Source organism: Episyrphus balteatus, chromosome 2 (genome assembly GCF_945859705.1).
Source record: "Episyrphus balteatus chromosome 2, idEpiBalt1.1, whole genome shotgun sequence".
Taxonomy (NCBI): domain Eukaryota; kingdom Metazoa; phylum Arthropoda; class Insecta; order Diptera; family Syrphidae; genus Episyrphus; species Episyrphus balteatus.
This window is the reverse complement of record NC_079135.1, coordinates 49,083,915-49,138,004: the sequence shown is the minus strand read 5'-3', so window position 1 is coordinate 49,138,004 and position 54,090 is coordinate 49,083,915. Positions and strand designations below refer to the sequence as shown.

General features: G+C 32.2%; 1 protein-coding gene across 2 annotated transcripts; it reads left to right on the top strand.

The window, feature by feature from the left end:
- Window positions 1-11,085: 11,085 nt before the first annotated feature.
- On the top strand, window positions 11,086-53,722 carry LOC129911744 (ecdysone-induced protein 74EF). 2 transcript variants are annotated; one of them, XM_055989650.1, is made up of 4 exons: window positions 11,086-14,011; window positions 32,187-32,582; window positions 38,140-38,352; window positions 51,882-53,722. In XM_055989650.1, the coding sequence occupies exons 1-4, from the start codon at window positions 13,006-13,008 to the stop codon at window positions 52,655-52,657; spliced, it is 2,391 nt and encodes a 796-aa protein (XP_055845625.1). In that variant the 5' UTR covers window positions 11,086-13,005; the 3' UTR covers window positions 52,658-53,722. The 2 variants fall into 2 exon arrangements, with proteins under 2 accessions (XP_055845625.1, XP_055845624.1); XM_055989649.1 differs by having other exon boundaries at window positions 32,184-32,582.
- Window positions 53,723-54,090: the final 368 nt, after the last annotated feature.

Genomic DNA, 54,090 nt, shown 5'->3' with positions numbered 1-54,090 from the left:
TTTTTGCCCGGTGGCAAAGAAATTACCACTTTTTATAAAACTTAAAGAAGCCGTCCTTTACTCCAAAACGTGTTTTCATGGGACCAAACCAAAATTGAAGAGTGGTCGTGAAGAAAGTTTAACATCGGTTCGGTACATCTTCGATATTATGGTGGGAAATTCTGTTTTATCAGCTTATTGGATCAGAATTAGTTCTAATGTCCGATAACCGATAACCTAATGTGCGTGGAATTTCGGAATTCCTTAAGGAAGTTGGTACTCCCACGATGTAAATTCTGGGTAAGCCCAGAATTTAACTGTATCGAGCATTTATAATGTGAGCTTAAGCTTACAGTTAGAGCTCGAAATCCAACTGCATAAGGAATAAATTACTTTACAGCGACCCTGACAGACTAATGAAAACGAGTCCACCAGCCAAACCCCTGTCTAACGACTTCTTTTTTGAAAGAATAACAGAAAACTCTTTCGTCAACACCAGAGCTTCAATCTTTAAAAAGTTCGTCTACCTTATTTCATTATTTTGATAACAAAATCGATGCTAATTTTTTTTTAACTTGCCTTTTTTGCTAGCCTACCCTTAGTTCTAAAATTATAACGGAATTATTTTTTTGTTCACCTGAAATTTCACAAAAAATAATTTGTTTGTTTTCAGTGTAAAAATTGTTTATTTTGCACTGTGGTTGGTTTCTTTATTCCACGTTAGTTTAAAACCGTGGTTTTATTTTGGTCATCCTACGCTTATTTTAAAAATTATAGAAGCATTAGTTTTTATTCACCTCACAAAAAAATAGTACGCATACACCACAGTGACCTTTTTAAAATCTATAATTTAAATTTGAAAATTTGAAAAAAGTTTGTGCTGTAATTATTTTTGAACTAAGAGTTTGTTTGAATTAGCATGGTTAATTGAGAAAAAGTGTAAAAAGGACAATTTTAACACTAAAAAAACAAATTTGATTTTTAAGAGGTTGGTAATTGGAAAAAAGTTCTATTCGTGTACTGGAAAAAAAATCACTTCAAACACCATTTTATATATATTGTTACTTTTGAAAAATGTTTGGATAGATTTTAACAAGCGTATACATATGTAGCTTTTCTAGGTGCTTATATTGCAAACCAAAAAAATCAATGATTTTTACACTTGGAAAATTGTTTGTATGTTGTGGTTTTTAAGGTGAAATGAAACAAACCAAAAAGCTTCTAAACAGCAATGTTATATGGACTACATTCAATCAAGTTAGAATTCTAAGTCAAATAAATAACATTTGAAACGCAATGCCCACACCAATTGATTTACTTTTTCTAAATTATAAATTAAAAAAAGGTCACTGTGGTGTATACGTACTATTTTTTTTTTTTTTTTTTTTTTTTGTGAGGAGAATAAAAACTAATATTTCTATAATTTTTAAACAAAGCGTAGGATGGCGAAAATAAAAGTTGGGCTAACCTTAGGCAAACAAACCACGGTTTCAAACTAACGATAGTTTTACAGGAAAAACAAATCACAAATTTTTCTGTTTCTGATATGAAAAAAGTTTTTTTGTTGTATCTTTTGAAAAAGTAGTATAATAAAAAAAAAATTGGGCTAAAGTTGGGCAAACGAACCACAGCACAGTGGTACCGGTTTCTAAGAAGGGCGGCCATAGGGGATTATGGTTAGGATAGCAACAAAATATACTTGAATATGTGTGAGAATATATTTTTTTAGCAATAAAAAATGAATTAATTTAAAAACAATTGTTTTATAAAGAAATCTTGTATATATTTAATAACAAAATGTAAAAAGAAGCCTTGAATCTACATACAAACAAATGATAAGTTATTTTTTAAAATTATTTATTTGGTTTTTTTTTTCAATTTCAGTCATAATTTTTATGTTACATTTCAGATTTAACGCTTGCTTAATATCATATATTTTTATAAAAATATGTGCAAAAACTTAAGGAAAACATAAAAACTTAAAAAAAAAAAAATGTTTTTGAAAAAGTTTTAAATATGAGAAATATGGGTAAAATTGAAACAATGAGTGTGAAAGAGTCAGTCGTTGCCCGTCGCACTTATTCGCAGACAGATTCAATTGTTTAAGAAACTACACGTGCTAGAGAAAATTTATGTATATGAATCATGTATTTATATTGATGACAACATAGTTAAAAGTTTCGGTAAAGTGAGAAGAAAAACAAAAGTATGGAATTTGAACCTGTCCTTTTCTAGTCTGTTTTTTATTGAAAATTTTAAATAAAATAGAATTATAAACTCTTTAAATAAAGTACATACCTTCAACTTTAAGTTCCATAACAAAAAAAAAAACTTTAAAAATAATTTTAACCGAAAAATACACTTAAAAGTTTAAGTTGGTTCGGGACCAAAAATAAAGCATTGAAATCAGACTTTTTTCGACAACTTTTCATGGTCGATATGAAAAGTTCCGTTATTTTCTCAAAATGTCTGTTATGCTATCTTAAAGAATAGGCTTTTTATAACAAATATAACGAAAAATGACGTCATTATATTGACATCGATATTTCGGCCTATTTCCTACTACGGAACCACTGTGCACAGTGGAAAATCAACAATTCTTACACTGAATAAAAAAAAAAAATTTGTGATTTTTGGGGTAAAAAAAAATAATTCCATTATAATTTTATAACTAAGGGTGGGCTAACGAATACAATTTTGGGCTATTCGGGGCTAACCTTGGGCAATCGAACCAGGCAGGTTAAAGAAAAAAAAAACTAGCATTTGGGTGTGCCAACTTCACATAGCCGCTCAAGCGGCTAAAAGATATCTTACGCTCAATGAGTAGCGATAAATATGACGACTATAAGTTAAGTAAAGAAGCAGACTTTTTATTTTTACTATGTATGACTCATTGGCCAGACTTATACATAGCTCAAAAAAAAAAACAAAGAAAAAAGTACCTACCCAATAACTTCTTCCTTAATTAAGCTTATTTAAAAGTTAAGTCCAATAATAAATGAATTTCGGAAGAAAATTATTTATGGATAACTTTCTTGATTTCTGAAGAATGTAGCAAACTCTATATATTACCCATTGTACAATATAAATGAAAACCAGTTCCATTTACTAGGTATTTCGGTCATAATTTTAAATCAATAAAACGCCAACCTAACGAGGGCAGCATCACGTTTCCTGAGGCATTTCAATTTCCTGACAATCCTACAGCGCGCAACCTACATACACAAACCTTCTTGTATATCAACATTTTTTCGCCGAAAATTATTATGCAATTCCTCATCTGGTATAACATCGTCTTGAATCTGAATCCTCAGATTCACCATATGGAGAGACAAAAAAAAAAAAGAAGATCAAATAAGAAACAAAAACAAAAAAAATTCCATAGGTACACGGTTTTCATTTCCTCGATGACACAATTAACCTGTTATTGAGAACCCAAAGTAAACACCGTAGTTTATCGCTCGCACTTCAACAATCCAAGTAAGAGCTCGCTGATTATATACACCTTGCGTGATCGTTCGCAGTTGCACAATATTACCCTACAGGGCTGGCAATGTAGTGTCTTTAGTTTTGAACACACACAAAATACTTATATACGCGTTTCTTATGATTCGTTTTGTCAAAAGCCAAAATAAAACCTATAACACACACAATAACAAGTGTGGTTTGGAATTCGGAGGTTTCCACCAACTTTTTCAAGTACCCACAACGCAAAAGTAAACATTATTATCATCATCTTTAGCAATAATACTCTTTTATTTCCTCTTTAAATTTGTTGTTTTTTATTTTTATTTTTTTTTTTTTTTTTTACACTGAATAAGTTATTTTTATGAAATTTTTTAAGTGAAGAATGTGTAACACTATTACAATCTTTATCTTATCAACACCATCTTTTTTTTTAAATATTTGGTTGATATCAAGTAGAATGATCGCAATGGACATTAAAATGTGGCTCAATAATCAGCACAAAGTTGCTTCAAAATACAGTTTACAGTTGGCCTAGAAAAAACTGAAAAACTTTTCATGTTTACTTAATCCAAATTCGGTTCCTCTTTTATCACAAAACGCACTCGGATTGGGGACGTATCGTCTTGATAAGGTGTTTCGAATGTCTTGCATAATGATAATAATAAGCGAGACGGAGCAAAAAAAAAAGAAAAAACAAAACAACAAATTGGTGTAAGAATTAAGAAATAATGCACTGCAAGAAAACTTTTAAGAGTTGAGGTTTCCCTATAATTTTTAGTAGAATAAATACAGTTATAATAATTAACTTAGAAATAATGTCAAATGTTATTGGATCAATTTTACGACAGAATAAGTGCAACATAAGTATCCGATATTAAACTTAAAAGGCACTTCCAATGCAAAAAAAATGAGCACTACCTTACCATTAATAAACTAAAGAGTTGACTTACAGTCAATATTAAGGGCCGGTAAGGCAGTTGACATTTGTACAAAGAAATTGGTACCTACATATTTTACTATCAGTTTCAATGTCAACACTAAAATTCATGGATGGTAGCATATTTTCATAAAAAAAAAATTTTAAACAGTTTTGAGTGGTTTCCTAGAGGACAAATTGATATTTTTTTAATACCACAGCTTACCGTAGGTACCGTAACGGAAAGAGAACAGTTTCTTTTTTCAAAAACGGCTCTAACGAGTTCGTGTGTAATATACACACAACTAGTGAATTAATAAAATATTTTTTTCTACCTTATTAACGGCACCTGCCATGGAACGGTTTTATTATTCATGAATTCCTTGCAAACGATCGTTATATTTAACAAATTACAAATTAAAAAAAACAAGAACAAACAACAATTTTCGATTTTTAGAAAATATTTTTTATTTTTTTTTTTTGAAAATCAATTTTTTTCTAAAAGGTTGCCTGAATATTTTCGAAATTTCGTTTAATGTGTTGAATAATATTTTCTTAAAAATGGCACACCTACCAACTTCTTTTTGAAAAATGTTGGAAAGTTTGTATTCATAAAAAATTAATAAACGGCTCTATACGATTTTCAATTTTGTTTTTTTTTTTTTTTTAATTCCTTTTTTTGCAAAAAAATCAAATAGTATACTAAGGTTTCTACAGATATCATTTAAAACGGTGTTTAACGAATTATAGAAACAGATTTTATTTTTATTTTTACACTACTTACATATGAAATTCGTTAAAAATATAATATTATGTATTTGTTTTTGAATTTTGTTCAGTTAAAAGCATCAAAAATATTTCTGGTGCCAATTTTGTAGGGTAGTGTTTTCTTTCCATCTAAAAAGTTTTGATGCAAAAGCAGTGATGCGTTAATGAACTGAGCCTACGTACCTTTTGATAAGATAAGTTAAATGTACAACGAATTACATTACCGACACTAACGACGTAATAAGGGTTTCCTTATTTTTACATCGATCAATGAGTTGGTAGAATAGAGCTTTAACTGTTAGATTTAATTTGAAAATGTTATCTTAATTCCCAAATGCACTACTCTTTGGAACCAAAATCAAACCTGATTTAAAGAGCTGATTCTTTGCAGATAAGGTAGTGCTAAAAAGCAGTGTTACCAATGTGTTCTTTCAATAAAACTGCAAGTCGTCCAGTGTTGTATCAAAAATGTTCACGTGAATTCCATTTTGTGTCAAAAAACCCTTTACAACTTTTTGAATTTGATATCAGCAGGTATGAGCAAATTGAAATAGATACATATTTATTCACTATTCAGCTACGACAACGTGAATAATAGTTAAGAGTATTTTCTTGTGTTTAGTTCCCTTCGATCTTAAAAAATGAGTTGATTAGATGTTAAAGAAGTGCAAACTTACTGATGTGAAGCTGAATTTTAAAGATCCAAATACACAATTGAATAGTTGTTCCCTTCGGCTATAAAAAAATGAGTTTATTAGATGGTAAGGTAGTGCAAACCTCCTTTGGAGTTGCATTTTAAAGGTCTTAATACACAATTAAATAAGAGGCAATTGAATAGCGCCAATATCTTTCAGCAGGCAGCTCTTGGTCATACTCTGTATAGGTAGGTTTGTCACCTTGCGTTCTAGAAATTTCAATATTTTACTTGTCTTACAAAGTAATTGTCACGTCTCACGCTGTGTTAAAAGCCCTGTACAAGTGGAAATGCTTGCAGAAAACATTCTTCTTGAAGGAGAGCATAAAGGAACATCGACTAACTTCAATTTCTTGTTATTTCCAGGAACATGGTTGATGACCTTAACAATAGCACGGAAATAGTAAAATTGACAGATGACACAAACAGAAAAAAAAAACGAATTATTTCCGTAACGACTAATAAAACAATAACCAAACCATTGACATCTTTACTTCTATATAAAAGTTCTGTTTCAAGCTCTTTCAACAATTATTCATTTCTTTCCGTGTACTAATGATCGGGATTTCTTGTGTGTAAAATTACAAAATCGAATTCGATTAGTTAAACTTCCGATTTTTTTTGAACGACCGATCTAGGTAAACATAAAATAATAACAGTTGCATCATGACGTCGTCAGTTTATACACTCTATAATACAATTGGCTTGTTTGGTTTATTGTATTGTTTTCTTTTAACAAAGGGGAGCTAATAAAATATAATATCGACACAGCTAATGACTTCGATAGTTCAAGTGGGTCTCAATTGATCTCAATTATTTAAGCCCCCGTCATATAGTCGTCGTTATATTTATTATTATAGGTTTCTGGTGGAACGTGCCAGAAACATAAACAATCCGGCTGCTTCACGACTCAGCAAGCCGCCCGCCACCACTGTCAACTTAAAAAACAAAAATATATAGTAGGTAGTGTAGGTATATTCGGGCTTAAAGTGAGTCATTGACATTGGTTCACATTGCAGTGTGCAGCGCGCATGGTCATTGCAGCAACAGCAAAATATAAGAACATATCTAAAAATTGTTTATTTGTATGTATGTTTGTATATTATTTCGAATGAATGCGAATTCATTTCCCGTTTTCGGTAGAAAAATTGACCGCCAAAAACTCATATTGCATTTTCTTTTCTCCAAAACAATAACAAAAAACTTATAGTAGATTTAGAGTAATTTAACTCATATTATTTAAACATGTGGTTGGTCATTCATGAAATTAGACCTTAAAATTTTATGTTTCATGCCATTGAAGAAGAAGTTATTGCTTTTTTATTCAAATTTGAATATTTAAGAGTTTAGGAATGCAGAAAAATTAAATTATATTAGGGATTACCTAACCGCAAATGTGCGGTTGATTTTTTTTTAGAGATTGCTTAGAATTTGTATATTTTTGTTATTGCCAGACCTATTATACTACGTATATCTACTGACACATATTTTATCAAAATTATGGCGGAAATGACTTTAAAATAACAATCATTCTTGGTTTAGATAAAGATTTTGTTTTAATTTAAAAATTCTTTTAACATTTTGAAACTATTTTTAGAACTGAAGATTATAGCATCCCATTTAAAAACGAATTAATATTTTTGCTACAAATTCACATTTATTTGGCAATATCAGTCTACAAAAATTTTGACTCTGAGGCCTGGTCCATCGATATTTCAACAACACTCTAGTCACAAATACATGTACTTCAATTTTAACCCTCTGTAGGCACACCTCTTTTTTGCGAATTTGGTTTATACTTTTTCATGTCGCTTGAACTTTTTTCGGTCTCAGTATATTATAGAGAATCATATATGAAATTGATGTAGAATTTTCCGAAGAATTCGAATATTGTATTCACAATTCCAAAAAATTGTATTTTCACTCTTATAAAGACACTTTTTTATGACCACTTTTTATTTTTGTCCTGCCATATTCGCACCCGTGTGCCGACAGAGGGTTAAAGTTCAAGTGACCCCTGACCTCCAAAGCGTTTCGCCCAGGTACTACAGTGGGCTCATCAGTTATATCTGTAGTACCCTTACCACTTTATTTTGGTCGATGTTTACCGACACTTAAATTAAGGCGTCTTAGTAAAAGTACGACAGATCTAACTGATAAGCCTACGGCCGTACCTGGGCGAAACGCTTTGGAGTTGAGGTCACTTGAAATTTAAAATTGAATTATATTTAATCGCTCCACTTAAAATAAAAATAATTTTTTTTTGTTTTTATTATTTTTATTTATTATTTATTCTCTACCATCAAATTGGGATGTAAGAGCTTCCACCCGTATACGCTTTAAAATGGTTTTTTGACATCCAGAAAGCATTTGACGGTAACTTGATAGCTGTTAAAAGCTGAAGTGATGTCTTGATGAAACTTCGTGAGTGATTGAAATGTAAAGTTTTTTTTTTTTTGGAAAGCGGAACTTCATGTCTGGGATAATGTTGTTATACCGTTGCAAGGCTTCTTGAGCTCCTTGAGAGCCAGCTTTCCCCAAGAGCATATTAAGATTGTTGGGAAGAGAGATTGGCCAGAACCTTTCTTAGAAACCACAACGATTCCATGCAGTTTTCCATTTCTGCGGAAGCAGCTATTGTTGATGCAATTGTTGAGGATGATGGCTATGAAGACCATAACTATTTGTGGGAACCTTTACGATGAAGTTGGGAATGCCATCCGGTTCAGTTGATTTGTTGGGCTTGGATATAGGTTAATTATTTCGGCAATCTCTACTTAGTAGGTAGGTGCTCAGATTTGGACTACAAACTAGATCATTTGTAGGAATGGTGCCGCTGAATGTTGCTTTATCTTCTTCTAAAAACGCTAAACCTGCAGAAAGGTTGGGAGTAAAGTGACCTTCGAAGTGAGCTGCAAATGCTTCAGCTTTTTCTGGTGATGTTGTTGTTTCTCAAGTGCTGGTTTTAATGACTTCCAGCGTTGGGACCAGCAACTCGGTTGATATTCTTAGAGGTATCAGGTGCAGGCTTTTTTAACTGCAGCAACTTTTAAACATTTGAAGTTGCTGAAGTCTAATTTGATATTGATGAGTTTTAATGTTTGCAAGAAAAAAGTACAGTGTTGATGACGCTTCTGGATGAGATGGTTTCGGTTGGGAAACTATGGAACTAGCGAAAGTGAGAACTGCCTCTTCTTCCTACTTTCTTAATTGGATAAAATAAAAAATAAGGTAGCTAAGGCCCCGGGATTATCTCCCCCTCACTACGTTGGTGATAATTTGGTGAAACGGCAATCGGGTTTTTTTGTATCACTGGTGTGTTGATGGGTAGTTCTGTTTTCACTGGCATAGTTTAAGCTGGGGTCCTTGTTTTCTATTCGTGATGCTGAAACTGTTTTTTGTTTGTTCCGGCTGAATTTTCGTTGGTGTTGTTGCCGTTGCTTGAACTCCTCACCTTTTTAGGGCTATTGCTATAACTGATTGCTGGGCGGGATAGCGCATAATAGTTAGACATCGGAGAGCATTAATTATCTAGCTTTTTATAAAATATTTTTGATAACTCTATTACCTAATTGAGCTGTTAAGAAACTCTGCCATTAGTGAAAATTGTAGTTATCAACTATTTGTAACAAGTAGCTTAAAAAATGTCCAAATTTACCATATTTATCTACATATTTCCTGAAATTTCTGATACCTACCTACAAAAAAATCAACCAGTCCCCATGCATAAAATTGTTGGCTCAATTAACCAGCCCAGCATCTATTATATCCAATATAAAACCAGCCATACAGACATTATACCTACAATAAATCTTTAACCCATTCATCAACATGGTAAGGTAAGTTACATTGGTACACCACCTCAATAGGCAGAGAGGTATCACAAAAACCATGAGAATGTTGCCCTACTTGCACGAGTCCATTTAAAAACATCCACAAAAATGTTGCAAACAAAAAAAAACAACACAAAAGTATCTTGAATCCATCCATCTAGGTAGGGTATACAACACTGGGATAGGAGATATCTTTTCTCCAACAACGAAAAACAAACAACACAACAAAACAACAGCCTAATACTAAAAAGGTATCCGTATATATATTTTTATTTATTTATATCAAAGTAGCCTACAGATTTTATTTGTATTTGTTCCTCACAAACACAACCATAAAAGCCGACATTGTTTTTATATGAATTTTGCAAAAAAAAAAAAAAACAAAAATGAAAATTGCGAATTGAAAATGAGAGTTTACACAAAAGAGGCAAGGGAAGGCAATGATGATGATGATGGTTTGATTTTGATTTCTTCTTCTCCATTTGGTCGTCTGTTTTAGTGATCTTCATCCCCTCCTTCTTTTCACTCACTCTTTGCCCACCCAAATTCAACTCTAAACAGCCCCTTAACTTTACAGAGCGTGGTGAGTAATAGAATTACAGAATGAAGGAAGAGGAAAAACTTCGACTATAATGTGGAAGGTCATTTTTCAACCCTCCTTAAGGGTTTTGCCTTGTGATAGGCGCTCTCACAAAAAAAAAAAGGCACAGGGCGGAGAGTAGTATAAAGAATACATAAAGGGAACCGAAACAACGCAAAACAGGTATCGAAACAAAAATGTTGCACTTTTTTGTATCTCGTTTATAGTCGCTGTACTCGCTCTCAATATCGACACTCTTTTGCACAGGCGCTTGTTGCTGCAATTGTGTGATTCGGTTTTTTTGTTTTACTTTTTGCATTTGCAACTGTGTATATGAGGCTTAAAAGAATCGCATGGTAAAGGAGGCATCTGAAGAGTATATGGAGTGCAAAAATAAAAGCAAAAAAAAAAAAAACAAGAATGAAAAAATCTAAAAAGCATAGGAAAACTGAAAACAGTCGAAAAATAGCAACAACTACTCTTTGGGGGAGACACAGACGTCGACGACGACGATGACGGTAGACAGTGTAGACAGGCCCCATACTCACCAAAAGGAAAAAAAAAAATACTGTTTAGACTATACAGCTTCTACGAATGGCTGTTTCATCATTCCGACTCGAATGCGGTACGGGTCAAGACGCGTTACGTTTTCTAATATCTATATATTGAGTCGAGTTATAATTTTTTTATTTAATTTTATTTAAAATTAAATTAAAATAAATAAAATTTAATATTAATAAATAAAGAAAATATAAAAAAAACTGCTGTTTTTTTTTTTTTTTGTAAATGGTTAAGTTTAGTGCAAACAAAAAAGTGTTCAAAAAAAATAACTTTTATTATTTTTTTCTCAAAAAGTGCAAATAAAATTCTACCTCAAATCGGAAACTGCAATTAACATTACATACACATTTACCTTAATAATTTCTTAATAAATTATAATAAATAAGCAACAGGAAGAGATGAGAACAGAAAACAAAGAATCAAACAATTTGTAATAAAAAAAAAAGTTGTCTGGCCGTTGCAATTCATATACAAAAAAAAAATCAAGCTTTTTCTACCCTTTTTCTCACCATACCGCCATCTAAAAACCACCCACCCTTGTGTAGGAAAAAAAAAATACCTAGTTGACTCTTCCCGTTCTTGGGTAAAATGAAAACCATTAACTGTCTGTTTTCTTTTTGATTTGAATGAAATTGAAATTGAGAGCCTTAGCGCAAATGAGTAGTGAGTGTGTGCTCTATCAACATTGTTTATAAGTGTGGTGAATGTAATAATGTTTCTACGCTTCTTTTTGTTGATAAAATTCTCCTCTTCTATGTAATTGAAACGGAAAGTGAAAAATTCTAATACCCCCATATGCGTATGTTAGACGCATAAAATTCGACAGTTACACTGATACCAATTGGATTATATTCAACATTCAATAAAACACCAGAGATACTCACCACACCCCGATGTATTTCAACCAACTGCAACTTGTTGTTTAGACGGAGGAATATAAAATTTATTCTTCTCTCGTACTGTGCGCATTGTTATACAAAAAACCAATACAAATACAATTTTTGAATCATACATAACATAAAGTGGTGAGAATATTGTAGAAAGAAAGAACTGACAGAGAGTGAGAGAGCAATACATACTAAAGAAGCCGGCCTCTTTGAAGGTATAGTGAGTTAGTGATTCAACATTCAACCCCTACACACAAATACAATCAAATATTCTTATGCTTGTGTGTGAGTGTATATTGTGGTGGTGAAGTGAGTGCTATGTTACCTCTTCGTTGCTGCTACTAGCAAATTGCTGCGATACGTATTGCATCGTAGTTCGTAGAGATACCTACAGACGACTGTCTTCGGTTTAGCTCAATCGTTCGTTTGCCATTCGTACGTTCGCTCTGTCATTTGCCGCACCGTCCGTCATCATCAACATCATTGCCGCTTTGTTTTTTTTTTTTTTATTGTATGTCTCCTCGTCTCGTCGTCATCATCGTCGTCGTTTTTCGTAGAGTTTTAGACATATACACAATCAAAAAAACATAAAAAAAAAATTTAAGCGATTTTTTTGTGTTTGTTGAATTTTTTTTTGACAGTAGCAAGTTTTCAACACAAGATTCTGATTTTTAGTGTCGCTGATACTGTGATAGATACATGACGTTTCATAAAAATTAAATATTATTATTGTATGCCTAGCGCGTATCTGACAGTGATCGTATAAAATAATATCCGCCGGACGTTTATAATAAAATATCACAGTTTCCTCTTTGAAGAAAAACAGAAAAAAATATTTTAACTTGGCTTAAATGACAGCTATTATCTTATATTTATTTTTTATCAAATGACAGAAAAGGTGCAAACTTCCGGTTAAGTGCAAAGTTTTTGTTTAAATAATTTATATCACAAGATAAAAATTTTTTAAAAATTGTACAAAACAAAAAAAATAAGTTATTACCTCAAAACAAATTATTCAAAAAAAAAAATCTGTTACAAAAAAACCTCAACTCAGGTTCTGTTTTACAAATTATTAACAAAAAAAACCTTAAAAATAAAATATTTATATATTTTATATTGTTAAATATAAAACTTAATTAAAAAAAATGCATAAGTTTTAAAAAAACACAAAAAAAAATATATTTAAACTTAATGTACAAATTGTGTCGCTTTAAAATGTTACTTGTGTAAATGTAACAGATTACTGAAGAACTGTTTAAAAAAATAACCACAGACTATATTTCTCGGATATCGAACAGTAACTCAAAAAAAAAGTTACAATGATTATGTTACAACATTTAACAGCCGCGAATCCGCACACCTTTGTTGGTGGCGGAGGTGGTGGTGATGTTACAACAACAATGACTGCCTCAACAACAGCAATCTCATCAACATCGAAAAGCCTTGGCGGCTCAATATCATCATCATCATTGTCATCATCACCATCACCACCAACAATCATCCATCATCGACGTTCAGAGTCGATGAGCCCAATGAGTTCACCTCAACGGCAATGTCATAGTAATATTCCTGCCTCACCATCGTCAGAACACTCAAGTTCGTCACCTCAGCCAATGACAATTGTCGAAGATGATGATCCACCATCAGTGGCTGCTGATCAAAGTGAAAAACATACAACCTGCATTAAGAGTAATTGCAGTGATCGTATTGAGAAACCAACAATTCAGCAGAGGGCTGATGTGATTGTTGAGCGTCGCAGATCGGCGAGTCCGGCTGAGCCTAATATTTTGCAAAGGCATCAGGAATTCGTAATGCTCTATAACCACCTGCGACAGTGTAAAACCCCACCAACGGTGACAACGTCAACGACAATATCGCCATCACCATCGCCGGAATCCAGACTATCGACAGCGGGATCACCGGCAACGATCATCAAGGGAAACTATCAGTTTCAACAGACTCGCCGTAGTGTCATAACGACCAGTGGCGATGAGGAGGATGATCAACGTGCCAAAAACTTCCGTTCCAGTCGTCATCCGTCCTTTACCGATGACTCGGACGATTTTGATCGTAAGGATGAGGCGAATTGTCTCACAATGGGTCAAGTTAGCATAGAAGATCACGATGAGGAGGAGGAAGATGAGGAAGATCGTCCGCTAGACTTGTCTCTTAGTACTGCTCTAAGTCGGAGAAGAGCCCGCACCTATTCCGGAGGTACTGAAGACTCCGATGATTCTGGGGCAGGAGCTGGCGATGGTGAGCATAGTGCTTTGAAGAGCGACGAGGGAAGAGCTGCTTACAAAAAGAATCTTATGAAGCGATATTGTGAGTACAAATTTAGCCTTTACCCTATAATTGTTTATTTTTTATTATTCCTTGTGAGAAAACAAGGCCTCTGTCAAAAAGAAAAAAAAACCTAACCTAACCTAGTTTCCACGATGGTACCTATAACAAAAAATTAGAAAATATCCCGTAGAGATCAATCAATCGATTGGAACTCTCTCACATCATTAAAAAGTCACTGACTGACATAATTTTCCACAGTTTAAATTTTCCCTTTCCCCTTCGCCAATAATTTTCCATCAAGCATCCAAGCCAAATCCTCACCTTACCTCGCCTTTTCATGACTTTTTTTTTTCTTTACAAAGGACAAACATATTTGTGCAGGGTAATCAGCGTTCATTTTCTCGATATTACACAAAGATACTCATGTTGCGGTATGTAGAACATACCGGAAGGGCAAATAGCTAACATACATTTTTTTCAGAACACAAAAAAAAATAAAATAAAAAACTGAACTAAAACCAAACGGGGTAGCTAGGCCAGCAGCAGCATATCAAATGAGAGGGTGAAAAACTAGGTCAGAAGAGAATTTTTCCAAAGGGATGAAATTGACTGCAAAAAAAATGAAATATACTAAAAAAATATTTTAAAAAAAAACTGGAAAACACATGCACCACTCTGCATAAACATATAATCAAAAAAAAATAATAAAAAGAAAAACTGTAAAGAAAATGAGAAAAGGCACAAGCGACTGAACAACTAATTGACGTGAGAGATTTTCCTCCAAAGGGAAGTTGATGGTTTGTGTATTTGTTAAGATGAAAAAAACAAGTTGAGGAAAAATCTAGGCTATGAGGGCAAAAGTCACCCGGCAATTGAAAGCCAACAAATGACATAAATATACGCTTAAGAAGAGTGATAATGAATTTCAAATTAATTTAATATACCTACCAAAAAAAAAAAAGGTTTTTTTTTGTAGTAGTTAGTAGTTGGTGAATATAGGTAGGACTTTATTCAGCAACGAGCTGAATTGCTTTGAACTTTTAATTAGTGAGCTTTGAAGTAAATATTTTGTTTGTCAATTGTATAGTGTTGAAAGTTACAGTTGGATTATGGTTGGGATGTTGAAGGATACCTATGATTTTTTCGACAAACTGTATGTGTATAGTGAAGTATACTACTTCCATTTAGTTTCGAGAATAAGAGCTGACACACTTTGATCATTAATTTCCACTTCCATGTCTCGTTAGCTGTTTTTTTTTAAGAGTTTATCATTATTTTACTGAAATGGCGCCCAACGTGAGGACTTTGTCTGGGAAACACGAATATATGTATGAAGTTACCAGCAAATAAAATATGGGTATTCTTTAATATGAGAATCTTTCAATCAATAACATTAAATCATCAACAAAATAATTCATTACTTTAACTGGCGCCCAACACCTGACTTTATTCTTGAAATACTTCTTTAAAGAGAATATTTTTTATATCATTGAAAAACATTTTTAACTATTGAAATTATAAAGTGTTTAAAATTCTGCTTTGAGAAGCTATCATATAGACAGAATATTATCGCAAACCAATTGATGCTCTTAACTGGCGCCCAACTTAATATTTTATTTTTGAACCAATTTTTTTTTTTAAGAAAACTTTTTGTTTAGTTGCTGAAACTAACTAAGTTTTCACTCCTGAAATGGTGTAAGGTGTAAATTTTGCTAAAAACTCATTTTTTCACTAAAGTGGCGCCCACTGTGAATATTTTGGATTAAGTTTTTATAAACGTAGATACCGAACCTAAAGACAGATAATATTATTAATTTCTACATAAGAATCTAATAATACATAAACCTGGTTCCAATACAAAACTGATCCATACCTTTAAATGGCGCCCAACGTCAGATTTTATTCATTGAATTCTACTTAACAAGAACAAATTCTGCCTAACCACTGTAGTTCTAAGCAAGTTAACTTTCTTGTTCTTACCCTTAAAACATTTGACGTCCCGACAAACAATTTTGGTTCTATAAAGCTTTACAGATGCAATTGTTGCTTCTGTAAATCATTATAGAAGCAAAATTGTTAGTAGGGGTGGTTTACATACAAACGTATCACATTATATCATTTGATAGCGAATTCATACATTAAAATAGCGCCCGACGTCAGAATTTGGTCAATAAAGACTCTCTATCTTTGTCGTCAATGACAATATTTTTGTTGTAATTTAAAACTACTAAACACTATTGTTTTTACAACAAATAGCCTCTAAAAATTAAAAAAAAAGAAACGTATAAAAAGTATTTAAAAAAAAAAACACATATTTCTCAAGGCGACGTATTTCCGTAAAAACCATTACACCTGTCATTATTATATCTCACAAGTAGTAAATTGTCAATCCTTCCGGACGACACAGTTTGGCAATTAATTGGCCCTTTTAGTGGCATAAGTATATATCGTTGCCAACAGTGAAAATTTATTGTTGAACTTGAAATATCAAATAAATTGACGTCGACAGGCCCTTCCTATAAACAACATGCATTAAAAAAAAAGAAAATAAAATTGGCAACATCATCAAAGTAAACCTAAAAGTTCTTGCCCTACTTTTTTAAAAATACCTATACAACATTTTTTGTTTTTTTTTACAAAATACTAGAAATATTGTCGCACAATGTCATGCCCGGAATTAATTTGAATTTTCCATCATTTTTCTATTTTTTTTTTTCTTCCCCCGAGTGAAAATAGAAAAAAAAAAACTCTAAACCAAAAGGCTATTGAAGGAAAGGTAAAAGTAGGTACATAATATTATTTAATACACACTACCTATAGTTTATGTGTATCCCAAATCCCAAGAGGAGCATAAAACAAGATGTAGTGTGGAGATATAGAGGTAGTACCTATGTTGTAGGTACCTACTTTTTAAGTAGATATGTGTTTATTATCCACTGACCCAGTTAATGTGTAGGATGACATTCATATGTAGGTTGTTACCTATACATCACTATTTATAAGGGAGAATATAAACATGCCATTATACCACACCCCCAACCTCTGTCCTCTTTCACATTTTACTCACCCCACCTCACTCTTATATGGTGAGTATGTATAATTGAAAGTCCTCTTTCCTCTTCCGGAATTAAAAACGAATAATTTTTCGGAAAAGCAAAAGCCAACAGCAGCAACAGTAAAAACACAAAAAAATAAACTCTTCTAAAGCAGTGCTTCCAGTTGCGCTATCTGTCAGATTTGTATGTGACGTTTAAAAATGCGAGAGTCAGCCGTTCCGTTCTCTCGCTATACACTTTGCGTGCGTGTGCGTATAATGATTTCCTAACCCACCTCAACAAATTTATTGATTTTTTTTCTTCTCGTTCAACTTTATGTTGTATTTTTTTTTTTTTTTTGGTAACCCAAAAGCACGTTCATACATATACATATAACATCATGTATTTATAAGTTAATGTTTTCCGTCTGTCATCGCGTCACTGTTCAATGTGTATTATAGTTGCGTACCGTTGTTGATGTCTTGTCTATATATCTCTGTTACGTAAACCAAACCGAATTTAGCTCACCCAAAAACCGTTAGCTTTTTTTTTTTTATTATGATAGTTCCCATTCTTTCTTCTTTGTTTGCCTTCACTTTTTTTTATTTTTGTTTTATAAATAAAAAAATACCACCACCAAGTATATTAATAAAACTATTGAACAATTTCGTAATTCGACATAAACAAGAAATAATAAAAACTGCAAAACAAAAACCAAATTTTGCCCATAGCGATCTGTGTGCGAAACTATTAAACAACTTATTTGTTACCTCAGCTGTCACATTTCACTTTCTTTTCAAAATTTCAAATTGGCGCAGCTTTATAGAGGTTAGGTGATTTTTATTATTCCATTTTTTTTTTCTTGTTGCTTTGCATAATATTTTGTTATAACATTTTTTTTTTCTTGTGGTGTTGATTGTTACATCAACATCATCATCAGTCTTGGGCAGCATTAATACCATTTTTCTTTGGTGAACTTTTTTCATATTTTTTGGGTAGAATTGTCACATTTGACAGTTAGGTTAGTTTGCGTTCAATATGTGGTAATTTGTCAAAAGTGATCTGAATATGATCGTTAACATCATCATCAACACATTAACCAAAAATAAAGTGAAAGTGTGGATAGGTTAAATGTCATATACATCATCACACCATTCCACCTTAAATGAGGTGACTATACCTCCGGTTATTTATAAAGCCCGTGGTTAAAATGTATAATATTATAATGGCAAGTGGAAGTGACCTTGGTGAATTTCAGGAAATAATCCAATACCTAACCATCTTATGAATAATAAAATAGATATTGTGTATGTGCATGACACATGATTCAACTGGGAATATTATGTAAGCTCTTTTTTTTTGACACGCTTATACCTAACCTACCTAACAAAAATGGTATAGCTTAATGATGGTGATGATGATGGTGTGCTGCCAAAGCAGATACCTACAAAAATGGTTATGGGTTATGTATATCTACAATTTTAGGTGTCTATACTTTCTGTTTACTCCCTCCTAGACAATAATATGTATAGCCCAAGCGGAAGTGGAAGTGGCTGACAATAATAACAAGGAAAGGGTAGCCGCGTGCCGGCCTAACCAAGGACAAACATCAGCTGATGATGGGGATTCTATGTGGAGCAATGATTTTTTTTTGTGTATATTTTTAAGCCCTCCGGCTACAGATAATTCCTTTCTCATATTGTTTTTTTTTTATTTGTTGGTTGTGTATTTGGGAGAGCAGCACCAGATAAATGAAATAGGCCTAAGGATTCTTTTGTGGGTTGATGACTTATATATATCTGAGGAATTAAAAAAAAGGGAAAAAGCTTGTGCTGCTGGTATAAAGCTTTTCGATGGAAGAAAGTAAAAGTTGTTATTTTTCTTTGTACATAATAAAAAGACAAGTATATAAAATATCCTATCTAAAGTAGAAAGGTCTTCCTGTCTGTTGGGAATGTTAAATTATGTGGTTTTTCAAGGACTCTGCTCTATTTTGTGCCTTCGAGAAGGAGAAGGGAGATTGAAACACGTGGATGTGTTTTATATTATGTGCGAAAGGCTAGTCATAGGATGATTTAGGAATTTTACTTTAGGCTTTTTTTTTGTTTTATATAAAGAATGGGGCATTTAGACATTTTTCCTGACTATATATTCATGAGAATTGGGTTTTTATTATACATTTAATGACCAAAAATTGTATTGAGGTCATTATCAATCAATCTTAATTTGGTTGTTTTTTGAGGTTAGTATGACAGCAATCAAACATATATCGAGTGAGTAATGATAAAGACACGTGTGGAATGACAAATAGGAGTAGGATCTAATTGATTCATTTTCTTAGGCATATACCTAAAGTGATTTAAACTTTTTCGTGACATTTATTGAAATGTCAAAGAAATAAAAGTTTGAAAAGTTACGTTGGGCGCCATTTTTAGAAGATTTAAAAAATACATGAGAAGTGTTTCTTCTCTTTCTTTTAGATTCCAAAAGTTGTTCAGATCTATTTATTGTATATGGGTTTGTTTGAAGAGTCTTGGGACTTGTCAGAGGAAAAAAGTTACAAAGTTACGTTGGGCGCCATTTAAATATTCTTAAAATACGTGGGAATATAGTTGCTCTTAATATAGTTCTCAAGAGAAGTTCGGATCTTGTCTTGTCTATGGGCTTCTATAAATAGCCCTTTGGTCTTTCTTACTCTCCCGTTTTTTGTCCACTTGCTTTCCAGTCGATTCGATAACTTCGTGTAAATTCATAACTACCTTTATTGAAATTTCAAACCAAAAAGTTAAGAAATTACGTTGGGCGCCAATTAAGAAAACTCTAAATATACATGACATTTCCGTATTTCCGTGGACTGTTCGTCACCACAAATGAAGTATTTTAGATCTTAAACCAATGCTTTGCAGGTAAGGTAGTGTTGTAAGACTTATAATTGCTTTAATAAATCTACATTAAGTGTCGATAAGGTAGTTATGTATGAAATTTTAGTGGCGAACATACTCAACCAAAAATTATATAACGTTTTTTAGACTTTTCCAAAAAATTGCATTCTTGTATCGATAAGGTATTTTGAAGGTAATTGTGAAGTTAATGTTCACTACAGTGAATGTTCACTACATCATCATCACTTCATCAATTGATTTAAGATACATTCTTCATTGAAAAAATGGCGCCCAACGTTCACATTTTCATTTGTTCATTTCCGTCTAAAGGAAATTATTTTAAATAAATTAAGTAAAAATGAAATTTATCGACTGTTCCAAACTTAATTTCCTTACCTTTTCTTCCAGCAAATTCTTATTTAATTTCCGTTTAAGATTCTGCTCAACTTGCTAAAACTGCAATGAAAGCAATCAAACAAAACCATATCCATCCAACGCACACAACGAACAACTTACTCCCGCCGACGCAACGCATACTTATGATCTCCATTTATTATTATCGCGTCATCATCACCATCATCATCCACAACATCATTATCATCATTACCAAACAAAAAACGGGCTCCAAAAAAGAAAGCACAAAGTCGGTATATAAAGAAGAAATGACACTTTACTTAGGCCGCTGCTAGCTGCCGCTGTCAAATGAAGACAGAATTATATATATAGGAGGTACCATGAGTGTGTATTCGAACAAACAATAAAGAGACGAATACAAAAAAGAATATATTAATCGAGAACGAAATAATACAAAAAAAAAAAAAAAAAAACAAAACGAAACGAAAAAAATTGGGCAACAATTCACCAAAAAATATATAAAAAAAGAAACAAAAAATAAGACAGCATGCGTGTTTGTTCGCCGTTTAGTATACGTTATCCAAAAGACCTTGAACTTGAGACGAAATATTTGAACAAAATAAAAAGAAAAAAAAAACGCAGAACAAGCCAGAAATTCAACCAAAAAAAGAAAAAAAAAACAAACAAAAACACAAGAAGAATAAAACAATTTCTTCATAAAAAAAAAACAGCAATGGAACGGGCTCCAATAAAAAGAAAGAACTTTGAGTCTTTTTTTTTTACTCTGTCTCTGTCTGAATGTGGAGAATATCTGTATATTCTGTCAGCTTTGGTAATTCTTCTTCCTGTGTTGTTAAGTCTTTTCGTTTATTTTTAATTATTTCGTTGATACTTTACGTTTTATTATTAGCTTCATACGTACAGCCGGTTTATATATATATTTTTTTTCTTTGTTTTGAAAACGAAAATGCCACAGCCTGAGAGAGTGGGTAATGATTAATTTTTTTAAGGGATCCATTAATGCATTTTGACACTTGGTAGAGGAAATGCAAATGGCATTCACACACTGCCTTAAAATAAAAGCTATATAATTACAACTCAAAACACGAAGTGCATTTTAAAATTGGTAAGGTAGGTCATGGTCGATAACTACTGCGTGTGGTGGTCATTGGTTTGACAGCTAAGCTTTGCATAGTTGCTGTTGTTTTGTTATTGCTATTACCAACCTACCGCACTTATAAGTTTGTTATTAGAAAAAAAAAGTTATGTCTGGTATGCCGAGGCAACTAAGTATTTATACTTAAGTATGTATGTATTGCGGACTGTGATGTAGTAAAAAGATAAGAGACTTCATTTGCGTCGGTATTGCGATAGTTTGGGTAGATATTTTGTTGTTGTTATTTAGTCATAGTTAAACTTAATTCTGAGAGTAGTTGATGAATAATTATTATTATTGCTGAGTTTTGTGTTACCTTCGCAAAATCTATTTTTGATTAAGTAATTAATAAAAATAAACAAATATTTTTATTTGTTGTATTTCGTATATGAATGGAATTTGTTAAACAAAAACAATTATATTTTGATTGAGATAAGGTAGTTCCACATTTTAGAGTCGCATTATCGAATATTGGAAACTTAATTTGTATATTCCTTGTTTAAATGTACACACTGCATTACCATCTCTTATCATAGAAATGTCACTTAAGTTTCTAATTGGCACTCATGTCATATTTAACTAATAGTGAAACTGACCCTTACGTCAAACTGATCTTTCCCTATCTATAGTCTTATAGCTAAGCTGTATAAAATTATCTTAAATATAAATAAGATTTTAGCAAAATTTGAAATTTAGCTCAGTTTGATATTTTGACACTTCATTACAACTGAGCAAACATTTTTCAAACTAGGCCAAAATTTGCGAGCACTCGTTGAATCTTAATAATAAACCAAATCAAAACTCTAATCTACTGCAATATTCTTCCCCAGTGCCATATTTAACTTGTCATATGACAGCTTTTTGACAGCTGCAGCTGAGCATTTGCGCAATTTGACATTTTGACTTCAGTTTTTTCTATTGATATGATTTTAGCATCTAAACGTCAACGTCCTAATTACACAATGACCATGAACTTTTAATCTTATTAAAAGATTAATGATGATAATTTTTCATTATTCTATTGCAGAAAAACAAAACATATCAAAACATTCACAAAAAAATCAGTTCTTTTTTTTTATGATGGCAAAAATTTTAATTGACGCTTGTTTTTTTTTTTTCTTTATCTTTCTTTGTCTATAAAATAAATTTAAAAAGCAGCTGGAATCCCCATTTTCGTCATTTGAATAATTTAAAGAAAAAGCATTCATCATCAAAAATCTTATGTTACGTTAAGATACAACAGCTCAATATCTATGCACCTTCTATCTAAGACAAGCACCGCACCGTCACTCTACAACAACAGCAAAAAAACAACACACAAATTTCAAATACAATGACCTACTAAATGAGAAGCTTGGATAAGTCAGACTATCAGTATGTATACGTCATAAAACTAAAACTCAAACAAGCTATTTTGTTTTGGAAAGACATTACTTAGACTGAAAGATTATGACATAATAGTGTCAGAGTTTGATCCGTCTTCCGTGTCTTTGTTTTATTTTTTGTGTTCGTTACTTTTTTCTGTTTTGTTATTTATTTGAAATTTTGTTGCGTAAACGCATTTTTAAATAAAAACAAAATATAATCAAACAAAATTGGCAACATTAAAAAGAAAACATCAAACAAATAAATTTCGTTCCCTGTCAGTTTGGTGTGGTATATCTACACAACATAGAGTAAATTAAAGTTACCTTCTGTCAGAGCACGTTCCGGTATTACAATACCAGCAGCGCGTTTAAATGACCTTTGGAAATTTTGTTTTCTTGTTAATTTATACTTTTTTTTCTGTTTACTCTTGACCATAGAAATATTTCAATGTTGTTGCTATTTTTTTGCTTGCCTATGCGCGTTAAAAATTCATTTGATCTGACACTGACATTTGTAACATGACCTACCCACCAAAAGTGCACTTCATGACTTTTTTGACGTTTATAATTACAAAATATAAACACATCAAAAGAGTACATATTAACAACTACCTACCTATACCTATTTATTGTTCACTCAAAGGGCACAGTCAAAATAAACAAATCATTCAAAACTATACATCACACTAAAAAAAAAGAAGTAAATCAAAATATCACACCTATCTGTCATTTATGATGGTGCAATTGACAGCTCATTTATTTTTACAAGAATAACAGTTATAGCGCGATATAACCTTGCAGCGTATTTCAATGGAAATAAAAATTTAAGAAAAGAGAAAATTAAAAAATAAAACACAGAAACATATCATTGGGATCGCTATTCGTTAAGTTATACCCACCGTGACTCAATGAAGGAAATGACCTTTAAATGATGTAACTTTGTTTTTTTTATGGTGGATTTAATTTAGTCTCGTCCTCCGGAAACTGTGTCAGTTTTATTTTTTCAGATATTATTTTTTGTTTTTGTTATTCTTTTTTTTTCTGTTGCTTGTGGATTCAAGGTTATAGAAGCTCTAGAAATAGAATGCAGTTCCGTGGGAGTATATTTTAATATAAAAGTGATATACTAGCATCCTCAAAACTAATATTTTCATTCATTATTTAAAACAATAACCGCATTCCTGAACGTCGAAAATGACTACAGGAACTCAAAAAGGAAACAAACAGATCTTTTGGAAATAACTAATGCAATGTTGCAGGCAAGGTAGTGTTTGAATCATTATGGGAATTCAGGCGGAAATTTAAAGCAAACAGATCGTGTAGTTTGTACATCATTTGACAGTTCTTACTTTTACGGTTTAGTCAGGTAGAGTTCGCATCACACTAGTACTTATATCATCTGACAGTTCCTACTCTTTGAACACATTCAAATTCATTCAAAGTAACAGATATTGTATTCCTATTCGCCCCTGACCGGAAGTTGACATTCAAAAATAAAATTAACCATTCTATCCAATTTGGATTATTAATGAAATGAAATCCTTTTAAACAACTAAAAGGACACTATAAATGATCACAAAACTCCATACCAAATAATCAAAAACAACACCTATAAGAATACCTAAACACTTATGGAATTCTAATTAGACATTCAAAGCGGATATCAAGATGTCAATCCGGAAGACGAGTTGTCATACCTGCGCTATAGATGATTGTGTGATGATGATTCAGACTGCATTGTCGAGTGTGTGTGCTCATGTTTAACTCCTTTAAGATTACAGCAATTTTACGTTTTATTAATTCTGATTCTTATTTATTCACTTTTTTTTTATGAAATAATAAAAAAAAAATATACCTAATAACAATTTTATTCGAAACAAAAAAAAATACCATTGTCACTTTGAGTTAAGGCGCTTACTATAGACCAACACGTCACTTCTTGTTCTTCTTACACTTAGCGAACTCATATTCTTTCTATACATATAAACTCTCCTCCTCATCCAGATTAATTAATGCGTGGCACGTTGCGTTAAAGTTACGCATTAATTAACAAACCCAATGAACACGTTTTCGGGGAAACCAAACACAAAAACGAGTTCTGTACATACTCTGTATAAACCAAAAGTTTATGTCTTCCTCTAAGCGAGGAAAATCGATAGTGAAAAACTAAATCAGAAAATATAAAAAAAAGTACAGCGGATGGAAAAAAAAAGAAAATTGCACGTCATCTGCGAATAAGCGAGTTACTCTTTTTTTTTCGTTCCTTTTCTTAACCTAAATTTTCACTTATTTATTGCCATTTATAACCGCTAACCGTTATTGCACTGGTGTATAATATCCGAAAGGGTAGTGGCAATGCGCCGCATGCAATTCACGTTGTAAGGTTCCATTCAGTTGGCCAAGAAAAGCGCCATATTCATTTTCTTTTCATTTTTCGAGCGTTTTTTTGTGGTTACTATTTTTACTTTTTTTTTGTTGCAATTTGCTGCTGCTGCTGCATGCCTCCTCTTGCGTCGTGTAGAGTAGTTGTCGTTGTTGTTTGTTTTCCAATCGCAGCAAGGAAAAGTGAATGAATGGATGACTGAAAAGCGAACGGATGAGAAGTGAAATCATCGTTGCGTTGTGCAGTTATATCGTCGTCGGTAAGTCGTATGTTATATCTCTATATGATGCATCTCACAAAAAGGTATATCTTGCAAAGGAGAAGAGACTCACGCTTACAGCGGATGCTGAACGGATCACACAACACTCAACTGTCAGTTGTTATTGTGCGAATGCGTCATGTTTTTAAACATTTTCACTGAAATTAGCAAAAAAAAAAACAGTTTTTTTGATGGTAAGGTAGATAGGTGTATATAGTTTGCAGTATGGTATTATGGTGTGGTGAGCTCTGCCAAGTTTTACAACGGATATAAGGTGAAACAAAAAATGACATCGAGCTTGTGTTCGGAAATATACATGCATATTTAGGTCAATGAAACTGAAAGTACGTGTTGTTGTTATTAATTTTTTTTGGAAGTTGTTGTCATATATTGTTGATGATGAGACTTCTCTTTAAAAAATCAATGGTAATTACTTTAATATTGATTTAGTTTCAAATAAACTTTAAACTATCTATTCTTAAGTCAAAACGTTAGTTAAGGGATGATAAGATAGTTCCCAGTTTGACACCTAGGTTGCCATTTCCAAATGTCATTCTGTCATTTATTCTATTATCAAACAAACTCCAAAAATTCACCTGTCTCGAACTAAAAATACACGTGTAAACCTAGAAAATATATAAAAATTGCATTATGTAACTGGTGGCTCTTCAGAATATAAAATCGAACCAGATGTCAATAGCTGTCTAACTGGAATTGATTGTTTTTCATATTTATAAACATTCTTTTTTTTCTATTCATATTCTATATCTATACAAAATACTTTCAGAAATTCACTAGAAATATAAAAAGAAAATAGTAAATCCGTTTTGTTTTACGGCAAAAAAATAATTGTCAACACAGAATGACAAGTAGTAGCAAACGGATGTTATACTTACTAGAGAAAAGTCTAAAAATATCTATATGAAAATGAAAATACAATGAAAAGGGTTGATATTGTAAATAAAATGCAGTAGGGGTATTATAGGTTTATATCATCCCACTGTGTAAGTTGGCAATAAATACACCTGTCGGTTAGAGTTTTCTTATACTTGGAAATATATTGCATATCCGCATTGAGATTTCTGTTACGTAATGTATTACTTCCGTTACTATATTTAACATGTAGAAATAAGTTTTTGACATTTAAGTAGGTTTGACATTTGAGTTTCTTTGGAATAGGCGTGTTCTACGTTTTTATTCTCGGGGAGTATGTAGAACATTCTCTCAAATATGGATAAAGTAGTGGTGCTTTCCAAAATAATTTACTAAATTCGTTAAAAAGGGAACAAATCTGACATTTTTTATCAGACTAAAAATATAGCTTTAAACAATGAAAAAAACTGTCAGGCCGTAGAAATGCATGATAGTCGAAAGGCAAAACGGCTGAGTTTATTAATGCCTCAAAAATTTGCATTAAAAATATTTTTGGTGCAAATGTGATGCTTTGTAGGTAAGGTTGTGTTGTTTTTCTTTACAAAAAGTTGTGATGCAAAAGAAGTGATGCGTTTATGAATTCAGCCAGAATCAGTTCTGTTCGCTTACTTTATTAACAATTAATTTCGACAAATACTACGGACAAATACTTGGAAAAGACGTTATTTTGACGTAAAAAATTGTAAGTTCGAAAGTGATTTCGAAAATTTTGGTAAAATTGCAGAATTTTGCGTTTTGAAACTATTAAGAACTTCAATTCTGTTTACATTCATCCAAAAACTAAATTGGCTGTGGAACAAGGCCTTAAGATCATTTATAAACTTTCGAACTAAACCAATTAAGTAGTCCCTTGTCTGTCATTTTAATTGTCATACATTTTTCAATAGAAATTGCTGTCCGATACCAAAACCTACCTCAACAAAAAAACACAAAAAAAAAAATTGACATCTAATTGAAGTAAGCCAACAACAATTGACAGCTAACAAGTGTAAGTAATTCAAAGATACTTTATCACTTTTTATTTTGCAAAATAATAAAATAATATTACTCAACCCTTTATTCCACTGACAATCTCCTATCCCTGCTAAAACAATTTAAGCGATTTATATCACCAAGCCAAGTTAAAATGATTAAATAAAAACAAAATTGAGAAGCGCGCGATAAACAACAAATACAATGCAAAAACGGAAACTAGGTCTAGGTTTTTTTCCTTCTACATTTTTCTACAGAGTATGTCTGTTGCTTGTCGTGTTGATATATAGGAAAGGCAGGCAGGTTCACAGAGCGTTCACATCATTCAAATTGTGTGATTCAACAACAAAATCGCGTCGCTTTTTTATTGTTATTGTATAAAATGATAAAAATAAAAAAAATTATATATATTTATAAATGTGTACCTACAAAAATAAAAATGTCAAAATAAAAAAAAAAAATTTAAACGGATACTTAATCCATTACACAGGCTATACACGACATTTTTGGTAATGCGGTAGCTAAAATAAATACTCTCACTGGATTTTTAATTTTTTTTGTATATATTTTAATTTTCTACTCACGATTCTTTCATCGCCCATTTTTATTTGTACACACGTTTGTGTATGTATTTTTAATCAAATTTTTTTTCGGCTGTTTTTTTTTGCGTTTCTTTATAAAATTAAGTCAGGGTCAATTTTGCACGTCAAAAATAAGGAGAAAAAAAAGACCACCAGCCAAATTAAAAGTCATTTAATAACAAGTGCGCCTCTAACGTCAACGTCATCAGCTCAGCACCCGCCCCGACCGACCCGTATAAGGCCGGATAGAAAGTAAAAGTTAAGACTTTTTCTATTGCCAGTTCAACAAAATACAAACCAAACATACCTATACACAGCACAGCATAAAGTAAAATGTAGTACCAAAAGAAAATTGCAAATAATTTTTTTTTTCTAATGCTCATTCTATTTTTTTTTTTTTTGTCCAAAGACTATTAGATGCATCTATTTGTTGCACATCGGGCTAGAGAGACAACAAAATGCGATGTCTGTGTATGTAGCGATGAGGATGGGAGGAAAAGCGGGGTACTTATCGGTCGGAAAACGACGATAGAGCCTGCTGCCATCACTACCGCTGTTGCTGCCGCTTATATCGTACAATGTGCTATAAGCTTATTAAATTGCAGTTGCACACGCTCGAATGCACTTCACGAACGAAAGAGATAGAAAGAGAAATCAGGTCAAGGCTTAGTGTATCGTCATCGTCGTTGTCGTTCGTTTTGAAGTTGTCGTTGTTGTCGTTCAGTGTTGTCGTCATTTAATTTTGCACGCTATGCTATGCCATGCTATGAGAGATGTCAGTTGCATGCATGTGGTTGAGTGCATCAACTTTGTAAAAGAGATGTTTATACTTAACTATCGTTTTTCCTCCTTCTTCCGTCTAACGCATACAAATACATACGTCAAACTGGCGTTAGAAAAGAACTTAGTTTTTCCGGCCAACACATCCACAAATCCTACCTTATCGACAGTAAAAAAAACTATATTCAAATGTCAGTAGGCAAACAAGATGGAGTAAAAAATCCAGCGACTCCAAGTGGCGGAAATACAAATCACTTTTAATGGAGGGCAAATGCATCTACACCATCTCAAGCAGTCACAGTATCCGTAAACCGTAACTGTATGCAAAAAATATACAAAAAAAAGCATACAATCTATAGATAGATAGGTGTACCCTCTTATAGAAAAAAAAAGAGTCAAGCTAAAACTGGTACAGGGTGCCGGCGAAAGTGGTGCACACTTGATTTGTTTGTTTTTTGTTTATATACCCCCAAGTCTTTCTTTTTCTATAGGAGGAGGCCTTAGAAGAATTAGGCCGGAGGAAGAGTGGACGAAGTTTATTCAAATGAAGCGCCTAGTTTTTCATAGTTTTTGCCTCCTATTTTTTTTATTTTCCTTTTTATTTGTGCATATATTTTCACTTTCACTTCCGTTCATTTTGTATAGTGTGGTGAAGTTTGAATGTAAGTGGTGGTGAAAAACTATAAAACGTCAAAACGAGAGGAATGACTTTCATTGAGTGGCGAATATAATAGATGTACTTATTGCTGATTTTTTGTAGGTATAATACTTGTGTGTGAGTGTATGTGGCTAGAAATGCAATATTATTTTATTTTTTTCTTATAATGTATAGGTAAATAATTTTTTTTTTAATTGAAGGAATGCAGCGCGCGCACTTGTATGGCTTCTATGGGAATTTGAAATTAAAATAATTCTCTTGCAACACACTATAATTGTGGTGGCGCTCATGTATACAATGTTTATAGGCTCTTTTTTTTTTGCTGCTAGACACATTATAGTGGGTTTTTGTTTTTTTTATTATTATTATTATTGTTGGCTTGTGAAAAGCTATAGTAGGTGGGTGTATAAGTTTGTCGATTTGTTGAGTACCTACCTAACTATATAAATTCGTTTACTTGCACTATTGACTTGGCCTATTTACCTCTTTTTTGAGAAAAAGCCGGATTTGTCTTCTTTTTTTTTCGTTGGTTGGTTGGTCTTTATTTAAATGAAGTGATAAATCTGTTAATGGTTTATTATTCTTCGTAGTTTTTGTCGGTGTTTTACTATAAATTATGAGAGTATGTGTGGGGAAATGACATTTAATCGATTTGTATTAAAGAAAAACTATTTTCGTATGCTTTTTTTGGGAGAAGAATTGGAACTAAATTAGATTTAATATCAAATGTAAGCGAGATGTTTTTATTTATTTGTTTAAATATGGCATCGTTAATCTTTTTATTCATTGACATCATTGAGTAATTAGCGTTGACAAATAAATTAATTAATTCTTATTTCGTGTTGAATCAATTTAAGCTTCAAATACTTAATTGTTCAGCTTTTGACACAATGGTGTGGAGTGATTAATTCTTCTGAAAAAAAAAAAAAAAAATAGTTAGTACAAAGATGGAATGGTTAAACAAAATCTATCGATTTAATACAAGGAATTCCTATGCAGATGGATATCTCTAGTTTCCATCCGTTTTTCTTTCTTTCATGTGAAAAAAGGAATAAATATGGAACCGAATGGGTTCACAAACAGAATTTATTTAACAATAGAAAATAGACAACAACAAAAAACAAACAGTCCTAAACAGTACCCGTCTAATTGACATTAAAATCTCAAAATGGCTGCTCAAATAATAACTTGACTTGTCTATTGTAACTGTTTTTCAGTGATGGTAAAACAGTGCACGGTTTATATATGAAGCGTCGTCATTTCGTCAATTAGAACTAGTTTCACAATCTCGTAAGTGACAGTTAATTAAGCCATATTGGAAGCTAAGGTGATATTTTCTTTATAAAAAAATTACACTGCCCAACCGACTCTAATGAAAATTGTCCTTAAGTTTTCAACATTTGCTTCTTAAAATTGATGGAAAAAGGTTTTAGTTGATGAAATGTCAAAAAATTGGTGGATGTCATGTAGCTGAGGTTGAACCTCAGTTCTCTCTCAATTCATATCCTAGATCTGTTTGATAGAAATATTTCCTCAACAGTCACTTTCGATTTGATATCTTCTTCGTTTAATTTAAAAGCAGAAACATTTCAAAGCAGACAAATTTCTTGCCGACTTGTCGAATATTAAATTAAAATAATTTGAAGCTACTCTGGTTAATTGATTTTGATTGCCCAACCAAAAATGAAGGTAATTAAAAAGGTACCAAAAGCAACCTCTTCCTTAAATGTAAATAGCTTTGTATGTATATTACCTACCTTCCTTTAAAATGTTATTCACAAATAGTGTTCATCTTTGAAAAGGTGTGGTGAATTCAAAAGGTGCTTTAAAATAAAAGACATTTATTTCACACTAGAATTGTTCGCACCCCCCATAATGCACATCAAGTAGGTACATACCTTTGCAACATAAAAACATGCGCCCCGGTACATATTATACACTTTGTCGAGTAGAGAGTAGATATATCGTAATACCTTGTCTAGCCGTATCGATCTGCTGCGGCAGCTACATTGTGACAATTATACTTGCCTCATGCTAATTGAAGTGCATTTTGAAGTTTTGAGGTTAGGTATGGGGGGAAAATGGAGTTTTGACATTCCAACTTTTTTCCTTCTATACAGTTTGTAGGGTGGGGTCTCACCATAAATGGTCGGAAATCAATTTCAAACCAAGAATAAATCAAAAGCATAAGACTTTAAGAATATCTATTAGATTGAAATATTCATTAAAATGCATCCATTTGCCTTATTCATATAGGAAAAAAAAATAAACACATACAAAATGTATTGCGTAAGTCTCACGCACTATACTATACGCCTGCTGGCTGGTTAACTGGGTTGGTTCATTGAGGCTAGCTGGTGCTGTTTAACTGCTGGCCTGCTGCTGGTCTGGTATATGTGTGCACTTAGTGCGGTAACATTCCTTGCAGCAAATCTGTGTAGAATGTTGGTCGACCATTTGAAAGTACAATTTTTAAAGCTTTGGCTTGGTACAACTCTTGTGCGGTATTTCGCCATCACACAAATTTAATAATAGCTGTATGCCACACAGTAATTCTGCACACCTTATTCTCTTTTTTTTTTTGCTTATTTCAAACAAATATAGGTTAGAAAAAAACAAAAAAAAAAAACAAAACTTGAAAGAGGTGCCTTACGCAGATACTAAACATGCGTTGTGAAACTTTGTGGGCTCTTTTTACAAGAAATCGGTTGAAAAATTAATTGCAAACATGCCTTTAGGGCAGTAATTTTGTGTGAATAATAAACTCCTTTCTTACATTTATAATGACTTGTTCTCATTGAATTTATTTTTTTTTTAATAACATTTTTATTTTTGTTTTTTCTCTTTTTAGTAGATACTGAAATTCCAATTATCAAACAATCGCCAAGCCCACCACCTACATCACTACACCATCTGCAACAGCAACAACAACAAGCTCAGTCACAGCATCAGTCATCGTTATCAGCTGTAGCGGCAGCAGCAGCCGCTGCGGCGGCTGCTCTGCATATTAAATCTGAGCATAACACTGCCTTATCGCCACAACACCAGCAACAACAACAACAGCAGCAACATCAAACGCAATCGCAACACAATGGTCCGTCAGCTCTTCAACAACAACAACAACAACAACAACAGCAACAACAACAATCAGCGACGTCAACGCAACACAGGCCATTGTTGCACAATCTGTTAAGTGGAGCACCAATTCATAGTACGCCGTACCATAGAAATTATTGCACCTCCAGTACAGGTCAGTATCCTTTGTGTCGCATTATGTTGTTCTATCCTAGTTTTTGACCATCAATTCCTAAACCTGGATTAACACAATGTTTCACATTATATATTAATGCATGTTTTCTTTTATTGTTTGTATAGTGTGTTTGTATTTTGGGTTTAAATTGGGCGCCATTTATAAATTATTGACATTTTAACAATCCTATATTTGTCTTCACGTTACATTACGTCAATATAAATTAGTTGAACCAGTATAATGTGAAAAACGTCACGAAAAAACACTCTGGGAGAGGTGGGTTTACACAATACAGTTCCCTCAATTATATTCACTATTCATTACTTTGAGCTTGAATCTAAGACCAGCCAATATCTCTGCCATTAACTTGTACACATTAATGCAGTAATGATTTGTATCAAAAATATTTCTAGTACAAAACCGATCCTTTGCAGATAAGATAGCATCTGAACTAACTTACCATCCCTCAATGTTAACTGTCCCTAAATGTTAACTTTAAGCTCTCATTGTGTAAATGTTAAGCCAATTGCGACTCCATTAACAATCTTACAAAAATGATAATGCAGTTCAAAGTCGATAATAAGTTCATTTGACGGCTTCACTTCTTTGATCAAAACTGCTCCTGTCTAAACGAATCAATCCGAATCAATAAAATAAAAAGCGAATTTTTTAGTTCTGTTTGTTTTTATTTTTCGAAAATTGCAGTTTTTTTTAATAACGCAAGTTTGTAACTTCTACGAAGCAATTTACCAAAAATTATACTAACTTCGGTCGTTTAAAAAATTACGTAATTTTACTACATTAGTAAACAATTCAAGTTTCATAACACAAATCGAGTTATTCTATGTGAAATTAGAAGATCCAGTTATTTCAACTTTTTATTCTACTTTTTTTGAGTAAAATCCATTCAAAAATTTCCTTACATATTATCGGTGACAAAGCCTCAACGCCCCGCGCTAAAACTCGAATTTATCAGTTTTTATGCAAAAATTCCTTACAAAAATCTTTTATAAAAAGTTTATAATAAAAGAAACTCAATAAAAGGATTTATTCCCTCAGAACCCTTGAGTAAGTATAAGTAAGTGGTCACCTCAAAAAGATGCTACCTTGACCGGTGTCTATTGTATTATTATTTTTAATATACAGCAACAAGACTCTACTAGAACCGTTAACCCTCAAAAAGGGTATTTTGATATCAAAAGAAATATATCAAGTAAATAAAAAAAAATTGCTATCTCAAATTCTTTTTTTTTATAAAATCACCTTCCTGTTTCTATTATGCGTAGATATTTTTAAATTCTCGTATATTTAGCATCCTTCCTGAAAGTTTTTTTTTTATTCTATTCAAAATAAAACTGACCGTTGGTCAAGCGATGAATCAATTATCCTTGACGAGGTTTTCTCTTCCCTAAAAAAAAATTCCCCCATTATTTGATCATCCAAACAAGGAAAAGGATCTTCTTTAAATAGTTTTATACGTGGTGTGCATAAATTAACGATTGCGGAACATGATGATCTTTATAAGACACACAATCAAGAATGAATAAAAAAAAATCACATTTAATCGTAAGAAGAAGAAAAAAAGGGTTGAATCTTTAATTCCTCTCGGGGATAACAAAGGACAAAACGAGGGAAGATATATTTACCTTCCGCATGATATTAAAAATTGAAAGAATATACTGGACACCCGGCTATTGTGTGTGAGAACTAAGAATATATATCTTGGCTGTCGCTTCCTTCTTTTCAACAACTTGCCCCTTTTGTTTTCACAGAAGAATATAATATATCCTTTTCTTCTGGGCAAACTGACCAGTGTCCACGCATGAACAAAATCGATTCAATCTAACTCTTTTTTTTTTTTTGCTTTGGTTCCTTTACATTAGGGATTAAATTAAGAAGGTTTGATGAAACCTCTTTCCTTTCAAAATTCAACCCAAAATGTCAATATAACTTATTGCCCGCAACTGGTCCCTTGACTATTTTTCATATCAAACATTCATTAAAGATACTGTTGTGTCCTTTCCCAAAATTTTTTGCGCGTTCATAAATATCATTGCCTAACATCTGCTCACACTCTTCAATCCTTTCCCTATTTTCACTTTTATATTTAACAAAATATTGTACAATAGACACATGCTAGACTATGGGGACTTGGATGATGACTATGCAAACATATCCTTTATTTTTCGGTGTTTTTCTTAAGTTTTCATCACATTTTGCAATCAATTTTGCAGATGCAATCATAATCCAGAACAATGTTTGCGGTCTCCTTTTTCTCCATCCAAATCGATCTGTCAAAAAATATAATACTGACATAATTGTCATATATGCGTAACACCCTCTATCCGATAATGTAGTGCAAAAAAAACACTAGAGTTTAAGTAATCTAAGAAACATCTGCATCTGCATAATATCTGTGGCATAGGGTTAGACCGTAATGTTACACAAACATCTTTGGCCTTAAATTAACCCGCTGAATCGATAAATAAATACAATAGCAAATAATTTCCATTGATGACAGTATCTTGACAGTTTGCCGAGTGTGTTTTGCTTGGTGAAAAGAGTTGCGCGATGTCAGATGCAAAAAAAAAGAAATATTTGACAATATTAATGATGACTCAGACTTGTGCAATAAAAACTTAAGGGTTACGTTTCTATAACGCAATTGTGTGGGAGAAAAAAAGGACCCGCACATGTGTCCATTTCTAAATCCAGCAAATAGAATTTGGAGAAAGAAAATTGATTATATTACGTTCGATGACAATTGACATTTTATTCTATTCACCAGAGAGAGAGAAGAGAGTAGGTATTGTGTTCAAATCTTCTTCTGAATGACAACCAAACTGATGACACGATATAGACGACCGACCCTTCAGCGGTCAATGAATGGCTATTGTCTCGTGATCGAAAGGCGAGAATATTGGCTCGTTTGTTCAAGTGCTTGTGGATAATCCTTATTCTATGTTTAGAATGTGTGTATATGTATATACCTGAATATGCATGTGTAATATGAAATTTCCTTTATGTCCATTCATGAGTCCTTTAGATTTTGAATTTGCTATTTGCAAACAAAAACAATCAATACAATTCGGCATTCCTCAATTTCAAAAGCCGATAATCCAATTTCACAGTTATTTAGGTTTTGCGAATTTGAATAGCATAAATGGTTTTATTTTGCATAGAAAATGAAACTTTGTTTTGGGTTGAATAAAGTACCGGTATAATTATTCAATTGGATGTCCACTAAATACCGTAAAAGAGAACAATAGCCAATTGTATAAACATCTAATTTTTTTAAATTTTTGACAAATTACCGAACACCGCTTGACAGAACTAGCAGACGTCAAAAATTATCGATAATTGCAAATGCAACTGATAAGGTTTTTTGACATTTAAGCATCGAATCGATTACGCATAGAAAACTTTAATTCGGATATAAATCGTTAAAATTTAGGAAATTAACAAGTTAAACATTTAACAGTGCCCAGCGCATTATTTGTTTTTGGTCGATAACGTAGAGTTGACATTTAAGAATTTTACTTTGAAGTTAAACACTCAATTTGACAGATTTCACATTTTGTCGTGAAAGAACTCAAACGGATCTATTTATTTCACATTAAAAAGAAGCGCTATCTGGCGGTGAGCTTTTATCAAAAGGTAGTAAATTAGGCGTGTTCATCTTTCAGTAAAAGGACAAAATGTCTCAGTGACTCGATTTTTAGTTGGAAACCTTTCGCGCTAAAAAATATAAAGAGATTAATAAATGAAATTAACTGATATCCTGATCTCTAATAAACAGCAAATGGTTTATTTCTAGTCCCACGTGAATCTTTTTGAATTCAATCAATCAAAATGACAAAATACTCCGTTAAAGGAATCTTTCAATAAAGAACTTCCCACTTCAAAAATTGATCGAGTTTTCCTAAAATTTTACTCCTTTTTCTTGTCGTTTTCATATTTTATCACAAAAAAAGCAATTTTCTTTCTCAAATTTTCCCACGATCTTTCCGAATAAATAAAGAATTCGCATAATTATTATCGGAAATAGAAACATGTATAAAGGTAAAGATACCAAAAATTTCACTTTAACTTAGCAAATAGAAATAGAAACCCTTTTGGACAATGAAATTAGAAAATTGTTTTCCCTTTCACCTACGCGATCTGAGAAGAAAAATCCTTTTTCTCATTAAGCAGATGTTTTGTACCTTTGACACTTAAATGACTTTGCAATGTAAATGACACTACATACAATATGCAGATGTCATTTTATAATAATTTTGCGATGAAAAATAAAAATTTCCCTCGTTATCAAAGTACCTTCAAAATCCTTCATATATTTTTGGTAACCTAATTAGACCACCAATTGTATTGATATTTTTTCGCAAAAACATTATTATTCTCCCAGACACAAAATCCTCATCTCAATGTTTTGATTAAAGGACACTTTGTGGGTACCATACCGATTTGTGTGTACACTTCAAATCCTTTATATTATTTTTTTGTCCCTTTACTTTTATATTCTATCCTCCACTTGAGAAAGAGAAGACAGTTTTTTTTTATATTTTCACCTGTAGATATCAAAAATAATAAAAATCAAGCCGCTTTGTTGTATATCTACATAAGGGCTGTGACTAGCAGGACTCATTCTTGTGGATGAAGTTTATATTTGGGTCCCCTAAAATGATAATAATATGTTTGGAACGGTTTATATTCATTCTCTTCGTTTTGTTTGAAAATGTTTTGACGAGACAATATGTCTGGGAATTTTTTTAGTATTATTAGACGACGAGGTTTATTTTTTATTTCATGATATTTTTTTTTATTCGGGTAAAGAGAGAGAGAGGAGTCCTTGAACCTCAACTAGGTTTTTTTTTTTGTTGTTTTGTTTACCTTATTCATTGTTATCGAACAAGGACCTTGCCTTTTATGGGTTTGTGGAGCGAAATTTAATTCGAGTTTCGATAGCAAGTCATAATAAAAGGAATAAACCTCGAAGGAAATATAATAATTACAAAACGGTGTATTGCGGGAGGCCTTACAAGAAAAAAAAAATAAGAATGTTTTAAATTTCATTGCACTATATCTACCTATGGCGCGTAATATTCCTGCTGTGATTATAAAAAAACAGATTCAATAGAAATATTGTGAACGCAGTTTAAAGAAAATCCGATGAAGGGATTCAATAACCTTTTTTTGATCGAAACAGGTATGAAATTTAATTTTAGAAAAAGAAAATAAAAAAAACTTCGTCAATGCATCCCGTTTTGGCATTGTTCAGAATATCCTTTAAGGATTCTTACACGAAAAAAAAATAACTGCACATGGGGGGAACTTACATATTGACGATGGAAAAAATAAAAAAAAGAAAGTCTTAGCTAAGGTATCCTTATAACAGAAAATAAAAATGAGGTCATAAAGGATTACGAATGTGATTAGTGCGTGTTTTTTTCTTTGAAGTATTTCTCCTTATTACCTATTATATAACTGAATCCTTTTCTATTAATAGCAACACATATTTTTTGTTGTTTTTCTCGTTTGTTCTATTCTTCATTTTCAGGATCTTTTCCACCCAGTCCAGCTGATAGTGGTGTTTCGGATGTAGATAGCTCCAGTTCGGGTGGCCAACCATGCAGCGAAGAATTAAAGGCGCGTTTGGGTATGCCACCACATTGTCCACCACAAGGACATGTACCAAATGGTACATTTTTACATCCAAATTTCTATCACAATTCGCCACCTCTACGGAATATTTGGAATCGTGGAGTTGGATGTAAGTATTTTTTGTTTTATACTTTTTTTCTTTTAAATTTGTTTCACGAAAAAAAGCATATTATTGACATTAAATTTTTTAAGAACAAATATTTTCCTACAAGCGTTTTTAACTTTGACATCTGCCAAATTATTTTAACTATCAATAGTCTAGTTATAGAAGCACCATTTGACTTCCTTTGCTTAGGTGTGTACCTACTGCCTTACCATCTTTTCACTAAACTAAAGACTTTTTAACCAACCATTATAACCAGTACCAGTGAATGGTAAGGCAGTGCACATTTTCATACTTCAGAAGTGTCACTTATACGTATAATATTGGCCAATTGGTTGCCAACAATTTCACTGTGATAGCAGCTCTTAATCGCACTCAGAAATTTATCTCTGAGGGATAGTTTTACAGTCGATCGAGTTGAGTTGCACTAAAGTGTTTATTTCATGTACAATGTGCACTACCTTATCCATCCCAAACTGAAGAGTTGACATTTTGCGCATATATCCTAAATGTTTCTTCGTTTCCCAACAAATTTTAATATGTTATTAATTTTTTTAAGTGTACCACCGTCAAAAAAGCAAAACACAAAAAAAACAAGAAAATCGCATTTTGGTTTTGACATTCTAACCAATTTATTGCTTTTTCGTGCAATTAAGCAAATTTTCAAGAATTCTCTTTTAATTGCTATGGTTTCCGCCTAAAAACAGAAAAACCAAGTCACAAAAATCAAAAACAAAATCTATTTTTATTTTGGATTTTTCCAAAACTCTTGAGCATGCGAAATTTATTTGCTGAGAATTTTAAAAATAAATCAAAACTTATTAATATAAATTCCAAATCAATTTGTTTTTTTTTTTTCATGATTTGTTAAAAAGAGAGGCGTGTGTACGTTAATGTTTTCCTCTTTGCTTCTAATTAGTTTTATTTTGTATTTTTTGTTTAATAAATCTTCATTCAATATTGTTATACTATTTCCGCAATATCCAAAATTAAGAAAAAAAAATATAAATTTATTTCTGGGAATCACAAAATGACGCAGATGAAACGTGCAAATATTTTTTTAATTTTAATTTTTGTTTTTTTGAATTTTTGAATTTTTTTTTCTTCAAAGCAAATATAATTTAGTGTTTTGTCTCGAATGAAATGACACTTTGAGTGGCTTTAATACCATATCAAATGGTAGTATTTTATTTATGTTTATTGAGATATAAAACATTCATCTTTGGTAAGTGGTTTTTTTTAGCTAATCACAAGTTTTTTTAGTCACCAAATTCATTGGATGTGTACATGTAACACAGTCCTTTGTTTTGTGTTTACACTGAACTTTATGTTTTGTTTCACCATCAGTGCCATGACATACTTATTAATGTGTACACAAAAGTGTACTAACCTAACCAACTATTTGAATATAAATTTAAAAAGAAATTAATAAATTAGTCTTTCATGCTGCGCTGTCATTTTTGACAGTTCTTTGATATTTTTGTTTAGTACTGTTTGACGCCTCTATGTCAATCAATCACTGATGATTCGTTTCTGAGTGATTTTTTTTTTTTTTCTTAAATGCTTTCGACTTTGAGCCGAAAAAAATTTGTAACTAGCAGAATAGAACTGCACACAAATTAGTAGTTAAATTGGTGTGTTTTTCAAAGTTGATTTGAACATTCAGCATAATTTAACAGTGTTCAGCTTTATACGTCTTTAATTGATAGTTTTAAACCTGCTTCAAATGCGTTATCAGGTCTGATATAAGTACAACCAAACATAAAATAACAGAAAGCTTTTATATCTACTTCCTGGAATAAAGCGAAATGTTATATCAATTCTTATCAAAAGACCTTAATTGTTTTATTTATGAAATGTTAAGGAAATGACAAATTCATTTTAAAATGCTGTTTTAGTTCAGAAAACACTACAGGTTTCAAGTTTGTAGACAATAAGTTTCTTAGAATTGTTATTAAATAATAACAAACTACTTTGATGGGATTTAATTTATAAAATAACGCCAAATTTGACTTTAAGGGAAGTAGATCTGATAAACAATATTTGCTAGATGGTGTGCTAGAACAAGACTTTTTGAACAAAATAAAGTAATATTTTTTTGTTTACTCAAATTGAGTAATGAGAGGAGAAGAAGTATTTTTATAAATTTGTACTTTAAAATAATGGAAAACAAAAATTCATTGTTATTAGTTGATTTTTGTTTGTGGTTTAGAAAAATACAACGAAAATATCTTAAACATTGTGATAATAACCACAGTTTGTGGTTTTTATCATGCTACTAAAGATTAAATTTCAACTTGATCTGTAAAGAATAAAGAAAAGTATATTTTGTTTGTCGTTTGTAAGGTTGTTTGCAGTTACCTGCATCCAAGTGCAACGGTTTCTAATATTTATTAAACCTTAACTGGCGCCCAACGAAATATATGACTTCTTCAAACTTGGTCAGCGTTCAAATAACAGAAATAAGTATTTAAGTACATATAATAAAACTAATAAAAAATCCTATACTCATTTCGATGCATTATAGTGGCTTTGAAGTATGTACTTAATTGGCGCCCAACAAAAAATAACGACTTCATTGAAATTTTAAAAAAGTAGATAAATACATGAAGAACATATTACATTTTTACGCCTAAACCCGTTGGCTGATTTATTACTTAGCATTTAAAGCTGTTAATCATTTTTAACTGGCGCCCAACAAGAGTTTCGTTAATGTGAAACTTACCTGTTTGGATTTGAAAATAATTACTCTTACTCTTTTCCACTGTGATTTCAATTAAAAATATAAAAAAAAAGGTTTATAGCAATCTTTTCCTACTTGATCTTCATCTTCTTTTCTGTGTAAATATATTTATTCTACCTCTACGGAAATTGCATAAAAAGAAATAAAGCCCTTTGTACCTAGGTATAACGTGTTTCTTTACCTCCTACTGTTCTTACGGAAACAAACAACTAAAAATGCTCCCCCCTGCAGCAAAGAAGAGTGCGACGCATTCCACAACAAACTCCACTAGGATTATATTATAAGAAAAAAAAACAATAAAAACCCACAAACATTGCTGCAGGCTTCTGCATTCAACTTAAACAACAAACACACAAGCACTAAGCAAACTTTATTTTTTTTGTATTCATTTTTTTAATAAAAGTCTTCTAAACGCAAGCGAAAGCAAACCGAAGAAATGAAATGTGAATTTTAAGAAACACAAACAGAGAAAAAATAACAATAAAAAAAAAAAACAAAACAAGAAGCAAAGAGCAACGAAGACCATAAAAAAGAATTTATCAAGCAACAAGCAAAGCAAAAAAAAAAGTTAGCAAATAAATTCGTGGTCATCGACACATCGCCTTTGCACAAATTCTGAAGGTCACAACTACACGGAAATGTGCGCGCTCGGAAACTTCGCCGTCACAATGTTCTTTCCATGCAGCAGCAATAGCAACAGCAGCAGCAAGAGAAACAGCAGCAACCAGCAGCGCGCGGTGGCGGTGGCGGTAAGTTCTCCCCATCATCCATACAAGCTTACTCACTCCCATCCCATCATGTCCCCAGCCACATTTATGCCCACGAAATGCCTCAGCCATTCAGCACTATACTCAGCCAACGTCTCCGCCACCACCGTCGCCGCCGACACCGCTCTCCACCACCTCCGTCACACAGCACCGTGTCAAGTCACATATCTTATATTCTATTTTAGTGTAAACACTCTTCTAACCAGATATAATACAATGCTTACACACATATATACACACGTATAAATTATCTACACGTGTGTGTTTGTATATTTTGATTTTTGCTTTTTTTTTTGTTTGTTTGTTAACTTAACATTTCGCGCATCATTATAAAAACAAACGGTATTTATAGACCCCCTCTGTGGATGTTGTTGGAGCAACCAGAAGTTAAAATTGGAAGGGAAAAGGGGGGCAACACGCGTATTTTGTAAGTATTATTTACTTCCTAAATCTTATCTTGGAGCAAATAGAATAAGAACAACAAAAAACAAATTATGTATATTGGACGTCAGAGAAGAGTTTTAATTGTTTAAAACATTAAATAATGACAGTTGTGCTACAATTGTGTTTATAAAATGACAGTAACTATTATTTAGATTACGTCAATATTGATATTATTCACCAGACTTGACGTTTTGCACATCTGTCAATATACAATTAATTGAGTGTGAATTATATTTTCTACTTCTATGTTAAGATACGGTATAAGATATTGCTCAAATTGGACTTAGTTCTCTGACTTATTTTGACGTCTCTGTGTTGCTTTCTCACTCGCTTTTCAAGATGAGAAAGAGATAGCCGAGTGAGGAAGTTTTTTAAATCTCTATTCAAATTGATTGTATGATAGTTATTTATCTGTCAATTATTTTTTTGGAGAAGACCTAAAATGTGCAAAAATGTTCTCCCTTTGCTCGCTTTCTCATTCAGTTCTGCAAAAATAACAGTGTTCAAGAACAGATCGTAATGCAAATGTCTCCTACTGTCAAATCTAACATGCCGTATTTGACAATCGCTCTGTTCGTCTGGTTTTTTCCGAAAAACTCTTTTTGACATCTCCGATTCTTTTGCAATTTTTCAAAAATTAAATAGAAAATTTCAGACTGAATTTTCAATCAGAAATCATTTTCAAATGAATTCGTTCCGCAACAAATATTCGACTTAAAAAATTCTAAGCCCACTTTTACACCCTGAGGTGAATATGTCAATAATTAATTCAACAAAAAACAGATGCAACAAAAATATTTACTAACTCAATATACGGAATGGGTATTTCCTTAAATGAATACTTGGCCCCGATATTACCCCCCTCACTATTTGATTAACAATGCACCTGTAGCCACCCGCTGAACCATTTAATAATCCAACAACTTAACAATACGAAATACCTATAAATGTAAAAACCATCAATAAAAAAGCAAAAAAACTGCTACAGGAAATGTTGCACCTACACTCATGACAACGACTACGTCGAACGATATACAAACTACTGTGTAGCTGGTTGTTGAATTGTGTCAAGGTGAATTTAAAGCAAAATGTAAATAAATATAAATTACCACAGTTACAGCAGCAAAAACAACAACAACAACAACAACAATAATATCAGCAGCAGCAGCGGCACAACAGAAATTAAATTGAATATTGTTCGGATTCAATATACATGATGGAATAGTGTAGTAGTGTATATAGTTTATTGAAACTCAACACGCAACCAATTGATGACATTTATTGTAAGCAGCACAATCTGTCACTGCACTGCGACCGCATCATCTGTATCAAGAATTAAGAGGAGAAATTAAAACAAAACAAAATAAACGATCAAATTTGTTTTTGTTTTGTTTTCTAAAAATAATGAAAAAAAATGAGCAACCAAACATCTCTGACACGAATAACACGGTGTAACACTCAAAATATACGCGGGCGGAGACCTATCAGGTTTTGTAGAGCTAGTCGCACTGAATACGAAACGGTATTTGAAAATCCCCTAACACCCCCAAAATCTGGAGTTACGGGCAAAAAACGGTTTTTTGGACCTTCACCCATTGAAAAAATTCTAGCTTCGACAATTTTTTTCCCATTTTCGATTTTTTTACAGTTTCTGATAGAAGATAAATATACCTTTTTAACAATGTATAAAACATGTAACTCGGTTAATCCACTTAGAATTTATAAGATGTCAAAGTTCAAAAATTCAATTTTTTTTGTCTTTTGCCCAACTTCGACATCAATTTAAAGTATATGTTTTCAAAACAACATGCTATTAAAAAAATATATTCTTAAACTATATCTATTTCCCAATTGATCGAGGTATTTTTTATGAAAATCACTTCAAAATTGGCTTAGAAAAAAAAATTTTCGATTTCAACCCAGATACAGAAATTCGAACTTTTAGGTATAGAACAAAAATGTTGTTTCGGCACGTAGTAGGATAAGTTGGGCGCCAAGATTTGATGAAGAGTTTTTGTAGAGGAGCTCAATACAAACATTTTTTTTCTTTGGAAGGGGGGTCTATCTCCCCCCGTTTAGGTGGGAGGGGCATTTTTCTAAAAAAAAATTATCAAAATAAAAAAAAATTATTAAAAAACAACGGCAACACTAACAGTAATAAATGATACCATTTCCAAAAGGCAAAATTGTGCATTTGATTCTAGTTTTTAAATCAATATAATATTACCAATAGTTTTTGAAATAATCGATTTCAAAGTTAAAAATAGGGGGAAAAAAAATTTTAAAACTCATTTTATACTATTTATGTCCAGACTGTGAATTTTAGTAAATAAATTACTTAAACAGAAAACTGCCTCAATTAATTCCTTATCGAACAGTGAAAACTATATATTTCTATGTCTTCTAGTTTTTGAGAAAATTGAAAAATAAAAACAAATAAAAACAAAAAATATTTTGAAAAAAGAAAAATCTGATAAAATAATTTTTCAATTTTCTCAAAAACTAGAAGACATAGAAACATATAGTTTTCACTGTTCGATAAGGAATCAATTGAGGCAGTTTTCTGTGTGAGTAATTTGTTTACTTAAGTTCACAGTCTAGACAAAAATAGTATAAAATGAGTTTAAAAAAAAAATTTTTCGCCAATTTTTATTTTTGAAATCGATTATTTCAAAAACTATTGGTTATGTTATATTGATTTAAAAATTAGAATCAAATGTACAATTTTCCCTTTCAGAAATGGTATCATTTATTACTGTAAGTGTTGCCGTTGTTTTTTAATAATTTTTTTTTTATTTTGATAATTTTTTTTTAGAAAACTGCCCCTCCCACCTAAACGGGGGGAGATAGACCCCCTTTCCAAAGAAAAAAATGTTTGTATTGAGCTCCTCTACAAAAACCCGTTATCAAATCCTGGCGCCCAGGTTATCCTACTACGTGCCGAAACAACATTTTTGTTCTATACCTAAAAGTTCGAATTTCTGTATCTGGGTTGAAATCGAAAATTTTTTTTTTCTAAGTCAATTTTGGAGTGATTTTCATAAAAAATACCTCGATTGATTGGAAAATAGATATAGTTTATGAATATATTTTTTAAATAGCATGTTGTTTTGAAAACATATACTTTAAATTGATGCCGAATTTGGGCAAAAGACGAAAAAAATGGAATTTTTGAACTTTGACAGCTTATAAATTCTAAGTGGTTTAACCGAGTTACATGTTTTATACATTGTTGAAAAGGTATATTTATCTTCTATCAGAAACTGTAAAAAAATCGAAAATGGGTAAAAAATTGTCGAAGCTAGAATTTTTTCAATGGGTGAAGGTCCAAAAAACCGTTTTTTGCCCGTAACTCCAGATTTTGGGGGTGTTAGGGGATTTTCAAATACCGTTTCGTATTCAGTGCGACTAGCTCTACAAAACCTGATAGGTCTCCGCCCGCGTATATTTTAAAACCTCATTTTTGTAACACCGTGTAATTAATACAACACAATGAAAACAACAGAAACTTACCTCTTGTTTTAATTAAGTACTTCATTATTTTTGATCTGTCAGTTTCAGAAATAGCGCAATATAACAACGATGACAGGAATTCAAATTATTGGGATTGAATTGTTTAACGTTGACCATGCTTGATTTGACTTACGTAAGAGAATTTGTAATGCGCGCGCATTGCACACTAAAAGTGCGATGGGTGTGTTTTTTGTGTGTGAGTGTGTTGTAATTTACACTTGATTTGTTTATTTTTTTTTTTTTTTTTTTGTAATTTACATGAAAAATTTGCAGTCAGAAATCAGAACAGACACACTGGCATACAAAATATCGTGCTAAAATGCCGCAGGAGTGAGTTTATAATGATCGACAATTTGCATATAAATACACACATGCAAGTGCAAGTTGCCCTCTTTTGTTATTTTTCTTCGAATGACAATGATTGCTTGTTGAATAATTATTATCTTTGTGGTTTTGGTTATCTAATGACGTATGATAGTGTGGTGATTATCTTAAAAAGATTTTACGAAAGCGAAAGTTTGTTCTTATCGGAAGAGACGTAGTTCACACTTGCATTACATGATACCTACATGGTATTGGTGTATGAAAAAAAGTAATCAAACGAACCTAGTCTTTGAATTTTAAATATTTAAAATGATACTGTAGAACAATAAGTATTTTTTGCACTACACCCGTTAGGCACAGGAGTTTAAATCTTTATTTCACTCCAAAGGTGTAATCACAGCCTTAAATAATATCAAATGTCAAGAGTTTCGGATCAGTTGAAACATTTTCGGTATGCGGTAACGCAAAAAAGCGAATTGAACCGCTGTACATTTAAGCCTAAAGCGGAGTTCGCATTTAATAACAAAAAATGTGACAGTTCAAAAAATATTTGTGTACGCTAAATATTGAACCGCAATTCCATACAAATTTAGTAATAAATTTGACTTATAAGTCAATATCAGCTGTCAGAAATAGAATTAATATTTTTATCTCACAGAGAGTTAAATACTTATCAGCATTTTTGTTTGCCTTAGTAACTATGTTGTACCTACCTGTTTACGTAGTTAGTAACTACACAATCAAAACTGCAATACCTACATTATTACACGTTCTAGTCGACGCTATAGCAAACCTATATTTTTTTTCATAACTTTTGATAAGTCATTATCTGTTATTGATGGTGTATTCTTTTTTTAAACATAGAACAAAATACAGAGAGAGTGGGTTCTTCTTCTTTGCCCGGTATATGCATTTATAAATAAATCCACCATGACCTTCTATCGAACGATCACCCTAGAAATCCACTGACACCACAAATCTGCTGGCTGCAGCACAGCACAAAACAGTGCTGTGTTTTGCTACACTTTCCGATGGCTAAACATACATCTACATGAGTGTATTCGTCGGGTTTGTTCTTGGTAGGAAGGTACACTAACAACATGCAAAAAAAAAAAACAGAGAGAAACTGTGACACAATGTACAACTAATCGCATACTTTTATTTATATAAAAAATGATAAGGTAGGTTTAATGGGTCGTGTTAATATGCTCATAAAAATTGATGTTGCTGAACGAATATAACGAACACCAATGGACCAGTGTAACAGTCGAGGAAGTGACACTCAAACGGCCGTTATTGTAAGTTTAAGTGTGTAAAAATGTAAACTGCCTTACCGACAATTAAATTGTTTGTGGTGATTCTCAATAAGCCAGCCAAATTAAGTCGTTAAGTGCCAAAATCACATTTGGGTATTAGACAATGGTATTGGAAACTTCAGTCACACTTGCTACGCAAAAACAAGAGCACTACCTTACCATCCCTAAACTTCAATTTGACAAGACAAAAATTAGCCCTTAGTGGCAAATTTTGGAAACAAAAGAGATAGGTACTTTCTTTTTAACTGCGCACCGCCTTACCACCGATGCAACGACTGTCAATATTCACCGTCGGTAAAAATTGAAAACTATTTATTTTAAATTTTTGTAAAAGAACAATACATTACCTTTAAAACAAATCAAATAAAACAAAGAAATTATTATAATCTCTCGCAAAAAAAAAAAAACGAAAAAAACATCCACACAAAAAAAAAATGCAACATTCATCTCTGTCTGTGCTAAGTCCCGCCACCCCCTTGCTCTAAATAGCCCACAATAACAGACTTATTGTGCCACTGCCACTTACATCACGGGACGCCAATTGAAATAGGGATGCTTTTGCTAGCTAGATAGAGTGGAATGAGTTGTTTTTCCTACGAAGAGGATGGAAAGGGGAGGGGGGGAGAAGCCTACTATTAGATCTTCTTTTTCCTATTTGCCTTTCGCAATGAAATTCGTTCGTATCCATTTCCTCTTTTACGACTGTGTCTGTTGGCTCTGTTGCTTATTTTATACTTGGGCCGGTTTTGTTTTTTTTTTTTTTTTTGCTGTGGGGGTCGTGTTGGGTGCACCATCGCGCATCGGGGTGTTCCTTTTGGTTTTAGTATTCGCACATTATGTGCCCCCATTCCCAAGATCTTCTCTGAAGCCGAACAATCGCGAAAACAGAAAATGCAAAAAACACAAGTTGATATATGTATATAAATGTATGTATATGTATTGCATGTATAAATGCTTGTACATATAATTCTCAGCTGTTAAGATGTGTGTGTAAGAGAAATAAGAGTGAGTCTTATTTCCTCTTCATAAAAGTTAAATACATAAATATACTTTGCATTACGTTTTGGCATGCTATTCGTGGCTGGCATACCTACCTCCTCCTGCTTTTCCTCAGCGCTCTCTCAGCTTCTTCACCCTGTGTCTGTTGTTATTTTTATGTAAGCAGAAGAGGTGCAATTTTTTTGTTTTGCTTTTATTTTCTGTTTCCTTTTTACCTCTTCTCTTTCTCCCTCTCCCTCTGACATTCTTTCACTCTGCTAAACTGAATTGCTATTTGTTTTCGCATTTTGGCATATGTTTTCTCGGTTTTATTTATATTGGTGGTTGGTTTTTAATAGTTTTTAATCTGTGGTAGGTATTTCAAGTATTTTGACAGAACATACATTTTTTACCCTCATTCGTATATTTTGAGAGAGATGTCATAAAATATCATCAATTTCTGTTTTTCTTTTTCATTGGTGGAAGTCGATGATGGAAATGACATAAGGGTGCAGTAATTTTCTTACCTCAAATTATTTATTACTTCTTCTTGTGTTACCTCCTACTTTGTTTTTATTCTATTTCCTATAAACACATACCCATCTACCTACTTCTATATACCTACACCATTGCAATTAATAGGCAAAAAGCCTACCCATCTTTCTCTATCTATGCATCGCTTTTATGCGCCACCTTACCTGCCTAGCCTACTCGCTCTATGTGGATCAATTTTATTGTATCTATGTATCTATTTAGTTGAAGGGCATCTAGTTGCATTGACCCCTTTTTCGTTCTATCTATCTCTGCTGTTTGCGCAGGTTTCTCTTTCTAATTAAATTACTTTCTCCTCTAGGATGTTTCAACACACATATGTATGAATGAAAACAAAAAAAATAAATAAATAAAATAAGGTGTGGATGCAATTGTGTTGGTGCAACATGCATTGCAGTTGTATTTTTCCTCTCTCTGACAATATAATACTTATGCGGAATCTATAAATAGAGAATGTTTCTACCATGATATATGTGGTGGGGTGGTGGGATGGGAGGACGCCATTTGCGATGTGTAAATTTTTTTTTTTTTTGCTAAAACAACGAGAAGCCATTGCACATCATTATCATCATGATTTTCGTGAGATTTGTTTTTTTTTTCACTTTGTAGGCAATGTGTATGTTTTATTAGTGGAATGTTCCTCTGCGTGTGATCGTTTACTATATTTTTTTTCTTCGTATCTATTAAACTGCAAAGTAAACAATTAAAATTGTTGAATTCACAATGAGGTGTAGAATGTTGTATAGGTACATAATTGATGAGTTCTCTGCGGAAAATTGTATTTCCTGTTACCGGATGGCAATTAATTTCGGTCGAACTACCTATCTATGCATGTTTTTGGTTCCGATCTACTATACCTACAACTGACAGTAGAACTGTCAATTGTTTGATTTTTGTTGGGTGTTTTAATATTTTTAGGCCTTTAGATTATGTATTGTAGGTTCTTTTGTTTTAAAAACTAGAAAAATATCGGTAAACTCACATTGAACTAAGTTATAAGCAATTTTATTCAATTGAGGGTCGGTAAGGTAGTACACATATTTACAAAGAAAGTGTCATTTATGCTTTTACAACTGACCGATAGTTTATTTTGATTAAGGTACTGGGCTAAGAAACTGGCTCTTAATATTTAAGTTATTTTGTTGTTATAAATATTGTTTGGCAATAAAAATATATTTTTTGCCCACTCCCTAAGTATTTTTAACCACTGGCTACACCTGTCTAAACGAAGAATGTCCCTATTAAAGACCGATTTTTCTATATTTCAAGGAAACATTTCAAGTTCACTTATACTTAGGGCCACTTTCACGGTCAAATGTAAATGTAACAACAGTAAACTTGACTGTCGGTAAGACAGTGTTCATTATAGCATAGGAAGAATCATTTTCGGCGACCAAGTGCCCCTTACTCGAATGTGAAAATGGTCCTTGGTGCCCGTTTCACAATTGAAACTTGAAGTTGATTGACGGTAAGGTAGTTCACTTTTACAAGTAAAAAGTGTCTCTTAGGACCAGTTTCACAGTTAAGTAATTGGCATCAAAGTGCCCTTCATGTAAGTGACACTTCCTATGTAAAATTATGAACTACATTTTCATCCTTAAAATTAAGTGTTAACTGTCAACTTGGTTCCATACACTTTTAAATGTCACTTATTGAACTGTGAATTTGGCTCTTATATTGCTTGATAGATTATGGGTATTCCCCCACACTCAATCTTAGTCGGAAAGTATAAAAGAAATATTTTTCCCAGTTTGTATATTGTAAAGTTTGGAAATAAGTATTCTAAAAACTCATTTCCATTAAATTCTTAATTATTTCATCTACAAATGATATAACAATTGACATATTGTTCTTGTCTACATACTTTCTATAGTCTCAACTCATTTGTCCCATTTGTCTGTCAGCTGTCATTATTCAATTGTCAATAATTACAATTTAATAAAAAGAATGCATAAAATCAACAACACAAAAATATATGTCGCGTGAAACCAAATAAAAAATGCAAATAACAAACAAAAAAAAACATCTGATTCACACAATATTTCACATGATAATATTATTATACGTACAAATGCATATGTATATATAATATATTACTCGATGAACTTTTCAAACTAGAATTCAAGGACAAAACATCAAAGTTTCATTGACACCAAACGAAATTCACCTCTCTTTGCATCCACACACCACCCCTAATGCCATCACAAACAAAAACAATTTTTTTTTATAATTGAAGAAAGCAGCAAAAAGCAGTTTAAAATTCCCAAAAAAAAAATAACAAAATAAAAAAAATAAAAGCAGCTTCTACCCACATACGTATGCAAATTTTTTTTTTTGTTTAAGACATTATCTTCATCATCAGGTCTACATACATAGCATATAGGTAGTACGCAAGCAAGCGATCATTTTGCTGGCTGTTATTGCTCCTATAGGTACCGCTTATCATCCCGCCAACACCTCCTTTTTATGTTTTCCATTTCACTTATCAAATTGAAACCAACAACAAATTTAGAGAAAATCATATACAAACAAAACAAAAAAACAACGCAAAAATCACACAATAAATATATATAAATATATTCTTCACACAAATTTAGCATCCCTCACTGATAATAAAGTATCAAAAATGCGCCACATGTGTGTGCATATGCAGCGCTCGCCCGCTCGCATACAAATCGCTGCTGATTCAAAACCAACACACACCCATGGTGTCGATGTCATTTTTTGGCTCTTTTTTGTATATATAATTTTATTTTTGTTCTTGAATTCTAATTCGATTTGCATTTAATTTGGGGGAAACAAAATTTAATGTCAAATGCCCTATAAGAAACAAATGTCACAAGTTTATATGCATCACTTTAACTAAAACTTCATTTTTTTTTCACTTTTTCTTTGCAGTGCCAGACAATTATTACCTTCCCATGCCATCTGGCGGTGGTTCGGGTAACGGAAGTAATGGTGGGGTCGGTGGAGGTGGTGGAAATGCGGGAGGTGGAGGCGGTGGTGGAACCACAAATGGCTACGCGAGCTCACCACACTTTACCACACCTTCCCCGCCACGTACCAACAATGGTGCCCCACCATCGCATCATTCCATCCAGCATCACCAGCAACAGCAACATGCGCCACACCACCAACACCACCCGCATCATCACCATCATCATCCACATTCCGCGGCCGGAAATAGCGCAGCAGCAGCTGGCATCACCGGACCTAACCTGGGCTTACATCCACAAAGTGTAATCCAACCAGCGACATCTAGTGTGAACTATGATCTCTCCTACATGTTAGAGCTAGGCTTTCCACCACGGAAACTCAAGAAACCACGCAAGCCGAAGATCGAAATGGGCGTCAAGAGGCGCAGCCGAGAAGGTTCCACGACCTATCTGTGGGAATTCCTTCTTAAGCTCCTCCAAGACCGTGAATACTGTCCGCGTTTCATCAAGTGGACCAACAGGGAAAAAGGTGTCTTTAAGTTGGTCGATTCCAAGGCTGTCTCACGTCTATGGGGCATGCACAAAAATAAACCAGACATGAACTACGAAACAATGGGTCGTGCGTTAAGGTACTATTACCAGCGAGGTATCCTAGCCAAAGTTGATGGTCAACGGCTGGTCTATCAGTTTGTCGATGTGCCAAAGGACATAATCGAAATCGACTGTAATGGAGTGTAGACATAAGAATTGTGATGCGTGGAGGCTTAAGAATAAAAATAATACTAATACACATAATTTGTACAAAATTTAAAAAAAAAATAAACACACTGTGTATGTGTATCGTAAGAACAAAAAACATTTCGAATTTAGAACAAAATTTTTCAGTGGAATTTCTTTCCAATAAAAAAAAAGAAAACAACAAAAAAAACCATAAATTTAATTAAAAAAAATTACTTTAGGTCAAATCTAGTTAAATAAAATAAAGTAAAATAAAAATTGTTAAAAATAACTTATTTTTTCAAAACAAATTAAAAAAAAAAAACTGTAAATTGTCTAATTTATAATTTTTATTAGTTATGATGAGTTGCTCTTTTTTATTTGTAATATTTTAAATTTTTTTTATAAAAAAAAAAACTGCTGGACATATTTTTAGTTATTGTTTTATTATTTTTTATAATCAAATTTCTTTGTTAATTATTATTAAGTAAAAATTATATAAAATAGTTTTTCTTTTAGTTTTGAATTTTGTTAGATTTCTTGCTATAAGATCCAACTCTCGTGTAATATTACCGTTAAAATATATACATACATAATATTCTATATATACATAATATTTTTTTTCTTTTTTAAAGTTTTCTTCCTAAATGATTGAAAAAAACAATAAATGGAAAAACCTTTAACCCAAACAAATACCTAAATGTAAAAAAAAATCTTAATAATTTGACCACCAACCAAGGATCACTGCCTAATTTGTATTTTTTTTTTTTAATTAATATTTGTTTGCAAACAAAAAAAGCAAAGAAAATTAGAACTGTACAGTTATTTTTTTATACAAACACAAACAAAAAAATATAAATGATCTAACGTTATTGTAAATTTTGTTAATTATTTTCTCGTTTTTATTTTTAAAAAATATTTTATGTATAGATTTTTTGTCATTTTGTAGATTATTATTTTTAAGATTTTATTCAAATTTAACTAAGAAAAAACATGTATTTGCTTTAGTTATTTTTTTTTTCTTGTTTAATTAATATAGTTTTTTTATAATTATTATAATAATTTTTTCTTTCTCTGTGTATAGTTATTGTATAAAGAACAGCAAAATATTGTACTATAGATAATTATTATTTTATTTTTAATTATTTTTATTTCTATAAATATATATACCAATTCTTAATTATATTATATAAAAAAAATATATTTTATTTTTTTTTTCTAGGAATAAATATTTTTAAATTAAAAAATAATAAATTCGTTTGTTTTTATTTGATTTTGGTTTTCCTTTGTTTTTCGTAAACATCAATGGAATGTTGTGAATGCGATTGCACGGTTCTTATTTTTGGCTTTTGTGTTATTTCTTTTGTGGTAAAAATTTCTATTTCTTTTGCTTTTGTGATGTTCTGCGGATTTATTTTGTCATGGTTTTAGCAAAAATCCTTTAAACTTGGAAA

Excerpts from the sequence above, each read along its gene's own strand:
- LOC129911744 (XM_055989649.1), top strand. The coding sequence starts at position 13,006 with ATGATTATGTTACAACATTTAACAGCCGCGAATCCGCACACCTTTGTT. Across the intron at positions 14,012-32,183 it reads GAATCTTATGAAGCGATATT|TAGATACTGAAATTCCAATT; the intron begins GTGAGTACAAAT and ends TTCTCTTTTTAG. Across the intron at positions 38,353-51,881 it reads TTGGAATCGTGGAGTTGGAT|TGCCAGACAATTATTACCTT; the intron begins GTAAGTATTTTT and ends TTTTCTTTGCAG.